At 37.1% G+C, this 62,909-nt stretch overlaps 3 protein-coding genes and 1 pseudogene across 6 annotated transcripts; 1 reads left to right on the forward strand and 3 right to left on the reverse strand.

The window, feature by feature from the left end:
• Positions 1-6,932: 6,932 nt before the first annotated feature.
• LOC145589398 (putative plastid-lipid-associated protein 4, chloroplastic) lies at positions 6,933-11,528 on the reverse strand. The gene is made up of 6 exons (XM_081645942.1): positions 11,170-11,528; positions 10,438-10,551; positions 9,517-9,612; positions 8,795-8,869; positions 8,083-8,150; positions 6,933-7,390 (listed from the first exon to the last, which is right to left on the reverse strand). The coding sequence occupies exons 1-6, from the start codon at positions 11,485-11,487 to the stop codon at positions 7,318-7,320; spliced, it is 744 nt and encodes a 247-aa protein (XP_081502068.1). The 5' UTR covers positions 11,488-11,528; the 3' UTR covers positions 6,933-7,317.
• A 1,430-nt stretch (positions 11,529-12,958) lies between these two features.
• On the reverse strand, positions 12,959-17,052 carry LOC145587433 (uncharacterized; annotated as a pseudogene). Its single transcript, XR_014101263.1, has 8 exons — positions 16,868-17,052; positions 16,565-16,740; positions 15,834-15,901; positions 15,637-15,738; positions 15,397-15,552; positions 14,832-14,950; positions 13,413-13,532; positions 12,959-13,332 (listed from the first exon to the last, which is right to left on the reverse strand). The product of XR_014101263.1 is annotated as an uncharacterized LOC145587433 (transcript).
• A 2,898-nt stretch (positions 17,053-19,950) lies between these two features.
• LOC145587434 (conserved oligomeric Golgi complex subunit 6-like) lies at positions 19,951-29,319 on the reverse strand. The gene is made up of 11 exons (XM_081644171.1): positions 28,845-29,319; positions 28,698-28,750; positions 26,745-26,892; positions 26,562-26,669; positions 25,009-25,076; positions 23,911-24,034; positions 23,527-23,673; positions 23,132-23,395; positions 22,760-23,041; positions 21,156-21,302; positions 19,951-20,605 (listed from the first exon to the last, which is right to left on the reverse strand). The coding sequence occupies exons 1-11, from the start codon at positions 29,061-29,063 to the stop codon at positions 20,087-20,089; spliced, it is 2,079 nt and encodes a 692-aa protein (XP_081500297.1). The 5' UTR covers positions 29,064-29,319; the 3' UTR covers positions 19,951-20,086.
• A 4,757-nt stretch (positions 29,320-34,076) lies between these two features.
• LOC145589399 (uncharacterized) lies at positions 34,077-47,093 on the forward strand. Of its 3 annotated transcripts, XR_014101671.1 has the most exons (13): positions 34,077-34,535; positions 36,427-36,646; positions 38,539-38,686; positions 39,144-39,251; positions 39,765-39,922; positions 40,535-40,697; positions 41,344-41,483; positions 42,385-43,060; positions 43,208-43,320; positions 43,419-43,674; positions 45,439-45,701; positions 46,301-46,609; positions 46,696-47,093. XR_014101671.1 is itself a non-coding variant. In XM_081645943.1 (12 exons), exons 1-11 carry the CDS (start codon positions 34,337-34,339, stop codon positions 45,697-45,699), a joined length of 2,442 nt encoding a protein of 813 aa, XP_081502069.1. In that variant the 5' UTR covers positions 34,077-34,336; the 3' UTR covers positions 45,700-45,701; positions 46,301-47,093. The 3 variants fall into 3 exon arrangements, 2 of the variants coding, with proteins under 2 accessions (XP_081502069.1, XP_081502070.1); XM_081645943.1 differs by having other exon boundaries at positions 46,301-47,093; XM_081645944.1 differs by having other exon boundaries at positions 46,316-47,093.
• The last annotated feature ends 15,816 nt before the right edge of the window (positions 47,094-62,909 follow it).

A 62,909-nucleotide genomic window follows, 5' to 3' on the forward strand; every position in this document is an offset into this window, starting at 1 on the left:
TTCTTTATATATTGCGTATCTGATCTTAATCAGTAGCAAATTTAACGCGTTAATTATGCTGCAGAAGAAAGAAGAATATAAGAAATAATAAACCGATAAATAGTATGTATCAATATATTATATGTAGTACATGTTTACATAATTTGTTAATTCATGGATAATTTTAATATAATTTATTTTTTGTAACATGAAATATCTTTTTACCTAATTTAACTTTTAAAACCTTTATACTATTTCCAAGCTTATATACATTAATAAATTATTGTTTCATAATTAATTATTTTATTTTGTACTTACGAAATTGTATTCGCCTTAAAGATACGGGAGGTAGTAAATGGGGTGAATATGATGGAACTCTGATAATCCAGAGAGGTAAAAGTGATTTGTTTGGCCCTAATGGTTTGTTCACCTATGCTCTAATACCGATAATGGAGGCACATATAACCTCTTATAACAATCTTTTAGTAAGTTTTAATTTATATATATGGAAAAATTGTCAAAAATAATACAAATTTTCACCCGTTCGTTAAAAACAAGTTGAACTTTCGATTTTTCTTAAAAAATACAAACTTTTGGGGATATCCACTATAAACAAGTTGTGACCGGTTAGTGACTTGATTAATATAGGTAAATTAGACACGTGTCACTATTTTATTGGTTTGATAATTTAATTTGATTATTTTTATTTATATAATAATAATAATAATTATTATTATTATTATTTCATTTTTTTTAAAAAAAAAGAGCCCGCCCTACCGGCCACTCCTTCCCCTCCCTACCCATCTCCCTTCCCCGGCGGGCCGACGGCTCACGACTTTCCAGTAATTTTTCCGGCGTTTCAATCCCTTCCCTCGCACTGGCAACCCACTTTCAGTATCCCCACCCCTCTTACTCCCTTCCCCCGACTCCCACCAACCACAAAAACCCATGAAATCCCCCTCTCTCCCTGCGAAAACCCCCGAAAACCCCAAATTGCTCTTTCGGCGGCCACCGTCGAAACCCTACCGACTACAGTTTTTGAGGCTGGCCTTAGGGGCAATTGGGGATTTTTGTGGGTTTTTGTAGGGAGGGAGGGGATTTCATGGGTTTTCGTGCAAAGGGAAAGGGATTTCGGGGGATGGGGCTAAGGGGCTTCAATGATGGTGGTTTGGGAGGGGGAGGGCGACGACGGGGCAAAGCGGCTAGCTGGTGCCGCCGAGGATGGAAGTGGAGAAGGGAAGATGCAGGTGGGGGGAGGTAGGGGTCGATGGTGGTGGGGAGTAGGAGTGGCTAGTGGTGGGAAGGAGAAAGTGGTTTTTTTTTAATTGTTTTTTTAATTATCAATTAACTATTGTTTAAGTGCTAATTATGAGTTCACTAAATTGTTAAATGAGTTTATTAAAAAAAAAAAAAATCTACCGGTCATTTAGGGTGTAGGTGAAATGTCTCGTTTAAAGCGAATAACCCAAAAGTTCGTATTATTCAGAAAAAATTGAAAGTTCGACTTGTTTTTAGCAGACTGATGAAAGTTTGTATTATATTTGACAAATTTTCATTTATATATATATATATATATATATATATATATATATATATATATATATATATATATATATATATATATATATATAAACTTAAAATATACATAGTGACATGGAATATATATTAGATTATTTACATTAAAATTAAAATTTTATTGGTTGAAACCACTTTTAAAAAAATGCTACATTCATTGATGTTTGTAAAAAAAAAATAATAAAAAAAAAGAGTTTACTTGATTGTTAGTAAATTAAATGAGAGTTTTTTTTTTTTTTTTAGGAATAGTACTCCCGCTGTTTTTTTTTTTAAATGCATCACTTGAGTTTTCACACTTGTCGAGACACAACTTTGATCATTAATATCTTTAATTAGATATTAGTAAAAATTATAACAAAATTATATTATGATAGTAGATATTGTAACAAATCCAACAATATATTACATGACCATGTTTATAAATTATATAGTAGTGAAAAAATTAAGTCAAATGTAACATATGAATAGTGCAAATTCTCAAGTGATGCATTTAAAAAAAAACGGAGGGAGTAAATGAGAGTTTTAGAGCACGGAATAAATAAATTAAATTCTCAACCATTATGTGCTAATAGGAGTGGTTTGTCAGAGATATCGAGTTTTGTGATGACTAAACCTATAATAGTGAACTAGAAGCTTATTTTGTACTGCTAACAAAAATACTAACATCTAGAGCTAACAAAAGAGTACACCCTTGAGAAATTCAGGTTAAGTTTTTTTTTTTTTTTTGGTATTTCTAAGTTATGCCATCCAAAGAATTTCTAAGTTGTACTCATGCTTTTTCAAAGTTATAAGTTATTCTCTCACTACTAGAAAACAGGCTAATAATGACGGAAAAAATTCGTCGGAAACACCCTGTTTTCCGTCGGAAAACCCGTTTTCGACGGAAATTCCGTCGCAACTGGTTGTCGGAAAACCTTTTTTAGGAAATTGAGCCTTTTCCGATGGAATTTCCGTCGGAAATACTATTCTGACGGAAATTTCGACGGAATTCAGTCTGTAAGAAGTGATTTTCAAGCCTGATAAAGTCCGTCGGAAATTTCCGACGGACTGTATTCCGTCGGAATTTTGCGACGAAAATTCCGTCGGAAAATTCTTTAAAAAAAGCAAAAAAAAAAACCTCCGACCACCCCCCACCACCACCCCACACCACCAGGTACCACCCCACACCACCAGCCCCCCATCCATACCCCACTGCACACTGACTCCAACCACAACCACACACCACCACCGACCCTATCCCACCACCATACACCACCACCGAGACCACCACATCTAAACCTAAGCCCAAAAAAACAAATAGCCCCAAAAAAACTGTAAATTAACCCCAAAAAACGAAAATTAGTCCAAAAAAATGAAAATTTACACAACAAAATCAAAAAATACCACACAAAAACTCAAAACCAGTAGATCTACATATTCAATCAGAATTTCATTAAATAAAACAATAATTAACCAACAAAAATTAAATCAAATATATAAATATACAATTATCTAATAAAATTTACAATCTATCATTACAATTACATATAAAATTAACTAGATCTACAACTCTATCCTAAATGAAAACAAGATCTACAAAAAAAAAAGACCTTGAGGGTGGGTAGCTTGCGACGGTGGTTGTCGGGTTTGTTGTTGATGCGCGGTTTTGTTGTTGGTTTTGCGTCACTGTTGCGATTGATGTTGGTGGTTGACGGAGCTTGATGTTGCTGTTGGTGTTGTATCGTAGTTGTTGCCGATGTTTGATGTAGGTGAAGAGAAAAGAAACGAAGGAGAGAGAAAGGACGGTGAAGAGAAGAGGAAAGGAAGAGAAGGAAAAGAAGGGAGAACGAAGGAGAAGAGGGAAGGAGAAGAGGGAGAACGAAGGAGAAGAGGGGAGAGAGAGAAGGAGAAAGAGCATAATAGATAAAGGAGAGAGAAAGAGAGGCTGAAATAAGAGAGAAAGAGAGGCGGAAATAAGAGAGAAAGGGGGAAGGGGCTGCATTTTAGGGTTTGGGAAAATTGATTTTAATTTTTTTTTAATTACATTCCGACGGACTATAAATCCGTCGGAAATTGTAAATTACGGCGGAAAATTCCATCGGAAAGAACATATATTCCGACGGAACTGTTGAATTCGTCGGAAATATTCGACGAAACATAAATTTGTCGGAAATTTCGCTTTTTTTGACGGAATTTCGGATCCGTCGAAACCAGTCCGTCTGAATTTGCTTGTTTTCTAGTAGTGTCTCTATCTCACGATATTTTATCAACAATATCCTTTGACAACTATATCCATTAACGGACATTAAGTGGCGTTTTTAATTTGACGCGTGTCCTATTCTAATTGGTCTAATACTTTAAAAAAAATTAAAAAATCAGAAAAAAAAATAATTAAAACTTAATTAAGAATTAATTAGAAAAATAATCGACCACCACAACCCAGCCCATCGGCCCACGTCGTCGCCGCCGGCATCCGAATGCCCACCCTTGCCCAGACAAATTTCTCCCCACGGCGAGCCCCTGCCCTTTCCCCCTCGCCATCTTTCCTTCCTTAACACTCCATGAAAACAATGTGACACAACCCAACCCAAAAAACCGACACCCTCATCCCTTCATTAACCACCACGAAACAACCAATAATCCCTTTGCCCCACCTCGAAATGACCCTCCCTCGCCGTTTCGGGGTTTAGGAAAGGGGGTTTGGGGTTGTTTCAGGTGGGGGAAGGAAGGAGAAGCGTTGTCGGGTGGTTGGGGTTTCGAGAAAGAAGGTAGATGTGGCAGGGGTTAGGGGAAAGAGAGGGTGTCGGGGGTAGGTTAGATGGGGAAGTAGAGTACCAGTCGGCCGATTTAGGAGGTTAAGGTGGAGTGCCGGCCGATTTTCCAGCGAGTTTAGGGGAGGGGTTAGGGTTTGGCAGTGGAGGGGAAGGTGGCTGGGGAATTTTGGCTTTTTTTTATATTATTTTCAATTTTTATGTTTTAATTTTTTTTAATTAATCGATTTTAGTAACGCCACTTAACATTCTCTAACGTCCGTTAACTATTGTGGTTGTCAAAGGTTATTGTTGATAAAATAACGTAAGGTGGAGGATACAGCTTATAACTTTAAAAAAGTATGGGTATAGCTTAGAAATTCAATAACTTGAGGGGCATAGCTTAGAAAACCCCTTTCTTTTTTTTTCCTCATTTCTTACATATTACCATTTACAACCTGGCAAGACATTGGTCCTATTTTTATAAATTTCCAACAATATATTCCCACTCTTTATCCCAACCTCTATTCCCCAAATTCTCATTCCTAAATACAAACATCATGCCACTCACGCCAAGTCGCCAACCCAAATGGCTCACCAACCCGACCTTTATTCTCACGACATGCATAGTAACAATGACCAAGCCTTAGATCCTTGAGCAAGATTATTGAAGAGGATACTTATATCTTCTCTTTTACTCTCTCTCCTAATCTCCTATCGACACATCATAATCTCTTTCATCCACATCATTTCTCACTATCTCCTTCCACTTCCTCTTTCTATTTCTATATTTTTTCACACATCAAAGAGGATCATCACTCCCTTCCTCTCTTCTACTTTGAATACCCTCACTACAGGTTAATTATAACACAATGACAATAATTAATTAACAATGACAATAACAAATCCTAGCATTGACAATAATGAAAACGAATTTCATCTACTATCGTTAACAGTGGCAGATCCAGGATTTCCGAACTTGTAAGTCACCCTGAATTATTGATTCAATGCCACCGATGCCTACTTCACTGCCTAGAGCCTCGCTAACATAATAAGGTGATTCCTACCCAACAATGTTTTCCGATACGCCTAATGATAGGCCCGACCACGAGTTAGGAGAGACCCAGACCCTAAATTAAGTCCAAATTCATCGAATCTTCCGCTCGATCAGCCATCACTTCTAAAATATACACTAATTGGGGAAATTATAAACCTACTCTAACTCCCTAATGGTACCCAAAATTCAATCAAAAATCTCAATTAATTTCAACAATATAGAATGTCAAATCTCCTACCAAATTAGGTGAAAACCAAAGTTCGATACAAACCTTAATTTTTTTCTATCAATCAAGAATGATCCAAAAAGACCAAATTAAGACCAATTAAGAAAACCCCAGATAGATAAAAACACATCTAAACAAAAAAAAATAAAATAAAAAAAAAAATTCCCACTATATTGAGTTTCAAAACAACAAAACTCAAGAATAATCCCAATAATAGTGATATTTTAGTTGGATACTTATCTTTGGAGTAAAAAGAGAAAAGAGAGAAAGATAGAGAAGAGAAAAGGAGGAGAGAGGAGAGAGAATCAGAAAAGGAGGCCAGGAGAGAGAAAAGGAGGAAAGAGAAAAGAGAATTAGAAAAGGAGGAGAGAGAAAAGAGAAAAGGAGGAGAGAGGAGAGTTCACGTGTTTAGTTATTTACCTTTCTTTTTTTAAAAAAAAAATTAAGCTTGATATTTTTTTTCCCTCACTGGTGAGTCACGTGACTCAGGATGCACCAATGTAGGTCCGCTCCGGATCGTTAATAAATACAATATAATACCATATAGTAATTAAAAAAACGATGACAATCAATGGGAAAAAAATTATACTCGTAATTAATCCTAACATTGACAATAATAAAAACAGATGTCTCGTTAATTAATACGATATACTGATAGTAATAAAAACAATGACAGTAAGGCCTCGTTCTCTTCACCTTATTTTTGCTGAACTGAAATTATTTTTACTGAAACAAAATTATATTTGCTGAACTTAAATTATTTTTACTGAACTTAAATTAATTTTACTGAACTGAAATTATTTTTGCTGAACTTAAATTATTTTTACTGATTTTCTATTATAATTCTTCTTTAAGAAAACTAAATTTTACTGAACTGAACTTATTTTTACTGAACTGAAATTAATTTTACTGAACTGAACTGAACTTATTTTTACTGAACTGAAATTATTTTTACTTAATATTATTTTTTTAAGGTGAAGAGAACATGGCCTAAGTGAAAAAAAATTAATAGTAATAAACCCTAACATTGACAATGATAATAATAATAATAAAAATTACAGTTACTCTAAATAATTCTTTGTGAGACCCACACAGTAGAAATAAGCAAACTATTTCATTGAAGGGGAAGGCAAAAAAAATATTAAAATATTAGTTTTGACCCACTCAACATTCCTCTCCCAAACATTTAATATCCTCTTCACAAAGAGGATACATTACATTCCTCTTGAGAGTAGTATCCTCTCTTACATTTTTACGTCAAAGAGGATACTACTTTGGAGGAGAGAGAGTGAAGTATATCCTCCCCAATGCGTGTGCTCCAGGCAAGAGTGTACAACAAGCTTATACAAACTACCACATCAATAAAAAGTTCAAAATATAATAATTCCCATTAATTAGTTGAGATATTTTGTCATTTAAATTATAAGTTCATACATGAAGCCAGTCCTATTGAACAATCAATTAGTGACTGATTCTCAAATTCGACAATTTTTAGAAATTCACCATCGGTTCAGTGTACACAAGTTTACAACACTCACATTTTGTATTATATTATACAATCCTATAAGAGTGTAATGTACATATATCATATTGTACACAATTTTCAGGCTAATCTCTGATTTTATTTGTATATCAAAGGAGATTAAAAAAAAGAAGAAGAAAATGTCCTGTACTGCTTAGAGCATTGACGTCTTGAATATGCCCCAAAGAAGACCAGACATAAGACCGTTTGACATTCACAGATCTACTCGTTAGCTTGGAATTCTGTATGATCGATCAACCATTTTTAAGATGAACAAGTTTCCTTTGTCTCCTCTTGATACCCTGGAACAAAACGATAGAATTAGAATACATGAATCTGATGTAACACTTTTGAAGTAACACTCCATTCCTTTTGTGTTGCATTTATTGTCCTTGTTCACAATACAGAAGACATGTATATTTAGGAGAATTAAAAAGGACTAATAATAATCAGTTTTGATAGAACTATGTGTAAAATGATAACACTATTAAAAATGAGATAAGTGTATATCAAGCATAAAAGATAAGTGTTTATCAAGCATAAAAGATTAAAAATGAGCTGCATGGCGGTATAGGTAAGTCACAGTAGTATCAGAATTCTATATAAAGAAGTATGGTAGAAGACATTAGAAAGGCAATAAATATACTAGTAGTAAAAATTTGCTTTTGTAGGAATTAGAATCTTGTGCAGTGTGTAGCTGGGTGCATTTTCGCCCAGCAGATAAAAAATGGGGTTAGTGGGGAGTATTATGCAAGAGAAAATACTTATCATCCATGCTGATAGTTTAGAGCTTTGGATCATTGGTTTACGAATGTAAAGTCTCACTTACTTTCAGTTTCTTATTATGTCAATCAGGAGACACGCGTGTGTTCTCAATAGAGGGTTAAAAATGATTCTCATGTAAAGCACCCTAAAGATAGTTCTCACAGAAATTCACCTCGTGTAATATAGATCATGTTCAATACAAAACAGATGTTATTTTTATGCTGCGTACCGTAACTCTTCATCTAAGTATGTGATTTCCAATGATCCACGCGCAGAATCTGGTGCCTTAACTGGTATCTGCAGAGGAAGACTAAATTTAATCATACTTGACTAGAAATCAAGATGTAGCATACAAAAGAACTCGTGTTAGAGCTGCCTCTTATTCTAGTGTGACTGACTGAATTTTCACAATTCATGCACTAGGTATTTCGTAAGAAATTTGGCTGACTTCCTATCATAGGGCTTAGGTTTTAGCAATGAGGTAATAGTGATGATGCAAATATGGGTTTTGAATAGTAACCAAACCAAAAGCAGTAAAAATCAAGAAATCTTTACAAGCCAGAGATACAGTCATTGGATTAATTAAAACTAAAAATCTCCGAGAAGGAAAAGAAAAGCACTCAGAGAAGATGCAAATTATATCAATCATAACACTAGCCATTATATTATATTTTTATAATTGATCTTGTCTCTATGATCATGGATGTCTAAAAGGTATAATTGATTATGCAAAAAGAACATTGTAAGGGAAAAATAAATGTGCAAAAAGAACTTGGCAAGTGCTTATGCAATCCCCCTTTTTGCAGTAAATTATAGGAAGTAGAAAATATGTGTCCTTGAATAATATACTCACAAATTTTATTTGCCTGTTCCTCTGTACAAGCTTTACAAAAAACCAACTAAATATAATATGAATAATATTGGTCTATTGGAGGAATTACCAGCCCTCCTATTTTGAAATAATCAAATTTCACAGCTACTTTTCTTGAATTGACCGGAGTGAGATCTGCTGTGACCTGGAAAAGATCCAGATGAGCACATTAGTAAGAACAATTAAAACCATCTATGATTAAAGTATATTTATCTGTCGTGCAGGGATAGAAGCATATACTACAACGTACTGTAAATTTGTTGACACCAAACAATATGTAATGAGAATCACTCGGTAATTAAGATTGAAGGCCAATGAGTTTTTGGACCAGTAAGCAAGAAATAAATGTTTCAGGATACAATAGCGTCTTAGCACTGCAGTCCAAACTCCAAATTACATGTAAGATTATGAGTGATTCGAAAACATTATCTTAACTGCTACATAAGAGTCTAAAATTAATGTATAAACTGAGCTATGATTGAAGTGAGGAAAAACTAATACAAACCTGACAGCTTCCTCACCATACTTAAAAAGGACAGTTTTAAAAATATAGGACAGTTTCTTAACTTGAGAAAGCAGCTTTTTAAACCTAAGCAATGTGTATATATATTGGAACCTTTCTTAAATATTACCAAAAATAAATAGCCTAGCTCAACAATCCTGAATCACTTGTGAATTGCAATAAGTAGAAGGATAGCAGGAAAAGTTCAAACAAAATAATACGGACCTATACAATCATTTAGTCATTATAACTTCTTTGAGCAAGATAAAAACAAAGGCAATAAGTGTTACCTGGTTAAAAAATGGCCAACTTTCCATATTCTGGGCCCGAAGTGTATCTGCATTGATTGCTTGATAGTTCACTTTTGATCTTAAGAATTTAGGTCTCTGTCAAATAAAAAAAGGTGAGCTGATTACAGAACTGCATTCAGGAATAGAAGAAGCTTAAATCATGACTTTAAGCGAGAACATCTAGTTCAATTTGAGGACTAGGAACTAAAAAAAAACCCCAAGTCAACTTACAATATGCTCATCTTTTTAAAAAGTACTAGTTCCCCTTCATAAACAATGTATTTACTACTGTTTGATTACATGTTCAGTGCACGGAGATTGGCTTGATCAACTCATAGAATATGATTTTTGTCTTAAATTGCAACTGATACTCCTATACTCTTAGGTAGCATAGGCAATGACGTCACTAAGTAAAGTCTTTCATATTTTCTGTAATTATTAAATTGGAAAGTTTAAACTGCTGTTCTAATTCTGAAACTCAAACTTCAGTGAACAACAAATAACAAACATATGAACTAAATATGCTATTGCATGTAGCCTACTGCTCTGTCTCCCTATTTCCTCCATATGCAGAAGTACATGAAAACACGTGCTCAAGAATTGCTCAGAAAACTAGTATAATAATAGTATCCCCTAAGATTCGAACTTTTGAACATATAAATCAAACGTCAGGAAAAAATAAAAAGAGTAGAAAGCAAACTAGAACAATCCTTGAAAGCACAATTGCATAATTGGCTACATTTCTATTACTACAATATCTGATAAATGATAATTAGAGCAACATTCCTTCTGAATAAAAAAAAATGGGCAGACAATAAAACAAGATAAAACAAGCAACTAATGTGGAAAGATGATAAACCGTCATTACATTGGTAATAATGAGTAGTTCAGCATTTGAAGTTCAATAGATTATAACACAACCTTAGTTTGCAAGATTCCTTGCGAGGTAGTGTAAATGAGCTCCCATTTCCCATTCAGTAAATCAGACTTCAGTGGTTCTTCCGTTGGATTCGCTGCTTCGAGCTTGCGAGTAAGCTTATGAACACCACAATTAAAAACCAAAATTAGACCCAATTACAGAAAAGAGCTATTTTTGGCAGCTATCTTGAACCAGACTCTTTAGTAGACTACACACTATAATACTGCACAATTGTACTATTATGGCATTTTAAGGAGTCAAACATGCAATCAATAAACCTGAGACAATATAGCTTTCTACTTTTTCTCACCAAAATTGGCTCCTATGAACTTAACATTTCACTATTATCATTAGTTCACTGAGCACAACAACAAGAAGGCATGTATATTTGCACCACATAATTTCAGGTAAGTCTTATTCCACATTTCTTTTGTTGGGTCTTAATCCTCAATCAAAACATTTCATAATGTCATAAATATTCAAATATATTACTCGTGGGTACACGGACAACACGAAAGATGTCAACTAGCTTAGTTCGTTTAAGTCTTCCAAGGACCTTGAATCAAATTCCGTCTACATTGGAGAGAGCTAGCTATGGATGTAACTATATTACTATACTCATAAATATAGTAGCATCACTAAAACACCCAAATTACAAAATCATCCTAAACCCCAATTTTGTAATTGAAAATCGCAAAAAAGAAAAAATAAAGGGGAATTGAGGAAATTCCAACCTGATCAATACTCTGTTGATCTTCAGGGGTGGCATCAGCTCCTCTATCAAGGGGTTTAATGGCCTCAAGAAGCTCCATTTTAAGAGCTTCAGCATTTTTACCTTTGGTAAAGAAGGCAGGAAAGAAGGAAACTTTAGTTTTAGTACTGCTGCTACTTCTTCTGCTGCTGCTGCTGCATTGGTCAGTGAGAGGTTTGTTGGAGAGGTATTGAAAGATTGGAAATTGAATGTTTGAAGATGGTTGATGAATTGGGAGTTTTCTGATTGATTTATTTGCAGGCAAAGATTTGGGGAGAGATACTGAAGAAGATAAGGCCATAATGGAAATATGGAATGGTGTCCCTCCAAAACTTTCTTTTAGTTGAGGTACGAATCTGACAAAATTGACTGATGATAGCTAAATTGCTAAGGAATGGTGTTTTTTTTTTTTGTTTTTTTTTCTTTTTTTTTTGGTTCATACGATGAACTACACTTGCAAAATTGACCCGACCTGATCCATCCTAAAGATAAGACGGAGCTAGTTTTGTAATCCGAAAGTTTTGTTTGGTAAGGAGTTTTTAGCTTATTGAAATCATCTTTCAAGAAAAAAAAATATATATTAAAACTTATTAGAGATTTAACTGTTATGAAAAAACAATTTTGAGTGTTTGGTAAACAATTTATTAAAACGGATTCTTCGATTAAAAAAAAACTCGCAATTTTTTATAATATTTTACTTTTTGGTTGTTATGTATAGTAAAATGGGAAATTCTCTACTTCTAATAACTTAAGTTATTAATGACTCTAATAATGTTCGTTGATATAAAATTTATGCTTAGATGGTATTACCATGATACCAAAATAAAATACAAACGCTTTGTTGGTATCAATAATGTACTTTGTTGGTATTAAGATAAGGAGCAGTGCCCAATTCATCTATTTGATTGATTTAGAGCCTATTCACTTCAGCTTAATTTTAGTTTAGTTTCGTTCAGTTCAGTTCCAATCAGTTCCTAATTTCCTTCTCTCATAAATATTCATTTCAGCTCTATTCAGTTCAGTTCAGCTCCAATTAGTTCAGTTCAGTTCAGCTCCAATGTGAACAGGCCCTTAGTTTGACAATCTATTTCGCCATGTCTTGGGTGTATGCTGATTCAGTTTACGCACATTACACATGTACTCAACCTGTATGTAACTCAGTTTCATATAATCGTTGACGCCGTGTGCTTAGTGTTTCTATTGAAAGTAATAATTCAATTCAAACCTTACACTATTAAATCTCTTCAAAGTTGGAGTATGACGAAGAAGAATTGATTGCTACACAATCCAATTGGTCCAAATCCAATTGGTCCACTGTACAAGAACAATGAAAAGTTCTAAGGATTTGGTTTTTGAGTTATGGGAAAGGATAGGGGTACATTTAGTGTACAAGATTCCCTTGTACACCATCAATGAAATATTGCCAACTCAACCAAGATAAAAAGGGAAAGAAAAAGAAGGATGACCCACTTTAAAATAAAATTCCCTTTCAACCAATAAAAAGCTTGGTGTACAAGATTTTTTTATACACCAAGTGTTCTATTATGCTTGCTTAGTTGCTTGCATGGTGCAGTACGCCCAAGGCTTCGTCTGCTAAGCTATTAACACTTTTAACATTCTTTATACTTCGTATACACCAACACACATTAAACAGAGAGAATTGAATTGGCCTCTTCATTAAAATTTGAACAAATGGGGCAATTATATACTCGTTTTGACTCTGTATAATATCCCAACTGCCACAATTTGAACTGTTGATTAATAATGAAAAATACTGTAATACCTAGCTAAATTTTCTGCATAATGTTGGAGGGTTATACAAATAAAATGAAAAAAATAAAACGAAGTACAAAGTAAGAGCCTCTTGAACAACCAGAAAGTTATAAGTTGGTTTTAGCTTCTGCCCAATGATCAGATCACTCCCTTTCTCGATTCTCGATTAAGCTCTCCTCTTGTGTTTAACTGTTTTATCATGTAACTAATTTCATCATATTTGCACTTATCATCAAAAACATTTGCTAATTGAACAATCAGAGCTGCTTGACAAGCCCACCAACTGTGATAACAGAACGAGTCCCAGAAATGCACATATCTTCCAAAAAAAGAATCGTTTTCCACACTCTCAAAGCCATAGGTGATAGGTTTTCTGCACAAGTAGACCAAATCTACAAGTGATATCCCATATCCATGTTTTGAAACCGTTAATTTGATAAAACTATACCATACCTTTACTGAATTTATCATTCTGTGTGCAAATAGCAACATAATGAGTATCATCCAAGTCAAGAAGGGCCAACTGCCACTCCCCAGTTTAAACTGAGATGATTCAACAGAAATATCTGATTCCTGGCATCACCATGAGGTGGAAGTGACCAAACATGTTAGAACTTTTAGAATAGAAAGAAACACAGATAGGTAAGCCGCAAACACTCATACAATTTTAGTTTCAAAAAATCAGCAATATATTGATAACATCATAGAATTGGTAGCATTTTATTTATTTTTTGTAGCACACATATAATGAAAAGGCATCTAATATCTATCCAAATCCCAAAAAAACCAAAATCAAGTTAGAAAAGGACATCGCAAAACATGTCCTAACAACATATTAATACACTACATTCTAAGATATTAGTCTCCCAATTGAAGATTCTTCGTAAAAAGAATAAAAATGAAAAGGTAGAAAATCATAATCACAAATTGTCAGAAGGGGCAGCTGAATATCCAGCCTGCACTTGAACATCAGCCCAACTAATCTAGACCAATCCGGAACACATGAATTCTGCTCCAGTCCTCAGCTCAAACTTTTGGCAAACTACGAAAACGATATGCTGCAGAGAAAAGCAGAGAAACCCAGAGACTGAACTAATGGAACAAGTTTCTATTGACTTCTTTTTTTCGTCAAGTCTATTGACTTGGTTACGTTACCAATTTCCACGGTGACTATCTGTATCTCCTCTCATCCCTTCTTGGACAATGAAGCCCTAGTCAAATTTAAAAGGTTTACATTTAGCTTAAGTTTAATTGTTTAACGGACATTGGTTTAATACATTTATAACTTTCTTTTCCTAGCTAGGTACTTTCTGACATTTAGAATGCCAAGTGATATATAGTTTACCGACCCCTTATTTGTCGACCTACTTTTCTTCTGTCCAATTGTCTGCTTTTTGTAAGATCATTTGGTGATCGATATAACTACAAAAATTTGATCAGATAATTATACAGATGTACTAAATAATTTAAAATCATGTGAGATTTTATTATAAGCTTTTTACAAATTTTACATATATGTTATTTAAAATTTAAGATAACATTGGACAAAGTTTGCATTGGAGTCTGTAAAAAAGATATGTTGTAATTAATTGAGAACATAGGAGGTATATTCAAAAGGCACTATAGCGGTAGGATTTTTGCAAAAGATAGATAGATTTAAGGAACCAGACAATACAGCAATCAGAGTCTGGACTAAAATTACTGGACCATTCTAGTTCAGATTGGTTTTACACAGATAAGCACCCCATCAATTCTTGAAATCTTAATAAGCCACAAACTTTCATTTTCCAGTCATATAATAATCTAGCTACAAGATCTATTTGTAAGGGCATCAACTTCATTAAAAAGGACAGAGAACATCCAAAGAAATACCTTAAGAGCAGCAGTTTCTGAAATCTTAGACAAATTTTTTGAAGAAGCTTTGAAGTGAATCCTGAAGCTCTTAAATGGAGTGGCCGAAAAGCCCTTCCTAATGCTTTTACATAAGCTTCCTGAAAGTTTAAATTACACGTGAAAGGTGAGATCAGAGCATCAGATATGTTAACTGTCAACTACAATTCAAAGCCAAAAAAATATACTGAATAGAAAGGCCCAATTAATGAAATTTAAGAGCTTATGGCCTGTCAGTCCTGTCTTCATCAATAGAGTGAGTGTAATTTATTTAATGCATTTTCATTCTTCCCCTTAGCATTGCAGACATTTACCAATTCAACCTTCACATGCCTTGGTTAATGACAAGAAATGGACGTATCAAACACTTTTTAGGAACCCTTAAATACTTCACAACCTTAAAAGGTAAAATTAAGGAAAAGTACAACAGTTTTACAATTATCAAACTGTATTTCTTGTTGCCTGACTTTTCAATAAAATGAACAGTTTTTCCCACACATGTCAAGCTTGTGCATGAAGTTTTATTATTTAAACTATAAGTCATTACCTTGAGTGTCCATAATTTTATAAATTCCCGGCGTTGTAATTCCAGTTCTGAAATATTGGCCAAGTGATCAACTTCCCAGGGAGAGAAGAAGCGACTAGCAAATGAAATGACATCATTTTTTGTTGTTCTATTCTTATCTTCAACATCAATTCCAATCTACATGGCATGGAGAATCAAATCAAAAGTCCGCATCAAGTAAGCAGTTTTCTTAAGCTAAAAGGCAGAAAAAGTATGTCTCACAGGAGAATAGGTTGTAATTCCACAGGCAATCAAGGATGAGGAGTGTGACAAATTAAAATGCAATGGTGGCCAACTCATATCAGGTACATCTTGCCAATCTACCTGCAAAATGTAGAGCAACCATAATAAGAGAAGATAGACATATGACAAACCAGAGTAATGAAAACAATAGTTAAATAAGGAAAGACGACAATGACCTCGGGTTTTCCATAGGAGTTTTTCTTAAACTTCAAAGATCTCGGGTCAACAAAAGAATTTGTCTGATCTACCATGAAATGCAATCAGAAAATCAGTAACTCATTATTGGATGACATTTTTTATTATAAACAAACGGATGACATAAGAATTGTGAAGTCCACAGCTTGCAGTCTTAAAGAGTCCTAAGATGAAAGGTCAAGAGCACAAACCTAAAACCCTTTTTTATTGTGGTTAAAAATATGGAGCTTATCATGGTAATAGCATCAAATGAAAGCAACGCGCTCTAGAAGCCTCCATAGATATGCTCAAATAAAAGAGTCAATCCGCTACTCTAGTTCCAGAAGTTGAAAGAGACACACACACATGTAGCACATCAACACAACTCAGTATCCCAATGAAGCATTAAGTGTATATTAATCAAGCATGAAAGTTTGTACATTTATCAGTTTGCTACCGAACAAAAAAAAAATTAAAAAAAAAAAAAAAAACCTCAATATCCTAACAAAAAATAGAATAAATCAAAGCCTTAATATCATAAGTGAGGTCGGCTACATGAACCAAAAGTGATTATTCCGTTAACAAAAATTAGAAGGATAAACAAAATATTTGTAAGACATTGCAAGTTAAAAGGTCTCTCAATCACTGGAAGCTGAAATAGCCACCAATTAAATTTACACAAAACAATTTAAAAAAAAAAAAAGTTCCAAAACAAATAGAGATGGATACTGACATCTAGCAATAGTAGTGCGAACCAGAGCACGAGCTAAGAGGGCTTTCTTCCTGACCTCGTCTTCCTGGAAGCTAAGAACACTTTTTTTCTCATAAGGGGAAAGGATATCATGATACTGCTTCAAGAGTGATGTGCTCTTTATTTCATCAGGAATGACATACCACAAGTGAGTTTCCCTATAAAAAAAGTTCCACATGCACATCAAATTTCTATTAGTAACGGCATTGCCTAGCAAGAAATTGAAAAAATATTATTTAAATCCATTCCACTCAAAGTTGGAGAATAAAGGTAGAACATATGTACCCTCGAGGTGGGAGAGGAAGAGGATGCAGAGGCTGACTGGAGAGAGAAAATTGTCTGTTGAAGCAGAGCATGTTCGTTCATTATACTTATGGAGTTGATTGTTGTTGAGAACCAGTAAATATTAGGAAGCACCTACAGACAAAGCACAAACAATTGAAAAACTAAGATGGGAAACATCGAGGTAGCCCCCATTTATCTCGCGGATAAATGAACCAAGTAAATCGACTGGCAAGTTTGTAAATATAAGCATGTGAAAATGTGTCAGCTGAATAAAAAATTGTAAAGAAAGCAAAAGTAAGCAAAAAGGTTACATAATGTTAGGTAACCATGGTTAGTAGCAGACTAGCAGGTTCTTGTATATTATTTCTTTCAAGAAACCACTCGACGGAATCCACAAAGCATAGCGGAGAAACCTGTCGACACAAACCATACCTGTGCTATACAATAAGAGCAATCCCAATGACCCGAAGTAGGAATAGTCAAGTGGGATACTTGGCTCTTTACCCAAATGGGATGAGACACAACAGAAATATCTCATATCCCATTGCTATATAATTCGTACAATATACCCTGAGTTTTTTTTTTTTTTTTTTCAGCATATAACTTTAAAAATTTTCAAATTCACCGTATCCCTCAAAGTTATTACAAACAATCACCATATATCTTTGAGTCTTTGAGTTATTACAAAAATTCACCATATACCCCTAATGACAATAATATGAGTGAAATTTGGTTAATTATTCATCAAAATCACTTTTGATCTCTCCCCCATCCTCGAAACCACTCATCTCCTTTTTCCAAAACCCGAAATCACTCCAAATCTCCATAATCATATTCGTATGATTGATTTGGAGGATGAAAATAGGAAATTTGGGTGATTTTGGGGGTGGGAAAAAGGAATGTGGTGATTTCAAGGATAGGGAAATGTATTTAAGGTGGTTTTGGGTCATTATAAACCCCAATGACCGATGAAATTAACAATCATTAGTCATCAAGGGTGTATGATGTATTTTTATGAAAACTCGGGGGTATAGGATGAATTTATAAAAGTTTAGGGGTATATGGTGAATAAACAAAAAACTCAGGATATATAGTGAAAAATCCGTTTTCATTTTAACAGAAATCTTAATATAATTGATAATGAGTTCACCTGCAGCTATAACTCATAAATCCTTGATTTTATACTTAAATTTTAGGGTTTTTTTTTTGGAAAAATTAATTCTAATAATCCCACCTTTAATCGGTTCGCTGATAATAATTCCACCTTTTGATTATTATCTAATAATCCCACCTTTGGGGGGCATCTTCTCTTAATGGTCCCTTATGACCGGTAACCTGTTCATTGGGTTAGTGTTTTTTTTTTTTTTTGGCCACGCATCAGCCCTCCTTTCCCCAACCACCAGTCCCCCTTCATTTCCAACCATTACGCACCACCAACAACAATTAACCTAATTCTGCCCCTCACACATGCAATCCCTTTGCCCTCGTTATTCCTTGCTCACTCACCAACAAGCACGCCACCACCTTTTCACCAGCGAGCCATTGTCACTCCGCAGAACTCGCGCAACTTAACTATTTCATAGTCCTTGCACTCCAATCCGCCACCAATCAACATCAATTCGACCTTCAAACCACCCGCAATCAGCAATTGACCACCTAAAAGCGTAATTTTGGCCTCTAATCTAGCAATTTGACACCAACAACTTCAATCGATGCTCCAATTTGAAGACCCACGATGCGCCTGTGTTAGGGTGGGGCGTTTCAAGGTGGGGAATGATGGATGGCGTTTTTCAGGAATTACGGAAGGTTGGGGTTGGGCATTTTGGGGTGTGGGAGGGCTGGAATGAATCGTTTTGGGGTGGGATAGGTTGGGGTATGATGTTTCGGGGGTGGGGGTGGCTGGGGTAGGATGTTATAGGGGTGGGCGTGACTGGGTTTTAGTGTTTCGTTGGTGGGGGTGGCTGGTTGCAGGGGGAGTAGTGGGGTTGCCGGCTGCCTAGCCGAAAAATATGGAGGAAGGAGGGGAAAAGAAGAAGGATAGGGGATAAAAAAAATTAATTTTTTTAAAAAATAAATATAAAAAATATTTCAGCAAATCACAAAGTAACACGTGGCATGTTTACCCATTATACCGGTTATCAACAGGCCAGGGATCATTGGAAGAAGATGTCCCCTAAAGGTGGGATTATTAAATAATAATCAACATGTGGGATTATTAATGGCGAATCGGCCAAAGGTGGGATTATTAGAATCAATTTTTCCTTTTTTTTTTACCCTATACGATTGACTTTTCCAAGCTGTGCCCCTCTATTTTGGAAAGTTACACATTGTAATCCTTTAGTGCCATAGTAACCATATGGTGACCTTGTTGTTATGTAGTCGTTAACGGGATTAGTTTTTTTTAAAACAAATTGATTTTACATGTCTAAAATGTTTCATTAAAAGTTTTAGGGTCATTTTAGGCTTATAGTAATCAAATTGAGTTTGAATTTGACAAAAAATAATAATTTAAATGTCTCAATTTGTGTATCTGTCACTTTTTTAATTATTTCTCTTGTTGTACATCCCTTGACCATTACTTTTATGATCCATTCTCTTTTATTTTTATAGTTTACCAACAAATATAGAATACATAAAATTTTAACAAAAATACAACTTAACCGCTTTAAATTCTATAGTGTAATGATTTATGATCTATTAAGGCTAAATCATCAATGCCAAACTTTTCATTTTGGTGTAATGGTGAACTTGTAAATTACTCTAGGTGGGTACAAGCAAGAAAATAATGTAAGGCAGAAAGTGTGGCAACTAAGCGAGTAACCTCGAGGCAACAAAGCAATAGAGTCCACGACCAGGTTGTGGCACAACTCTAGCATGTCAAGATCTCTTCAGCGGCTGATTTGCAGGAATTGTTGAAAGCTTTAACATGGTGATGACAAGTTTATCACACGCACAGCAGCACTAGGCTAGTCCCTAACTAATAGAGTACTTCATATGTCCAACACCAACCGATTTCATGGAAATCATATACACTCCAATATAAATGGATTATTATGCAAAAACCACCACAACGAAATTGCATCTTTACAAAGTCAATCACCATATCGAGCTATCAACCAAACCATTCTTGCATTCAACCATTACTCACCATTGTTCAAATTATTCTCTGAGTTACAGATCACCGCTTTATCTAATATAATTGCATAAAGCCAAAGCAAATTAAATACCCAAAATGGTCCTAATCTGGTTTGGGGGATGTCTAGCTAGTGATTTTGGATCAGGGTATGAATTCTTGGGATCCATTATTGCATTGTGCACAAGCTCGTAAGCATCAGCAAGGGACTTTGCTAATTGGATACAAGCTTCTGACCGTAGTTTTGGCACCTGCAATTGCTCAAATTCTGGTAGAGAATTTTCAGTGCCTAGGATGAGACCAAAGAATATGTTGAGACTTTCTGATAATGAAGCTGGAGAAGTTTCCTCCATTTCTGCCAATGGACCAGCGGTAGCCTCTTCACTATCCTCATTGAATGTTTTCCTAAAGTTGGTCATCTTGTTCAGTAGATTACATCTTCTTAGAATGGTCTCAACTTCTTTATTGACCAGAATACGCATGTGATTTTCTATCATATCACCGATGCTCTTAGCATATTTGGCTGCAGCTTCATGCCCAATTAGTGGCTGTTGGATGGTGCATAAGCAGTTGATGAGGAAGATCTTAGAAGGTGTCTCGGAACTCTGCAAGTACATGCACAAAACAACATGAACACAAAAATAATGTTGCACAGAAAGCAGCCAGACTTCATTGCTCCCTGCCTTTCAGGACAGCTCTAACGTCAAGGCATGTCTGTTTATTATAATTATAAAGGCATTTATAAGACATCTTAGGACATGTGACACTTGTATACTTGAGGAGATCCTTCACTGTTATTTACTATGAATTAAATTCTTGGTAGTAACATGGAAATTAATAGGACATATAGGTGTTTTTGATATGAATATCAATTTAATTTAAGTTTTATAATTTTTGGGATTGCATTTGCTTGTGTCCTTATTGCTATCGTAACTGTGTTCCTATCCATTTCAATGCAACATAATATCTTCCAAACAAGAAGATAATAATTCCCCTTACTTTCTATTCCAATTTCCAATTACCCATAAAAGTCAAACAAGCTGCAAGTTCCAGGAAGATACAGAAAAAGGATAAGCAGGGGCATAAATCTCTGCAACTAGGTACTAAAAGAGGATTTTGAGAAAATGAAAGATCAAGACATAAGCAATTCTATACCTGAGTGGCTGAAAGGGTACTGTTATTACTCAGTATTGCATCAACTGATGATTTGTTAAGCTGATTGGAGTCTGAGCTTATTCTGCTCCTCCTCGATGAATGAACACCTCCTTTGGATTTGTGTGCCTCTGCTGCTTGCTCACACATCTACAATAAACAGGAACACTATTTAGTTTCTCAAATCTGATAGGCACTCATGTTTTGACTTAGATTTCTCCATGTGGACAATGAAAAAGGACAAAATATTGGCGAGTAGCATTCTATTGCTACCCCCTCTATGATTTTGATAGCGCATCTTTTATTTGTTTCAGCAATGTCGTCATTCAGGGTCATAATAGGCAAGTAGGTCCTTGACTGGATCCCACATCAGCCTCATGATGTTGGTAAACTGAATAAGTAAAAGCTTATCCTCAAGAAGCTTCAATCTAAATGGCCTGGAAAACGCGCTAGGATATTATTGAACCAAACAAAGAACAAGCTATCAAACCAAATATACAATTACATAAACTGCAAGACTAATAAGCTTCTCTCCAGCTGCTTTGTTTTTATCCTATTTAACATTAGATGTACATTGACTTTCCCTACTAATTACTGAAGCTACTAAGTTAGCATGCAGGGGACATCAGACCTTAATGGACTGAATAATGGTATATAATCCCATTAGGAGGCTATTATAGACAAGAAATCTCAATAAATCTAGGTAGGGATAACTCCTGGATTTTGACAGCTAAAACTTTTTCTGCTCTGTTACCCTAACTAGATTTTAGCTAAAGTTTTGGATAAATTGTACATTAATATCTCATTTACTGATGATGGCATGAGATAATTTTAAGAAAATAATCTGATCAGAGTAACATGAAGAGATAGTCAGCCCTTGACTTCAGATGTTTATGAAGGTGTGTAGCCTGAATGATGCTAGGACTGATTATATTGAAGAATAATGACTTTTAAGTTTTAACAAAGAAAATGTTCCAAGTACAGAAAAAGTAAAAGACCCTCGAACTCCAAAAGTCCACGAGTCATCACAAAAGAGCAAAAGTCCATCAAGATCTCAATCCTTCCAAATTTAATGAAAATACCAAGCTTTACAAAAAAAATAATAATAAGGTCTTCCCACTCATTGGCACCGTAAATAACCATAACTGCGGGGATAAAAAAAAAAAAAAAATCATTGAGATAGGGTAGAGAGGGAATAGGTAAATGGGAAGACGAGATTTCAGATTTCAATATATTTCCTCTAATCAAAGTCAAAATTAAAATTGCAAAAACTTATTTGAAACCGAAATGGTGATATGGGAAAGGAGCAGAAGAGTGTCCCCCCCCCCCCCCCCCTTTTTTAACAGTAACATTTAGCCTCCTGAAATAGACTCATTGCAGGGCATTTCCATGTACAAATAAGTTTAAACAGTGTGGCAATACAATTGGCTAGTCATTGCCCACCTCCAATAGTCATAAACTGAAAATAGCAAGTATCAAAGTTAACAAGCATCACAATCTACAATTAGAAAAAAGGATAGCTACATTAAATGGAGATGAAACATATTGATTTAGCATTGCGTTAAATATTTTCTCAAAAGTGAAAAATTAGCAACTAAGTCTTTCACCTGAATAATAGGATCTAATAAAGCAGATATCACAGGATCAAATGCTGGCTTCTTTGAAGATGGGATCATCATGCTATCATATGTCTCAATTATTTCCAGTAAAACAGAAACTCCTTCTCTTACAGCAGGCGGTGGTGAAAGATCCACAGCAACAAGTGGAGGGTATCGAAGTAGCTTCTCTCCTCGACTCTTAAGGATATCAAAAAATGTTTTCTGAGCAGCTTCCTTCAAAGTCCAGAGTGTTTGGCAAAGGGCTGTTTCACTCCCTATCAAATCCGATATCTGTGAGGGCAGCAACATAAAATTAGTACAAAAATATATATCATTAATTAGAAAAAAGAACAGCTTTAAAAAGACTTCTCACTAGCTCACCGTGTATGTATAAAACTCCAGCTGGTTAATAAGTTTATATGATACTATAAGACTAGGTTGAGACTGTAATACTTGTTCAACTCTAACTTTAAACGGCCTGCAAACTCCTTCAAATATCCGATCAAGGACAAAGGTTAAATCAGATTCAACTTTTCCACTTTCACCTTCGGAATTCTTGGAGAGCTGACGTGCAGTTGGCCCAGAATCTACATCAGCATCCGGATCAAGCAAAGCATGCACAAGTTCTCTTTCAGAAGCTAATGCCTTTGAAGGGACATAAAGGAACACACTTCAGGGAAAAACCACTAAAAATGTCTTAAGCAACAATAAAAGCAAGCCAGAAATGCAGAAAAACACTAAATAGAGTAAATACCAAAAAGACGAGTGTGTCAAACCTGATGTAGCCATGCTAACATATCACCAACATACCGCAAAGGATCATGGGCATGTACTTCAATAGGTCTGGGCAACCCACCAGGTCCTCCACGAGTAAGAGCACTTATAAACCTTCGGAATAAGGCATTGTGCCTCATATTTGCTACCTAGAATATAGTATATGTATGAGAAGACATCACATGTCAAAACAATAATTTTTGTTTATACTTCCTCCACTTTTTTTAGTTGGCACATTTCTAATATCACGTTTTCTAAAGCACAATTTTAACAATTAATATCTCTAATTATCAACATTGTAAAATTATATAAAGTGGATATTAATTAAAACTAAAAATACGAAGGAAGTATATTAAAAGCTGTAGCTCATGCCATGACCAAATTACCTCTTCAGCACAGTATTTGAAAAGAACAGGCCTTTCATTGAGACATCGGACTGCTGTTCTTAAAAGTTCACTAACTTCAGGATTATCAGAGTCTCCCAATCTCCTACACTCAGCCTGAACCCACCTGGAAAAGAGAGGTGTATAAGCATATATACTAAGTTACACTAGCACAACTTGAGAGAGAGAGAGAGAGAGAGAGAGATTATAATCAAAATTAATCAATGGTATCTAAAAATCCAAGCGAATATAATATAGAAGATTTTAATGCAAGAGATGTGTCTTCACAAGTCAAAAACCATATACAGCAACTCATAGTGCATTAATATCGAATATATTAGGGTAAGTAAAAGGACAATTAAGGCTTTTTAGGAAAAAAAATCAAACTCCTCAAGAGTTGGCTTGTATAGTAGAGATAAGCAAACTACTCAGAAGAAGAGCATAAGATGGTAAAATACCCACAGGTAGATTAAAAATTATACAAATTAAGAGTTCAGGTAACAAACATGTATCGTGCACTTGACATTCTAGCCTTTCTAGAATCACGTAAAAGGGCAAGAAAAAAGAAAAACACCTTCCTTTGAGATCACGTAGCTTGATGATTCAAATCAAAACTTTCCTTTCCTTGCCCTCTTACAATAGCAGCATAAATACCAAGTACTCGATATGTGCCCATTGAACACTAAATACTATGCTTTTATGAGAAATATCATAATGTATTCTCTCCATTTTTGTATTTTTCAACATACATATTAAAGCATATTTATACTCCATATTAGATTTATATATCATAGAGGGATAGCTGTTTTGGGTGTGCACCAATGGTTTGACCCAGCTAAATTTGGGCAGTTTATACTGATTTTAGCCAGGTTAGAGTATCAAAAGCTTATCTCATTCAAACATTCAAGGGTTAAATTTTCATGGTTTAAACAGATTCCAAGCATAATTGGTGAATCCTTACCCCTGACCCCCTTTATAATTGATATATGTGTATGATCCCTTTTACTGATCCCTCAAATCTAACCAAAAATCAATCAGCTTTAGCATACCAGCACAATTTCAAGTGAATTGCATAGTTATGTGATAGAAGAAGAATTTAACCTGCAGAGACGTTCATAGGCCCCCTCCTGGTACATAGCCATCATATCCATCAATTCCAGCCCTGCACGCTGCAATAAAACTCTGGATGAGACACATAATAGTCTGTAAGAGTTTATGTACACAGATGAACCTTTTGATTCTTTCTCTTATTTATGGTAAAGTTTCAAACAAAACACTACATCCATCCTGAGAAAAAGGAATCACGTTATTGGCCTCATTGTAAAGCATACATAAATTCCATCATTAAACTTCTTTTAACAATAAAGTTAGCATATATAAAATTACCTCATATTAATGTTGTTCACAATTACAGCTCACGTCCAATTGTTGTTCAATACTATATGTTTCACACATTTCAAAATTAAATTTATGCTATCTATCTTGAACTTTTTCATGACATTTATTCATTATTCCCTCTATATCAATATATAAGATGTGTTAACCCCCTTAATGCATACCAAAATATAGATATGTCAGCAGGATCTTTGTAGTTACTCAATGAAGGAAATTCAGCAACCCAGAGCTAAAATGTAATCTATTCTCAACTGTTAAAGAGCAGCTTGTCCTCCGTTCTTTTACTTTCTGCAGTATGCTCATACTCCCTCTGTTTCATAGGCTACTGACATACTTCTTATTTCTAGGAAAGTTTAGAGAAAGGGAGGTGTAAAAACATGGATAAAGTAAGACAGATGATGTAAAAAGACGGGGTGTGTAAGAGAAAGGTGGATAAATTCGGTGTGTGTGTCTGTGTGCGTGTGTGTGTGTGTGTGTGTGTGAGAGAGAGAGAGAGAGAAGGCATAAATATTATGGTGTGTAAGAAAAAGGTGGATGATTTCCAATGAAGCCAAGGGATTCATTATTCTTTGACTTTGTATTATGATACATCAAAACGGCTTACAAAATTGTTTGTGCTTCATTCTTGTTGCAGAATAAAGATGACTATCAATTTCAGCATCTCTTACCAGTTACCACCAGCCTTATCACAAAAGTAAGAATAAATACACCCGACCCCTCTTAGCATGGCATAATGGAAGCTTCTATGGAGGCATTAAGTAACGGTGTTGCTAAATTGATTATATTATTGGAGGATGATTTCAAGGCACTTGTCTGGTATGGGGGAGTATATTCCAACATAAGAAGAAATTTCACTTGATGGGGAAAAAGTTGAGCCACCAGTATCCAGCAAAATATCCAATGAGAGATTTGTAATTAAATGAATTCCATGGAAGTACATCAACCAACAGGTCTTAAAGCCTTTGAAAAAGAACTCAACTGCTAAATAGGGATTAGGATATTTCAGTGAAATATATTTTGAAATTTCATTATAATTTCCTGAATATTGGTTTTATTCTGTCAATTCAAATACCATCAAAATACAAATTTATTCCAACTTGTAGTGGCAAATCTGAATCTGAACATTTTTATAAAGAGCTAAAATTTTCCTCAAAAGACCATTAAGCAATACAGGATACTAAACCATATCTGCAGCAAGAGCTTTTCAGCTCAATGATGAATAGGACGGAATGGTGTGAGACCAAAAAGATGGCAGTTACCTGATGGTGTGTCCTGAGCAATATTTTGCAGTTGGCATGAATTTCTTGAACATGAGAAAGAGCCTTGAAGAAATTTTCGTTCAACTCCTCTTCTTTAAGTGCATTTATCTGAAATGCAAGCAATTGTCAGCTATTTCTCTAACCAACTAATACATACAGGGTGTAAATGAAGAGAACTCAAACCTCCTCATTAGATAGTTGGTAGTCACGAAGAAAGCACGAAACAATCTCTTGTCTCTGAGTAGTAACATCAAGGTCTTGTTTTAGCCTTTCTGTGGTACTTATGATATCCCCAGTGGTAGCACTACAGCTGTTTAAAGCCTTTGCAATCCTGCCAATACACAGAACAGTACTTAAGATCATGGATATTTTGTACACAAGAAATACAAATATGATTAGAACACATTTAAAGAGAAATATGCCATAGTGCAAGATAAAATGAAGGCTTACTTGATCTATATGCATGAGATGCGTGCTTTAAATTTAAAATCCTACACATAACTGGCTAATTTTTCTCTTTGTCAACTTTCAACTCTATACTCACATTCAACCACTTCTTGCCCATCCCTACTAGTTTCTTTAGTATGCTTGACAAATCTTCACCAGAAGATTAATAGAACAAGTGAACAACAGATGTAATATAAATCAGCCAAGACAAGGAGAGGGAATAGATGGGGACTAGAAACAAGACATAGCAAGCATCAAGAATGAACTCAAACACACACTATTAAAGAAGAAGTAGGATAATAGAGATCACTATCTCTGCCTAAATGCCTACACTCAAAAAGTTAATTTAAAACGGGCTACCAGGTTTGACATTAATACATCAAAACTAGAGCCAAAAGCTTCATAAGTTCCACATAAGCCAAATTCTAGCCAACCACCTCATACAAAACAATCCTATTTTCTTGTATTCTATCTTTTGAAACATCCTTAATTGCATGGTTTAACCTGTTTCTTAAGAGTAAGGTTTAAGATAAAGCCAAAAATGTATATAACTTCCTTAGTGTTAGAGATTTGATTTATTTTAAGATTTTATTAAAAATCTATAATACGGTTGTAGAGCCTATAAAATTCACCAGCTTAGATTAATATTAGCCTCACCTCAAGATTTTTAACATTTACCTCTTCTTCTCTTACAATTTCTAAGCTATCCCTCATTATTCTAAGTGTTCAATTGATCTATGTATTACAAATTTACAATATCATCTTAGTCATACAATTAACAATTGATATGACACCCATCGTCCCATCTTAAGATTGTGTTTAATGCTATGATGCTATCCTCTCCCCACCCCCACAACTTTTGAAATTGGGTTTGCTTGACCAGCTAAAATTTTTCCTTGCCAAGCAGTGTATGATAGCTATTTCAATCTTCCCCCCTTACATTGGTTTCTATTTTTTGTGGTCACCATAAATTTCTACCTCAGTGGGCTCCGTGCCCAATTAAAAGTCTTATTTGTCTTCTGTACACAATTGTAGTAAATTGAATTAAGTAAGATGGAGGGATTTGGTTGATTAAAGGTGAACATAAATGACAAGATAGTGGAGTTTGGTATATTAAAAGAGAATAGAAAAAATTAGGATAATGGGGATTGGTTGATAAAAAGTAAATAATGAAATTAACACAGACGAAACGGGAAATGTATTCACTAACAAGGCTTTGAGTGAAATGGGACTTTTATGAGGATGGAGTGAGCAGCATAAATTTTATAACTTTTCAAATTACAATCACGGGTTTAGAGAAACCTTGTCGCATTGTTAATGACACCAAGGTTGAATACTTGAATCCCTTCATGCAAAGCATCATAAAAAAACATAAACATCTATCATACAACTATATGAGGCACTTTCTAAGACAATGTTTGCAGAGTATACTACTTCAAGGAACAGAGAGATACTCTTTCTCATATACTGAATCAAAAATACTTTCCTAGGAGTTTATTGTCATTTCCAATAATCATAACAATTCTAATGAGAATTCTAGCATTCTAATGACAAGAATCAATTTCGTGCACTATTTTCAATTGTCATAACAATTCTAATCCAACAACAACATCTAATAAAACCCGTGTTACATCATCGAAAACCATAGCATTTTGCACGCCAAAATTGAATAATATATGCTATAATTACCTATCACAACATTCCGCAAGTGCATTAACCTCGTCTTCAACTTGATCCAATGCCTAAAAATTCAATCAAAAACCAACAATTAATCACCTAAATCTCATACAAACAACATCATCATTCCAAACTAAAAGCAATCAACAAAGAAAGAACCTGTTGCGCAGTATCGGAAGCGCTGAGAAAGTCATGATTGATAGAAAGAGCGCGCTTCTCAATGGTGGATCTGAGGTTACGGCGCGCCTGAGGAGAGTTGTCGGAGTAGAATGTGGAGAGTGTGGAGAGAGAAGTGACAAGTTCCGGAGAATCGATTCGAGATTCTAGAACCTTCTTCAGCTTTCTGGATAATCCTGGTGCTAATGTCGCTGTTCCCATTGATGATTGCTTATCTTATTGATTGATTGATTGAAGATGAAGATTGATTCGCTGCAAATGTGCAGAATCTGGAAATTGTTGATGAATTTTGGGGGGAGTATTTTAGTTGGAATTGAAGTGAGTTTTGTGATGAAATGGGGGAAATTTTGAGATCTTGACTGTTGGAGAGTAGAGACTTTGGGAAGAAGATGAGATGAGAGTGCCGCGAACAATGTTGAAGCAGTGAGGGGGCGTTCTAACACGATTTTTGGAGAATTAACGATGAGGCGTTCGGGGTTATTTTTCAAGTGTTACACTTTTCATGAACCGGCTACATTTTTTTTTTTTGGCAAACTTATATGAAGTACAACATTTTAGCATAGTAATTTTGCAAAAAAATCACCTTTTAAATTTTGTTTTTTTTTTTTTCATATAATCAACTTTTAAAAAAAATATTGCAAAAGGCCACCAATTTTAAAAATTTTGTTGCAATTTACCATCAATTCAATGTAAAACAATTGATAAATTTGGGTAAAAAAAGTAGTAATTTGCAACAAAAATTTTAAAATTGGTGATCTTTTACAACATTTCTTTTAAAAGGTGGTTATGTGTAAAAAACTAGATTTAAAAGGTATTTTTTGCAAAATTTCCTTTTAATATTTATATGATGACTTTGATTGGTAATTAGCGGATAGCCAATTGTTAACAGCATAGAATAAAAACTCGACGGCCGTTAGATTGCAATGCGACCGAGATGTAACGGATTTGAAGGCTGTCGTTACAAGATTTACCATTTTGTAACGGAATTTTGAGAAACCCCGCATTTTTTACCAATACGACCGATACACGGCTGAAATGCCCGAAAAAAAGCTTGTAGGCGTGAGTTGGTCAGAGTTATGTGGCAGACTCCATTGTTGCTGGCGTGTAGCAAGCCTTAGCAACCGCATCATAGAGAAATAAAGAGAGAAAGAAGAAGAAAGTAAAAGGGGTTGAGAGCTGATAAGAACGAGGTAAATATGTGGTAAGTGGGACAGGTGTTATTAGTTAAAAGAAGGTTGGGACAGCTGTATGATGCTCCACTATTGAGATAGGAATGTATATTGTGATATGATATATATTATGAGAATAATATCATATGATATATTATTGTGAAAAGATATATGTGATATATTATAGGAAGTTAAGATAAGAAGGAATATTAGGGTTAGATATTCACATATATTGTCTATATATATTGTAATGTAGCCAAATATTATGAATGGGAAAATACAATGAGAAAATATAGAGAGAACTATTTTCCCCAATATTTAACATGGTATCAGACAGGGCCGTCCCAACCAATTTAGGGGCCCTGTGCTATTTTTAAATTAGGCCCCCATGATTTAAAACGTATAATTTTAAATATGAAATTGTACTTTATAGTTTTTTAACTCATTGATTTTAGCCTTCCTTTTTTTCATGATAAACACACATAATACTGGTTTAAAAAAATAAATAAATAAAAAATACTAATGTTTGTATTATTAAGTTTTTGAATTTGATAATAGCATTTCATTTTCAAGTTTAATCCGTATATTTCCTTTTTTTTTTAGAGAAACTATATGTATTTTTTAATTTTTTTGAATAAATATGTTATTAATTAATTAACCTAAAATGTAAAGTTTGATTAGTCTGTTTATTAGATTAACAAAAAATAGCATGGCAGGCGTGTTCGTTTTGGCTCCCGAGCGAGAACAAAACCGGCCTGGCCTCTTACTACCCTAGACTAATGACTGAATAAACAAAGAATTAAAAAAAAAAAGTAAAATAAAGGCTGAAAAAAAAAAAGAAAGATAAGAAGGAAAGAAAAGAAAAGAGAATGGCAGAAATTTAAAAAATATATATAAAAAAAAAAATGGGGGCTCGAACCTCGGCACAACAACCCAAGACTAAATGATTTAAGTGATTGACTGCTACCAACTTAGCAATTTCCACTTACATAGCACATTGGACATTAATTTATATTATATCAGTAATAATTTTTTTTTTCAATTGGGGGCCCTCTCCATTTCGGGGCCCTGTGCTATGGGTCTCTTTGCACAGGCCCATAGCCGGCCTTGGTATCAGAGGCAGGCTCACGATCTCACGATTAGTGCCTTAATGGCTAAAGTATATTGGGCCAAAAATTATGGACAGGTCACATGTGAGGGGGAGTGTTGAGCCCATGAACAACCCACATGTGAGCATTCTCTTGTCCCACACTAAAAAGACTAAAGGGAGAGTGTAGTGGTAATGGAATCCCACAATGAAAGAATTCAAGGGTTACCACCACAATATAAGGTTAAGGAGCTACTCCCCTCATTGCCATATGGTTTTGAGGTGGAACCTCCTTGGTCTTGTAAAGTGGTGGACTTGCACTTTCCCATGACGGGTTCGTCTCAGACCCGTATTTAACATGGTATCAAGAGGCAGGGGGAGATCCTGGGATGAACACGAGAGTTCGTGTGAGAGGAGAGAATGAAAAAACTTAATCACGAGAGTTTGTGTGAAAGAATGAGAAAAACCTTAAACACACGGGAGATCGTGTGAGAGGAGAAGAAAAAATATGACGGGTTCGAAAAGAAAGACGTTCTCGTTGTATTGATTAATGGGCTCGAAAAGAATGACGTTCTCATCAAGGGAGAAAATATCTCAAACACGAGAATTCGTCTATCAATTGTACGCATTATTCATTATTTGCGTCTAATATAGAGTTATTGTGAGAGTTCACAATACAATTTTTTTTAAAACAACGTGAGTCAATTGGCTTGCATGAGATATTGTGCATGAGAGTTCACAACTTTTGTGTATAAGATTGTGAGAATTATATTTGTGAGAGTTCACAAATTAATTTTTTTTATTTTTCTAAGATTAATTTTTTAAGTGATTATATTGTTGATCATGGAGAAATATGATGATTTTAATGACGAGGAATAACGTGGCATGCTAATCAAGTTAGGACTATTTTTGTGATTTTCTCCGGATCGTTTGATGATTACATATTGCCGCTTCATGGTGACATGATGCATATTTGATGGTGACATGATGCAGAATTTCACAATAATATCTTATATGATATTATTCTCATAATATCATATCACAATATACATTCCTATCTCAATATCCACTTTATTGTATATTTGACATTTTAACCACTCAACCTCTCATTTTTACTTTTCATTTTTTTGATTTGAAAGAAAATTGTTACGAATTACCGTAGTACTTTAACTATTATTTTCATTATTTTATGATAAATAAGAAAAATATATTTAAAAAATTATATTAATTATCTAAAAATATTTTTAAAATTTCTACCACGATGACCACAACCCGGTCCACGATCAACGCATCGTTTCGATATCGCAACACTGTGACCGGTCTTGTGATCGCGACCGATACCACATTTTTATTCTATGCTTAAGAGTTGATTGTATTAGCGATTTTGACTAACTTGCTGCTTTAAATGTTTTAGCTAGATGATGATAGTTTGCATTGGTTCTTGGTTGAATTGTAGATTTTGATACTAATTTATGGACACTTGAAAGTTTTGCTCACCCATGCTTGAAAGCATCTCACAAATAATCATGTTGAATCGATATCACATCTCTTTGCACACTGTCTATGCACCCCTTAATGGAGACCTCGAGGATATACCACTTATTGTGAAACATGACAGTCATCTATCTCTCTCACTCTCTAGTAGGTAGAATGAGCTTGTCACTTGAGATTTATTATATTAAAAAAAAAAAAAAACTTGAGAATAAGAGAAAGAAAAATTGCTGAGTTAAGATGTTGAAATTCGAAGGCCAGGGCCCCAAAAATGGTTAAGACAACCTTGATGATCGGCAAGTGACAAGCAATACATGCATGTGTTACCCTTAATGTGACACTTTAAAATTGAGCGTTTTACACTAGACGCAAGCCAAATACATGTTGCAAAGCTAGGAGTGCCATTGCCATCTACTATCCATCCTCAAGTACACAACATATAATGTATCACCTTGACATTCTCTTTCTTGTTGACCCGAAACTGTGGATCGATGGAGATTGTGGGTGTACTACATATGTAAGATTAATGACTCACCAATGTATTGGTCACATATGTATATACCACTATTGTCGAAAAAACATTATCCTCCTCGTCTCATACTTTAGTGACGCAACTTTAATTAATGAATTCAAGTTATTTAGAAAAACTTGACATTCTTTTTACAATTTTCTATAAAATCTATACTTATATATTAAAAAGCGTTCCTAAAAATGTTTATGTGCCATGTGGCACCCTCGCCATGTCATCTTCCAACTATGATCATATTCTAATAAAAATGTCTATCATGAGATTTGAACTCATAACCACAAATATATGCATTATGTGTCTTACCATCTCATCCATATATTAATCATGCTTTTATACTCGACTCATAAATACATAAGTATATGGATTGGATGGAGATCTGAACATTTAATAACTGCAATTCTTTTTTTTAAAAAAAAAACGACCCTATTATTTGCTAATTATGCTAATCGAGTTAATACATACAAGCAAGAAAAAAATAACTATTGTTATAAATTAATTTTAGTTATTTAATTAATTTGAAAATAATTATATCTTTATTTCATTATATTATAAATTATAAACAAAGGACATGTTTATATAATTTTTTTTTGACATGAACACATTTGTATAATTAATCAATAGTTGTTCCATAGATAATTTATTCAAATGTTTAATGAAAAACTATTATAAATTATAAACAAATAATGAATAAATAAATAATAAAGAATGAACCTATCTATTCAATTATAAGTGTTCAAAAAAAAAAAAATCAGAGCATTGCCGGGACCACACGCTAATTTGAGTTTATACTAAGAGTATTGAACTTTCAAAATCGTTCACCTTTCTAAAAAAAAAAATGTGAAAAAACAAGATTTTTATTTAGAGTCAGATGCGTCCATGATTATGATAACTCCGGCCGCCACGCATATTAGTCGCATTATTAGCGGGTCTGAATTGGTGATTACGACACGGGGTGGAGACTGGTGACTACGAATTAGTGGATGACGTCTTTGAAACAGTCCCGTTCGACACTTCCAGTGCCTCAAAAAAATCCAAAAACAAAGACAATTCCTATTGATCTTGCTCATCTACACACACCCAATTCACATACAAATTTTCTCCTCCAAAATTAATGCACAAATCAATTCAAATTTAGTCTTCCACTTCAACTTTCATCCCGGTTTCAAATTCCTTGAAATTCTGAAACAATTTTACAGAAATGTTACTGAAATTATCACTTAAACAGTACACATTGCTTGCAATTCCAGTGCAACCTCCGCCATTAAAGCTAACCCACCATGGATTTTACTGTTGTAAGATCAGATCATCTGCAAATGATTCTACAGACCGGAAATTACCCTTTAAATTCCCGATTCAATGGAGGGATCCCAAGTGGAAGCTTAGTGATTTCGACCCCGGTAATTATATGAACTTGTATCTCAATTTATTTGGTTTTTTCTGTTTTTTATTTGAAATTATGAACTGGGTCTAAGATTTGCTCTGAATTGTGATTGTAGTTGTTAGTTTTATCAATTGGGGTTTGGAATTGCTTGTTTGATCATTCTTTTGTTGTTAGAGTGACAATTTGTGTGTGTTTATGTGGATTGGTAGCATAGTAGATTAATATGAAGCACTAGAGAATGATTGATGCTGTTTAATATTGATTTCTTCCGAAAATGTGTAAAAATGGGCAAAATTCGAGCAAGAAGAATTGGAGCTGCATGAACATGAAATTGTGAAGGATGATATGAATGTAGGAATGTACAGGGATTACAAATATGAATTACTTTTTCTTAGGGAAAAATTGAATGGGGCACTCAGTGTGGAATGAAGAGAGTATGAAGATTTTGGAATTTCATACGAAATTTGCAATTGTTGATCAAATTAACATTAGCTCGAGCATTAATGTCTCTATGTAGGCTTCCCAACATGGTTTAGTTTAGGAATTATCATAGCAGAGTTCCAGAAAATTCCTTTTTAATTTTTAGGATTTATTTTTTCTTTGCATACAGTGTTTAAGATTTTTACTTCAATATGATAGACAGTTTGGCGTAATCTTTTTGCCTTAATGATAGAGAGGCAATTTCCAATTGACCCTTGTTCCAATATGCTATAAACTTATACTACCTCACAATAAATAAGAAGTGGAGGCATTAATTAAGTTCATTACTTTTGAAAAGTCAAGGATTTCTCTTCCATGGCAATCAGTGCTCCACATGTGGAGTATTTGGTAAGAGATAGGAATACTTTTGCTTCTCTCTTCCTCTTTCGGTGGAGGCGACAAACACACAAAATGAGCTATTGTGTGTGTGTGTGTGTGTGCCCGTGCGCTCGCGTGGATAAGTATCAAGGGGTGTGGGTATCTGACCCTTATCTTGCTTAAATTTTCTTAATTTTATTATAATCATTATAGAAGGCCACTGACCATCTCCTATCTTCTATTTGTTATGGAAGTCTAAGGTTTTGAAGTTGAATATATCTTTCTATCTCAATGAAACCCGTGGCTACTTTAATATTAATGCTCTACAAACTTGAAGACTTATAGAGCTATTTTGTCCAATGATTATGTAATGTGTGGATGTTATCAAAGTGAAGGGAAAAGGAGACTCTTGTTTGTGTGTTTTATCTGAGTGCTTATCATTTTTGTGGCAAGCTGGTGATATTGGACTTCCAGTTTTGAGCAGCATCGCTGAATTTGTTTATAGGGATATAGATAATTGTCGTATGAAGTTTTTCTCTTTGGTCATATTTGAAGTTTTGTGTCTGATAAATGAGGATAAATAGCTAATGGTTTTCATATATGAGATATAGTATATTATTTTGCCTCCTTTATAAATATTGTTTTTTCTTCTTTACCCAGTTTGCTCACTTAGTCACTTGGATGGTTCCATGTGGGGCTTTGTAAGGGTTATTTTTAAACATGTTCCTCATTGTTGCGTTTGGCATGCTTGTGTTCCTTGGTCCTTTTTACTCCTTTTTTTCTCTTAAAGCTTGTCTAACGTAGAATGCAGCCATAATAAGGGAGTGTACCTATCTTGTTGTATCCTTTTTCTCCCCTAATATTGTTTTCCGAATTCTGAACTCCTTGGACTTTATTCTGAAATACTTGTCTAGCATTTTGGACGTCTTTGAAAAATGAAAGCTTATCATGGTAAGGGAGAGGGAAAACTTTATTCCTCTATACTAATAGGTCTCTTTGCTGCAAATAGAAGAGGCACTTTATTCATCGAAATTGAATAAATTATATGGTTTGGTGGAATGATCTAGGGTTATTGAGCTGTGGCTGATGTTTAATTCTGACCTTTCTAGATACTGTGAAGAAAAGTTTGAATACATTGCTATCAAGAACCCAGAACTTCCTAAATGAAGCGACTTCTCTGTATGTTAAATCTGGAAAGCTTGATGACGACAATGATGTTGATCATTATGATGGTGAAAATATACTCGTGGGAGAAATGACTCTTCAGAGTGAAATGCTTGATGGAAATCTTTCTTTAGCTTCTGTTGTTTCAATTGAACAATTCAGTCGGTAAAACACTCTCAACCTTGTACTCTTTGCATCTTATTCACTCTGTTTCCAATAAAATTTCCACTTCTCTCTATATGCTTGTTCCAAATAAACTTCCAATTTTCCCCTTGGGACCTACTTAATATATAACCCCTACTTTATTTCACCTAATTTCTACTAATAAACAAATTTCGTACTTTGTTTTATTCATCTCAAATTAACAATGCCCCACCACCTAGGACCAAGGGTCTCCTAAATTTATGTGTGAAGGGAAAATGGGAACATTATTTGGGGAGAGAAGAATACTATACTTAGTGGAGTCAATTTTATGCTATTCCTATACAGTAAGATGTGCATAACATATTGATGAAGGAATGATGTAGAACTAAGCATTTTAGGTTATATTTTTTGGCCTTATAGGTACTCTGTGGTTGGGTACAATTTACAAATAATTCTTTAGTCTGGGAATAAAATATCCCTAGGCCCTTGGGTTCCCTGCACTTTAGTCGTAGTGGCATAGTGTTCAACCTGTAAAACCATTAAGCATGCTGTCCGCTTTGTTAACTTGAGGACAGAAGAGCACTGTCATCCCTTGCTAATTCAACTTTCTCTTATCATTTAAACCCCTTGGCTCTTGCTTCTTTTGTCTTACCTCCCTAAGAAAATATTCTTTCTTATCGGTTAATGTTGCAACGTTTTCCTATTTATGCAAGTTTTAATTATTTGCATATGATTTCTCTCTCTGTCTCTTCATCATATGGGTCTCTCTATTTACTCCTTTCTATCTCTCTCCTTTTTATATAGGTTCCTTATATTTCTTACTCCCCTGCATTTAATAATTAAAGAACAGACTCAACAGAGTAAGTGGAAATGTATAACTCAATTTTTTTTATTCTACTATTTATAATTATTATTTCAATAGAGAATATAAGTTGGACATACATACTTCCTCCGTTCCAAAATAGATGACATGCTATTTGGCACAGATATTAAGAAGGGAGATAGAGAGACAAAAGACATAAACACCCTTACCAAACGAGGCCAACCATTTTAGCTGACCTAAACCCCACCATCACTGCCACCTTCAACTACTTAGCCACCTCCAAGCTGCAAACCCACCTTTTTCTCTCCCCCTTCATCACCTCAGTTAAGTTGCCCCCCAGGCCCCCAATACCATCATCTCTCCTTCGATTCTCACTCATCTTTGTCTTAGCAACCCAACACCAATTCACTCCACATTTAAACCTAAAAACCCATCATCCTCCTCTTTAAAAATCAAATCCAACCTTAACTTTCAAAATTTGATGTGGGTATACTTTTTCTAGACGAATGCTAGCAGTAAATATAAAAAATTACTCCTCTAGTTTCAAAAAAAATAAAATAGATGTGGGTTTATTTTTGATGTTTGATGCTAAAATCTTTGATGAACTTTCTTTTTCATTTATATTAAAAGTTTCCTTTATTTTCCAAAATATTAAATGAGCAATGAGAAATAAAAAATAAAAAAAAAAAACTTGCAAGTTTCTTGATCAAGTACTCAAGCTGATTAGAGTTCAATTAAGCTCATCAAGGTTTTGAGTTAAGTTAGAGCCTATATTGAGCTGGTTTGAGTCAGGTTAAGCTGTTAATTAAGTTTATCTCTAGGGATATTTTTTTATTTTTACTATCACCAATGCACAAAGTAGATTTCATTTAGTTCCTTCACATCGTTACAATCCCTTAAATTGTATTAGATACATCAAAGATAATACAGGGAAATTATGATGTGAAATAAAAGAAAATTTGAATTTCTTGCGGTCCTTATCCTAAGAAGTGTACATAAAGGATTTTCTTAAGTTAGCTTTAAGCCTTTAAGACATTTCCTATTGGTAATTTTTTATTTTATTGGCTAAGCATGGACATGCATCACACAGGATGAATGGATTGACTGGGAAGAAAATGCAAAAGTTATTTGAAGCTCTTGTGCCCAAATCCGTGCACAAGGATGCCCGTAATTTGGTCGAGTATTGCTGCTTTAGGTTTTTGTCGAGGGATAATTCTGATATTCATCCTTGCCTTCAGGTTAGTGGGGCTAGGTTTTCATCTCTCTCTGTCTCTCTCTCTCCTCTTGTTTGATGTTGCCCTACCCTGTGATTTGAAGGATTGATATAGCTCTAATTTTTTGCCAATCCTTCTGTTGATTACTTGATGACATAAAACAATACCATCTGTTATTAAGCTCAATCTGATCTTTCAAAATCTGATAATTATGTTGATTAATAAGTTGTTGACTTGTTTTGTCAATATATTAGTTCAAATCCTTGAAAATCTAGTAGATACACTTTTGTGAAGATGTGGCAATTTAACATTATTGAGATTTTTTGGTTGTTTCAATGAGTATTTAACCTTGGATGAAATTGCTAATTGCTTGGAATTATATTATTTATTTCTAAAGTTCTAAACTACATTATTGCATCAAAAAAAAAAAAAAACAAAAAGAATATAATGTGAGTTTGCATTTGATTATTGGTTTGATCAGGAGCTTGCCTTCCGGAGGCTGATATTCATTACTATGCTTGCTTGGGAAGAACCTCAAAGACTAGAAAATGATTCATATCCTGATGGTTCTGAAGCAGCATCATTACAGGTTTCATTTTTTGATTGACTCCTAGTCTACCTTCTCTCTCATGTCTCTGCTGCTTCTACTGTCATGCTACTTGCTTCTAGGGTACTAGTCCTATATGCATTTGATGAGTGCGTAAATATCTGCAAGGATGATAAAATTAGTTTTTTTTTTTTTTTTTTTTTTCATTCAATGAATTAACATGAATTAGTGCAAAAGGTATCCATTACACACTGAATGATGAGATTAACTCTAATTCATTTATTAATAAACAACAAACACCCGCTAAACTTATATCTCTTTCCCTCTCTCATCTCCGAATGCCCTTGAACTTGATCTTCACACTTATCCATTAATTTGTCTGCCGCATGAGAATTGACCTGTTGATATAGTACAGAGCATGATTGGCCACTTTATGGCTTGTTTTTGCAAGTTCAGTTGCTTTCATAATAATCTTCATGTATTATTTTTTTTCCTAATTTAATGTGTATCTATAGATTGGACGGTTGGCTAAAGGAAGACTTCTTTCTTGTGTAGACAAGGCTTGTCAGAGAAGAAGCCTTTGTTCGCATTGCACCTGCTATCTCCGGTGTCGCTGATCGAGCAACTGTGCATAATATCTACAAGGCTCTTTCGGGTGATAAAGGAGGAATTTCTTTCAGCGTTTGGTCCTCATACATTAATGGGCTTCTTAAGTGAGCGTTTTTTTTTTTTTTGCACTTTGATTTGAACTCTTGAATATGGTTTGTTGCTCTGACGGGGCGTTTTGAGGAAAGAGTTTAACTTTTATACATCATAAGAGTCTGTTTCTCATCCTGCATTCATCACTCCAAAAAGGAAATTAATAACCCCTTTTATGATATGAATGACATTGTTGCTCTAAAAGGAAGAGATATAGGAGAACAAGAATGTGGTCTTTATTTTGGTTTCTTTATCATGTACATGTATCCCTTTCATGATATAAATGACATTGTCTCTATTTCCTATACCAGCCAATCATTAGTTACATGGTTTACAACTAAACTCCCCTTGTGGAATTAATCAATACTTTCAATATTCTGTCTCGTGGGACTGAGGCTTATTTCTGGTTATTAATTCTATTTCTTTAGTGTCCCTACTTTTCATTTTGGCTTTTCATTATTTGTCATGTCACTGGAGACTTGTCTCATGATTGGCTTCTGTCTAAGATGATGCAAATTCTATTATTTTAAATGTTACTTCGTATAAAGTTTCACTATTTGATCACATGTAGTCTGATGTTATCTGATGGTTCATAGTAAGTATGTGTGTGCTTATTTTTGCTGTAGAGTACACAAAGACAGGACTTCCTATAAGCCTCAACTTCCCCACACTCCATCCGAACAAGTCTTGTGTGTGGGTTTTAGCAGGAAGCAGCCAATTCTGAAATGGGAGGACAACATGGCATGGCCAGGAAAACTGACTTTGACTGAAAGAGCCATTTATTTTGAGGTAATTTAACTTGAGTAACTATGTTTTCTGTAGGAACATTTTGCAGTACTTTTAGCGATGTAATAACCTGGCACAATTTAGAGTTTACTGTTAAAAGTCTTAAAACCATTTGGTATTCCTTTTATAGAACTGTTGCAATATAGATATAAGAATATATTTAAGGGAACATTGGTTTTTTAAAAAATTCCTTACTTTGATTGAGCAGCACTAAGTTTGGGACATGTTATACAGAAAACATATGACGATGTTTACTGAAAGGTGTGAGTTTATGAAGAAAAGTTAGAATTTATTGTCAATGAAGCCCTTTACTAGTTCATCTCTTTGACCAATTAAGGCAATTGGGCTTATTCTTAGCTAGTTCACCTGAAGAGCTAGTCTTATAGAACTAAATATAAGGGGCAAGGGAAAATGTATTAAATCACTGTTTATAAAATGCAGAAGAAAGTTACAGTTAAAGCCTTAATTCTTATGAGTTTCAGTACCTTACTCTTTTTTTTTCATGCTTTTATCTATGATAAATTAGTAACTTAGTCTATGTTTCATCAAAAATCAGTTTCCTTTTACAAAAGTTCCCCAGACCTTTATCTATATAACAGTGTTGTTTGAAAACTCAAATTAACATTAGCTGCTTGCATTTGTTTGGCAGCCAATTGACTTTTTTAAGAACAAAAAAGTTGAGAGATTGGATATTACGGGACATGGGGCTGAGGTGAAGCAGACTAAAGTTGGTTTGTTTGGATCGGTGCTCTTTGACTCAGCTGTCTCTATTTCTTCTGGTGAAAAGAAGTAAGTGTCTCAATGTTTCTTTTACCCTGTAGCTTTGCATTATTTCTATATTAGTTTTATTTGAGCTTTGAGTATGATCTGCTTCATTTAGCTGTGAAGTGTGAGCTGTTATCTTTATTGTCATATGGCCAGTCTGACTTATGGAACATCACATTGTAACCCCAGAATAGAATTTAAGTGATAATGGTTGTGAGGGTTTATTGATCTATTGAGAATCTAGCCAGTGTTACAATGAGCCATGGTCATCTGTATGTAAAGATACAAGAGATATGTTTGTGTGCAACCAGGTCTTATATATGCCAGTTGTATTAATATCAACTCTTGCACTTTTCTCCATTAACTCTTTGTCCCTACACCTATATTTTTATTCGTAAATACCATCTCAGAGGCCAAAAAAAAAACTTATTTCATTTCTGTTCCTTTTTGCCTTCTTTCTCTTTTGCTTTTAGACTCTTCCCCCCCTCTCCCTGATGAATAAGGTGGGGCTGATAAATGATGAAGGAAATTGGAGGGGAAAGAGGGGAAACAAATGAAAGAGAAGGAAAGTAGCTTTTTTTGGGAAAGCAGAACCTTTATCAATAAGGCAATAAGGACATTTTTGTCATATCTAGGGTACCATAACTTTAGAGTACATCCTATCAATGATACAATGAGCTCTTTACAAGATATGTGTTTGATGAAAATCTTTTTAAATAATTAAGCTTTTGTCCAATTGCTCAAATTCCTATTAGCATAGTGATTCTGGATCTTTTACATAAGGTATGATAGTGCGGCATTGCATTGTTTTTGTGTCACAGTGTTATAGCTTAGTCATACTTGTTTATTATTAGCTCACATTACACATAATAATACAAAATTGCTTTGTTTATTATGTGCGCTCTATTTTTCTTCCTGAAATTAGATATAAACCGTGGGTGTTGGAGTTTATTGATCTTGGAGGTGAAATGAGGCGAGATGTTTGGCATGCATCTATAAATGAAGTTATTGCTTTTCACAAGTTTGTGCGTGAATATGGACCCCAAGAACACGATTCAGTTTCTCATGTTTATGGTGCTGATAAGGGAAATGAAAGAGCTAAAATAGAGGCTGTTAATAGTATCTCTAGACTTCAATCTCTTCAGTCTATCAGGAAGCTATTGGATGAGCCTTTGAAACTTCTTCAGTTCTCATATTTGCAGTATGCTCCATATGGCGATGTTGTTTCTCAAACTCTTGCTCTTAACTATTGGGGTGGACCATTGGTTACAAAATTTAGGAAGGTAAGAAACTACAGTAAGAAGTCTAGGTCCCTGGATGAGGCTTATGAAGACCATGTATATGATGTAGATGGAAGTGTGTACTTGAGCCAGTGGATGAAATCTCCAACCTGGGCTTCTAATAATTCAATTTCCTTTTGGAGAAATGCACCTCTTAAGCAGGGAGTAGTGTTGAGCAAAAATATTATTGTGGGAGGTGCTTCCTTGACAGAAAGGGCGGCTAGAATATGCAGGGAAAAAAGTAAAGTTATTGAAAAAACGCAGGCCACCATTGATGCTGCTACCTTGGAAGGGATACCAAGTAACATTGACCTTTTTAAGGTCTGTCTACTTTCTTGTGTGCTAAATAGTTACTTATATTTCATCTTATTTTTTTCTGAACTATCTTTTACTATATGTCATTACTCAACATTTGTTAGTAGAAGAAAAATGGGATCAGAAGAGTAATGTTGTTCAATATGTTTTCAGGAACTTGTTCTCCCTCTAACTATTATGGCTAGAAATTTTGAAAAGCTAAGACACTGGGAGAATCCATTCTTGACAATCTCGGTTCTTGGACTGGCATATGCTATCATATTCAGGTATAACATTTTTTTTTTAAGTACTGATAAATGGTTACAACAGTTGTTGTACGCTTCTAGATTTTTTCTATTGAGTTCTCCCACAAATTCCTTGTCAGAAATCTGCTACCATATGTTTTTCCTACAACATTGATGGTAGCAGCTGGGATTATGCTATCATTGAAGGCCCTAAGGGAGCAAGGTCGACTTGGAAGATCCTTTGGGAATGTTACAATTCGTGACCAGCCACATTCTAACACTGTTCAGCAGATCATAGCACTTAAGAAGGCCATGCGTGATATGGAGAACTTTCTTCAAAATGTTAATGTCACACTTCTAAAAATACGTACTATTATCCTTTCTGGTCAGCCTCAGGTATGTAATATGTATTAGAACTCTATGTAGTATGTACCTATTTAAAATTAGATCTGATGCTAATTCAAAATGGCTTAATGCACTTTCCGTAAATGTGTCTGTGGTTTGTTTTTCACCGTTTTTTTTTTTTAGCTATATTTTTCAGTACGACATATATTTATGAAAGTTATATCTTTCAGTATGACATAATTATGAAGGTTAAATCATTAAACTTTGTATATAATAATTTACATTAATTGACTATCGGACATAGCATATTTTGCAAAATCTGAATGTTTATTTGTTTGGTTTTTTTTTTTTCCTTTCCTGATATATCTGCTCAACTTTGTATTTTTAGCTAAGAGGTGGTTAGTGATATTTGTGGTCGTGAACTTTCTGTACTTGCCATTCTCCCTCCCTTATTCACTTCATATGTATTGATGACCTGCTGCTTGTGCTCTCTTTTTAGAAAACACAGTACTTGTTTGCATTTCTAGTGGCACCAGAGAGCTTTAAGATAACAGCAGTAGCTTAGTGTACAAACCTCCCACCTGAAGGGGAGTCTTTGAGTTTATGTACAACGGCACATATCCTTTGCCTCTGCCACTAAGAGACCTTTTTCTAGTGAAAAATTATTAATTTTGCAACAATTCAACATCACTAAACTTAGTGAGTGAATAAGGTATTTTAACATAATTATGTGAATTAGGGAATTGAGAATTGAAATTGTGAACACACGTAAAATCAGAGGTTTCATGAAAATTATGCTGATAGATTCATCATGAGCAGATTAAGGATTAAAGAAGATTCTTTTCTTAGGGGCTCAGTGAGAGAAGGCTTATTATTCCTACCTATAGATTTGTTTAGCAACAAAAACAAGTATTCATTTCACCACTACCCAAATTTGGGAGTTCTCAACATACAAATATCTAAACTTCTGATTAGTTAGACTGGTGGAGAGGCTTGTCTACTAAGCAACTTGTAATGATGAAAGTTTGCGTCTGACGTAAACCTGCACATTGCTTGGTAAATTTTGTAGGTAAATCCTGCCTTTGCTAAGTGATCAATATTGAGGGCCTTGAGGCCCGTATTAGTATTAAGTTCATAATCACTCTCCAGTCAACCTTTCTGTTTTTTTTTTAATTGTTATGGAGTACATGATAGATATTAATGTAGAGGTAGAACAACAATGAGTTTTCCTTCAAGAAGTTGTGGAAGACCCTAATGCACGAGTTCTAGAACTTGTTGCTAGTGGTCAGACCCAAGGAGCTGAAGGATTTTATACTTTCCAAAACTTAATTAAAAAACCTTTTAACACTTTCTGAAGTGGTAACTGGTAGGTCAAGATTTTGAGGAAAAAGGACGCAACACTCAATTTCTGTATACACTTTTCTTAAATTTTCTTTTATGGTTCCAATTAGGCAATCACCCATTGTGCCACAGAAACACTTGAACATTGCAAATATGAGTCAAATGGTTGCCCACCTTGAACACCATCTGAATGCAGCAAGGTTTACTACTTAATACTAAACATCTTTCTGACATGGGAGATTTTTTTCCCAAAAACAAGTGACAGAACTAAAGTCCAAAGGAGTGAATGGAGAATTCCTTGTCTAATCATATAAATTAATGACATTGTAGAACCAGCATTATTGGGCATTTAATTTTCTCATGAACCATACTATGTGACATTTATTTATTTATTTATTTTGTTTAGATACGATTGTTTCTTTTGGATATTGCCTAGCATCCATCTTTATATAAATTTTCATTGATGCTTTCCAGATAACCAATGAAGTCGCACTAGTTTTGTTATCGTCTGCAACGATCCTGTTTATCGTTCCTTTTAAATACATTCTTTCCTTCTTTATATTTGATCTGTTCACTCGTGAACTGGAATTCCGGAAGGAAATGGTATTAAGGTTCAGAAAACTTCTGAAAGATCGTTGGCAAACTGTGCCTGCGGCTCCAGTGACAGTATTACCCTTTGAGAATGATCAAAACAAGGAAACCAAAGAAGAAGAGTTGCAAGAGAAATCAGAGTGAAGGTAATTTGTCTAATTCCTCGATGCATATCCTTTTTTTTCCCTTTCTCCCCCAATTTTGTTTCATCCCTATGGCATCAAACCTGAAAATTGTTGGTATTGAGTGTTGAATCTTCAATTCTTCTGGTTCACATTGACGTGGCTCTTGTTAACTTCCTTGGCTTGGTGAACTAAAAAAACTAGCAAAAACAAATTGAACTTGACCAGATCACCAGATGCCCTTGTAAAAAGTCAATTGAGTTAGTTCTTTGAGCTAACTCAGTCATGTAATCAGAGTAAGAATCATGATTCCACCGTATCTGAGCAAGTGCCTTGATTTCAATCTTCAGCCCTGATATGCTACAAGGTAGCTGCTAAGCATGCTGAGTGCAATGATTTGGTCGCTGAAATAAAATAATAAACATGGTTATACATGCTTCCTGGTGTAAAGTTGGTCAATGATGAACAGTTCATTTGCGTTGATTTTTCCGTTAAGTTATGGCTAGCTGTTCATCCCTTGACTGAGAACTTGGAACTGATTCTAACCCTATTTTTTAAAGTTAAGCTATAGTTCAGATTTTGCTTTTTGATCAATGAGATTATCTTGATGAACAATCAAACAGATGCTCATTATGCAGTTGGATATACTGGAGCTGGTGATTGTGCTGGTGGATCATTATAAGCATAACTACAAACTGCAAAACAAACTTTCTCAAAACTTGTGGAAAAGTTTGCTGTCTCCTTACTTGCTCATAGAGCTGTACTCATGAGTCTTGGACTTAATTACAACTTACAAAATCAGATACTTCGGCAGGAAATTGATTTTTTCTATCCTGCTCAACATCAAGCTCTGCTGGGAAATTGTCCTCGAGTCTCCATCCCAACCAGCTGTGCTGCAGATTTCTTCCTCTAATGTGAGGCAATGGCCATTGGTAAGCTGAAACCCCTGATGAGGCTGATATTCATAAAAGTCTGGTGTTCCCAAAGTGAACCTGCCTGTGTTGCTGGTTTTATTCAGGTCCCTAGCATATGGGGAAAATGCCACAGATTCTATTACTAGTGGGGTCCAACAAACAGCTTGCTCGACCTCGAACCTCGGTGGCCCCATCCAGGTGTAGCGGTGAAATTGGCAATTGTCATGGTTCCAAACCAAAACTTGGACTTCTAACTTTCAACTTCATTATTCCTGGGCATAAGGTCTATGCAGTAGTCTACGATTGTGAAACTGCTGCATTCTGACTTCTGAGAGATGTGCACCTGTTTAGCATAACCTCAAGTTTTTAGGACACTTGTTTCATATTGTGATAGCTTGTAAATTTTGTATATAAAATCTCCAGGACGGTAATGAAAAAAAACCGAATGTTAAGAGATCATTACATGATTGTGAATGTGTGATAGCTGTTATTATTGGCTTCATATCCTTTTTCAATGGTGATGCACTGATGCATGGTAGTGGAAAGAAGTCTTAGTGGACTTATGATGAATTCATAGCAGTCCATGCACGGCCCATGATCCACCCGTGTTCCTCTCGTATCGTGTCAGGCTAGTCGAGCAATTTTTGTGTCGTGCTTATCGGCCTCATGCCAACTTGGCCCATGTACATCTGTAATTGTTGTCTGCAAATTAACTACTATCACTAACTATTATCTGCAGATTAATTACCATCTCAAACTGCTATCCTTTATCCTTAGTGATATGGAGTAAGTTTAAGAAAAAGTTAATCAAATACTTCCTCCAATTAGAAAGTCCCCACTTTTTTTTTTTGTTTTTTTTTTAAATTTCTTTTTTTGAAGACAATTTGAAAGTCAAAGTGGTTGTAATATATGTAATGGTTAAAAAAGAGAGAGAAAATCTTGATACATGGGTGTCAATGTTAGCGGTTAATATTACAACTTAGACAATTACAAACAAAAATGTGTAAGAGTATGTTGTAATTACCTTATTTTTACTTATTTCAAATCTAATAAGTTTAGTTAAGTTCAGATAAGGGTGTGTTCTATACTTCTATTTATCTGATTTTTACTTATCTGAACTTATTAAAACTTATTTTAGTTATAATTTAAACCTGGATAACCCTTATTTCAATTTATTTTTCCAAAATTGAATTGAACGTATTTGAACTTGTTAGACTTGAAATAAGTGAAAATAAAGTGAACAAAATGGACGCTAAGATAATTTCAGGAAAAATAAGTTTTAATGAAAGCTATCCAAATACAAATTACTACTAAAATAAGTTTTTAGTAAAATATGTTCTCTTCCCCTTAAAAAAAAATTTAGTAAAAATAATTCAAGTAGAAATATAATAAAAATAATTTTAATAGTAGCACAAGTTTCAGGGCTAGACCCACTTACTCAATTTGAGTAAACATTTGTTATTCAAATGACACAACATGTAAATAATTGTAAATTTGAAAATATTTTATTATTCTTGTTGCTAACTCATCTTCTTCCTCCTTCTTCCTTCCCATCATCACAAGATTCACAACCACCAGGCCCACCACCATCATCACAACCGCTACTATCTCTCCTGTCGATCTTCTTTTCCCAGTCGACCTCGTATCTTCTTCTTCCGCGTCGATCGTCGACCTTCGATCTTCTTCTTCATCCTTTCTCAAGCCCACAACACCAAAGCTTCCCTGATCTCCACCACATCAGAACAAAACTAAAACCCTATGGATGAAGGGTGAAATTAAGGGCATGGTGAACCCCATAAGGAAGAGATTACCATCTCACTCAATTGAGCTTAATTTTTGAAAATGGGCGAAGAAGTGATGATGGTGGTGGACTGTTGGACGGAGAGATGGTGGTTGTGGTGATGATCGAAGATGTGAGGTCGGGACGCAGCACCATGGTTGTGAATTGTGATGGTGGTTGTGGTGGTGAATACTTGAGGTAGAAGAGGAGTGAGGAGAGAGAAAGTTGAATTGAATGGTAGTATAGAAATTACAATAGTATCCCTTTGAGTAACATATTTTTTTTTTTTTGGAAAGACTTTGACTACTCCCTCCGTCTCATAATATAGTTTATGTTTTCTTATTTTGGAGAACCAAATTATTGTTTTTGTTTCTATTTTTGGATAATATGTAAAAATCAATATACCCTCACTTTTTTAGCTTTATTCATTGTACTTCCTAATTTACCTTTGAATTTAGCACATGTCTTGTACTTTTTTCCACTTTCTCTTTCTAACTTTTGCCTATGATTGTAAGTTTCACTTTTATTAATGTATTTTATCCACTTTTTCTTCCTATTTCTTAAATATCGTGAAAAAACACAGACAAAAACTATACACAAACTTTCGTATGTGGCTGGCCACACCGTGTGACCAGCCACAATTTTTTTTTTTTTTTAAAAATGAAATTTCTATCACTCCTCTCTCCTCATCTTCTCTTTCAAACTTTCTATCTCTAACCGTCGTCTTCCGCTGGAGCACTGATTTTCGTCGTTGTCGTCTTCTTGTTCGTCGTTGTCGAAGGTTCTCGAAGCTCCAAACCAACTTAGATCTAAATCACCATCTTCGTGTTTGCCATTGTCGAAGGTCCTCAAAGCTCCAAACCAACCCATCGATAATAACATTGGTTTGACCAATTATTTACAGTAACATTATGAAATAATTTAGTCCATTTCTTTATTTGTATTTTTTGGTGGCAGGCACATTAAATTACGTTTAAAAGCATTGATTTATAGTTACCCAGATTTGATCGTCGTCGTTGATTTCAAACTCAGAAACTTGTTTTGATCCTTTTCTTTTTAATTATTTGGTTATTATTTATTAAGTTAGTTTCTTCTGGTAATTTTGGTTGAAATGGGTGGTGGTTGATTGTTGTGGTGGTTGGAATTGGTGGTTTCGTGGCGGCTTTAGCGATGGAATTGATATTTAGGTCAGTGTTTTGGGTGTTTTTGTCCCTTGGGAGAGTTACAACTCGAAGACTGGTCCTGTTGGCTCTGTACCTGCAAAAACAACGAAGACACCGGTTGGGTGGTGCTCCGCCTCCAACGCTCAAGTTAGTAACTTGAAGGAGAGTAAAAAATGCGGAAATTTAGGTGGGGATATGCTTGGATTCCAAGCTCAGGGGTTCTCTGATGAGAGAGAAAGTAGGATGTAATAAATAATAGTAAATTTCTGAATCTCCCCCAATTTTGGGGAATATCTCCCTATTTATAGGGTCATTGGGAAAAGTGCCCCTCCCTAGGTCATTCTGACCTAGGACTGATGGGCTGCGCCGCCAAATAGCGGATTTTGGGGAATTGGGCCCTTGAAGGCCGCAATTCTACGAGAATATCTGGAGAGGCCACGTGTCAGCTGGAGATTGGCCAAGGATGACCTGCCAGCCTCTGACACGTGGCACTTCCTCATTGGTCCATTTGTCTAGGGTAAAAATTCCCTAAACATTTGCCCCTCACAGGTGGCACGTGGCAGGCCACGTGGCGCCTGTGACACGTGTCAGCCCGTGAAAGGTGAACAGTAAAAACGGCTATATTTTGACGGAGGTGACGGGGATTTGCACCGTTTCACCCCCTATAAATAGAGATTTCCCCCCCCCCCTCTCTCCTCTTCACTTTTTACATTTGCTTGACTTTTTAGAGAGAGAAAGAGAGTTTTCTAGAGAGAGGTGCTCTGATCCCGGTTGCGTTTAAGCAAGTTCCAAATTTCCGTGTGCTCTTTCGAAGTCACCCGGTCACTGGTTACTCTTTGCCATTTTCAGATTTTCAGAACTCAAAGCAAGGTAACTTATCCGTTTCCTTCTTTAAGTTTTCTTCTTTTTCTTTAGCCTGTATACACTCGTTTTCGGCCGTATACATTGATTTTTCAAAAAATAAAATGAACTCTCCATTTGCACACACGGCACCGCCTAGGACGCTCAGCCGGTCACCAGGAACGGCTGAGTCTAGAACCGGGGGTACCCTGTCTGGAGTTTCTAGAGTGCTTTGCTCATCTCTGGCTTCTTCCCTCTCTGTGTCTGTGCAGGACACAATGACTAGAACAAAACAAACGGCTACCAAGCCCAACAGGCGGCGCACTAGGGAAGTGCCCGCAAGTGAAGTTGTGAGGGAAGAGGACTATGAGGCGGCTGAGCAAAGTAACTCAGCTGAGGACACCCCGTCTACCTCCAGCAATAGCGATTCAAGGGGAGACGGTGAGGAGACCGCCTCCTCTCCAGACCAACCAAATAACTCAGCCGAGAAGGCTGCTGAAGAGTCAGAGGAATCCGGCTCTGACGGAGAGGACCTTGCTGAGGCTTATCGCCAAACAGCAAAGAAAGAAATAAATCCGGATCCTACGAAAACCCGGATGAAGCCAGGAGACATAGCTCTTTTGGAAAGCGGCTTTGAGGCTTTCAAACAACAACACCCATTCGGGGAAGACTGGGATATCATCGTCCCTCCGCCTGATGCTGTTCTAGCTTGGGGGGATGACATTGACAATGCAGACAACTACTTCGTCTGCTATGAGGCTGTAATAGAAGCCGACCTCCGCTTTCCCCTTCACAGAGGCATCCGGAAGATCCTGAAGGGGTATGACTTGGGAGTGTGGCAATTAACGCCTAACTCTTGGGTCAATATCCTGAGCTATATCGCCGCCTGCGAGCTCCAGGACATTGAGCCCAGCTTCACTACCTTCGCCCATATGCACTACCTCAAGAGTGCCCCAGGCGGATATGGAGCGTGGTACACTATTTCCACGCTCCCGGAATATTTGATGACCTTGGACAAGGTGTCCAAGTGGGGAGGTTGGAAAGACAAGTGGTGCCTAGTCTCCTCCCCTCATTTGAGAATGAACAAGATTCTTCGGCACTACAACAAGGAGCCGGCTTTGGTGGGCCAGAAGTGTGTAAGCCCAGCTCTCACTACCAAAGCCCGGGATCAAATAATAGAGCCGGAGTTCTTCAAAACAACAACTGAGCCCTTGGGGGATGGGACTCACATAGTTGTACCAAAAAACTGGATCCCCCATCCGGATTTCTTTGCGGACGAGAGATTCTTGTCCGCCTGCGGGTTGAGTCCTATGTTTCCAAAGGGTAGATACACTCACCCACCCGGCGGTCTTCCGCCTGCAATTTAATATTTCAATGCCTTGAACTTTTTCCTTGCTTTAACACTTTTCATGTTTTTCTGCAGAGGAAGCAAGGAAGATGGTTGACCCAGCCAAAACACCGGCTAAGTCTGCGGCTCAGCTCCGCAAAGAGAACATTCTGGCCAAGAAGGCCAATATTTAGGCCAAGGAGGCCAAAAAAGGCGGGGTAAGATAAACTTCAACTTCTCTTGAATTTTTTCAAGTCCTTTAAATACCGGATGACTTATGGTTTTCTTGCGTTTTTGCAGGCTTCAACTGGCATCCTCCCCCGCTCAATGACAAAGGTCTTAAAAAGACCTGGGGATGAGAACCTTCAAAAGCCGGCTGCCAAGGCCGGGAAGAAGGCAACCTCAACGGTCTCCGGCTCCAATGCCAAAGACCACCCGACAACCGGGGGAAAAGGCCCCAAAGCTATGGCGACTCTGAGTGAAAACTCAGAGAAGTCAAAAAGAAAGCCGGATGCTACTGAAGCATCGAAGGGTGGCGAGCCACCCATGGCTGCAGGTGGTGCTGCAGTCGGAGGAGAGGAGCCGGCGAGGGCCGACTCAAAAGGTAAGATAGAGATTCCTTGGTCGCTTGATTTTATGCGCGTCAAGACTATGACCGACCCTTCCGGGGGTTCCGTGAGTAGCCGGCAAAGAATGAATGCCAAATATGCTGCTAGTCTCTCACCAAGTCCTTCTTATGGTGCAGATGCTACTTCTGGGCCCCCGGACTTGGCGGGGTTCGGCAAAAGAATGGTGAGGACTCTCACCCAGACGGAGAAGAACTCCGTGCCCAACCGCCACGAGGTCGACTTCGACCAAATTCTGGGGTAGCTGGCGGAGGTAAGTGAAACTTGCCCCTTATCTTTTTCATTTCAATTCATTTCATTTTTCTTTATTTTTGTTAAGTATTTAGTTTCCCAGATGACCTTGCTCAGGTTATGGTCCGGGTGGATGGGCTCCGGGTGCCATTCCGGAAGAAGCAAGAAGAGGTAACTGATGCCAAGAGAAGGGCTCAAGCCAATCTCAACTGGAGTTGAAATATGAATATGCATATAATATGTTTGATCTTGAGATTAAAGCACTGGAGTTGAAACAGGAGGAGCTGGTCAAGAGCTTAACGGCTGCTAATGATGCGGCTAACAACCGGATCAACGACCTGGAGCTCCAGCTAAAAAATGCCGGCTCAGACCTCAAGGCCTTGGAGGGAGCAGACAAAGAAAATGCTGAACTTAGGAAGGATAAATCCCGACTGTTTGCCGAGATTGCCACCTTGAAGAGTCAGCATCAAGAAGAGCTCAAGGCTGAGCAGGAACAGCTCATCAAGGAGAATGAGCGGGATAATGAGATCCGCCTCCGGATGGCTTGGGGGCTTCTCTACCCTGAGGTAGACTTTGATGTCTACAAGCTAAGGTATGACTACGCCACTGTGGCGTATGATGCCAAGGTTCTTGGGGATCCTGCTCCGCCTCGATTCAAGCCCTGGGCTGCAGAGAATGGCGCTGAGGTCTCGGACATTGAGGAGCCGGACCTAGATGAGATAATGAAGGAACTGGGCACCAAGGACAGCCAGCCTGAAGAGGCTGTGGTTCCGGAGGAAGTTTCTTCTACAACTCAAGCCCAGCCGGACCAGCACCAAGAGTAGCTCTCCTCTACTTCTGCGGCAGTATGCCAACCATTTTTTTTTGTTTTTCTTCAGCGGTTGTATGCCAATTTACTTTGCTTTTCCGGCCTGCGTGCCGAGTAATTATGTTGTTTTTTCTTTCACTTCTCTGTACACCGGATGTTGATCCGGCTAACAATGATTTCTGGCCTTGGGCCAATTAATTTTATGAAGTATACCGACTCAGTCGGTTTTTCTTATACTTGCACCATTTTTCAATTTTTCAAATTTTTCACTTTTGCATATATACTCAATATATACTTGTGATTTTGCCTATCTTATGAAAAGCATGCGGCAGGTACAAATCCGGCTGTCCTTGCCCCTGGACGGCTGTGTGGTTGGTTTAATCTGAACAAGGATTGATTGTCATGGAAACTTCTCATACTTTAAAGAGTATGGGATGTTTGTAAGACAATCAATCACAATAGTGATTGCCCCAAACCAAGTACACAGCCGGTCAAATGACAGGCATACAACCTCTGCCCCAGTCGGTATCAAACCGCCTGGGTAATCTTTTATAGCCATTACACGAAAAGGTTTTGCCCTAATAAGAGGAGTGCGTAACTTGAAGAGAATTTTCCTAAGTAAAAGCTTATGATGGTACTCCGGCTGATGCTTGAGGGCATCCGGAGTTTTCACAACCAAAAAATTACTTAGAAGAAAAAACTTGGTCAGACAGTTATGAGTTGGCTAATCTAGCCGTTCAATCTTTGCCGCCTGCATGGGTATATAGAACGAGCAAGGTGGTTGTTCTCTGCGACGATTGCACCCGGAGGGGTGTCGCCGGACGCCTATTTCCATAACAGGATAGACGAATTTGTGAAAGAGACAACCATCTAGCCTTTGGCTTCTGGTCTAGTTGGAGACCGGCTGCATAGCCACTAAACGGTTTTGTGCTTAGCTTAAGGATCCGGCCATTGGCCTCTTGTCACTATGGACTTTGATTTTAAATACTAAGTGTCAAACTTAGTTTTTTATCTGGCCATTGGCCTCAAGTTATTCACATATTAAATTTGCTACTAAACTTCACAACATTTGTATGGGTAAACCCAGACAATAAATGAAACAAAAGCATTTCTCATTAACACTTCTTGTTACAAAAAACTTTACAATGCTCAGAAGTAGTACTTTTTTAAGTTATCTACATTCCAAGTTCTAGGCAGGCGTCTACCGTCTGGGGTTTCTAGGCGGTATGTGCCATCCCTAACTTCTTCAGAAATCCGGTAGGGACCTTCCCAATTAGGAGTTAGCTTCACTAGTGGAAAATTTCTCATTTGTAACAGGCTATTTGTAACGGGCAAAGCTTTGCCCGTTACAATTAAGATATTCGTAACGGGCAATATAGTGTCCGTTACGAATACTTACTTATTCGTAACGGGAAAAGTAGTGTCCGTTACGAATACGTTATTCGTAACGGACACTACTTTGCCCGTTACGAATAAGTAAGTATTCGTAACGGACACTACTTTGCCCGTTACGAATAAGTAAGTATTCGTAACGGACACTATATTACCCGTTACGAATACTATATTACACGTAAATGACCAAACTTATAGCCCAACTTATGAGAGGAGAGCCCAATACTTGGCTTTTTAGGGTTTCACTCCCTCACTCCCTCCTCTCCGTCATTCACCTCTATCTATCCTCTCCTCTTTCTTTCATCTCCTCTCTCTCTCCTCTCCTCTCTCTCTCCGTCCTCTCCGTCATTCACCTCTATCTCTCATCTCCTCTTTCTTTCATCTCCTCTCTCTCTCCTCTCCTCTCTCTCTCCGTCATTCACCTCTCTCTCTCCTCTCTCCTCTCCTTTCCTCTTTTCCGTCATTCTGTTTTGGTGGTTTACTTGAGCAGCGATTGCGGAGACGAGCAACTTGACCGGCTGCTTCATACAAGAGCCTCCAAGCGGCGTCGTTTTTGGGCGGAGGTGTAACCGGCGGTGACGGAACTCTTCCTCTTTAAATCTAAAGTTTCTAGGTAAGATTTTTTCTCTTTGTAATCATCGAATATAAAGTTGGAAGATTTATCAGTTTGTGGTAAATGATGATTGTCTGAGTTGATTCAACTTTATTTTTAGAAATTTATGTTGTTTTTAATTGATTTAAGTTTCTTAGTACTGGATTTTTGGTATATTTTGTGCTGAATTTTTGCAAATTCAGGAATGATTATTGTCTTTTTTTAGATCTAAAGTTTCTGATTTTATTCCAATTCTATCTTCATTTTGTATTTTAATCTCCTCAATTATTTTTAGCTCTCTAATTTGAGTGATTTCTGAATTTTCATCTAGGTGTTTGATTCTTAGTGTTGATTTTAGGATTTGTGATTTTATATTGTTTATTTCAATGATATGAGGATTTGTGGTGTAAATCTTGTAGATCTGTAAATTTATTTGAATTTTGAAAATGCTATTTAGTTTTGTTGTTTGCAAATTTGAATTTAGCTTGGAAAAGAGATGCGATTTGGTAGTTATGACTTTAAATTGGTGAAAAACTTTCTGATTTCTGAGATCTTTAAGTAATGCGCAAATGTTCGTAGTTCCGAAGCTTAATTATGCTTGAATTATGTAATTTTATGGTGAAATCAGCTTTTTTTTTTAAATTTTGATTTTTTTTATAAATCAGCTTATTTATGTAATTCAATTATTTTTTTAATTTTGATTTTTTTTTTGACGGGATAGATCCTCTTGTAAATAACTTATTTTTATGAAATCAGTTATTTATTATTCAATTATTTTTATGATGGTTTATTAATACTGAAATAATAAAATAATAGATCCTCTTGTTTGAACTGGACTGTTACTTTGGAGAAACCTTCCGTATTCATTGTGCACATGAATAATAATAATATTCTTTATTATTTCTTGCTTAAATTAAGTCTCTCTGACTATCATTAGTGTTCAAATAATAAGTCCAGTTCATTTTGATTTTTTTTTTTGACAGGCTGATTCAATTATGATTCAATGATCTTGTGGATTTTGATATTATTTTTTTTTTCAATTACGTTAATTTTGGTTTGTTGAAATTATTGAATGTAGGTGGAGCATATAATATCTACACAAGGGAGCTTAAGACTCAACGTCTCAGACCACAAATGTCGGGATAAAACTTGTTTTTATTACAATTATGATTTGTTTTTGCTCTTTTATTAGTCTTAGTCTTATTATATGAGCAAGTTGATGTATTTTGTAGTGATAATGAATATATTTTTGCTTATAGTATATTAAATGTGTATTATACTTGTGTAATAAAAAAATTATTTGTGTTTTATACTTGTGTAATAAATAAATAATCTGTGTATTATACTTGTGTAAAAAAAAAGAAATTATCTCATTATTTGATAAAATGATCCAGCATGTGCTAGCACGTGCTGGATTTTTTTTTAATTGCATCAAACACTATTCGTAACGGGCAGATATAATGTCCGTTACGAATAACCCGTTATTCGTAACGGGCAAAATAAAAGCCCGTTACGAATAACCCATTATTCGTAACGGGAAAAATAAAAGCCCATTACGAATAACGGGTTAATCGTAACGGGCACCTGAAACGCCCGTTACAAATAACCCATTATTCGTAACGGGCACTTTAAACGCCCGTTACGAATAAGTAGTTATTCGTAACGGATGGTGCCCGTTACGAATAATAATGGCCATTCGTAACGGCCGCATACGTAACGGACGCTGTCCGTTACGGATGGGCCCTTTTTGCCCGTTACGGATGGCCTTTTTTCCACTAGTGCTTTCCAAGCACATTGGCCCTACCGGTTGCCTCCATTTTCCGTAACACAAAATCGTCCACTTTCAAAGGATGTTTGTGCACTCTTTTGTTGTAGGCTCTCGTCATTCTCAGACGGTATATCTCATGTCGCAGGGCTGCATTGCCCCTGCGTTCCGGGAGGGAGTCCAATGCCAGCCGCATGGCCTCCCAATTTGCCTCTTCATCATAGAGCATCACTCTGAGTGTAGGCTCATAGTGTTCAATGGGCAAAACGGCTTCAGCTCCGTACACCATGAGAAATGGGGTTTCTCCGGTTGACCCCTTGGCAGTTGTCTGGATGGCCCATAGGACATGAATTAATTCTTCAGCCCATAAACCACCGGCTCTTTCAATTTTCTTTTTGATGCCGTCTGAGGTGAGTTTGTTGAATGCCTCAACCTGACCATTTGCTTGAGGACGGCCGACTGAGGCAAAGTAACTTGAGATACCTTCATCTCCTAACCAAGTCTTTTGCTGAGGCGTCTCAAACTGAGGGCCGTTGTCAAATACCATAGACATAGGTACCCCAAACCGGGTGATAATATTCTTCCAGATGAAAGAGATGACATCCTTTGTCTTGATATTCTTAACTGCCTCCGCCTCCACCCATTTGGTGAAATAGTCCACAGCCACCAAGATATAGCGCTTTCCGCCTGGAGCATGCGTATAAGGACCCAAAATGTCCATGCCCCACTTAGCAAACGGGACTGGGCTGTGGATTACCGTCAGATCAGTAGCCGGGCGATGTATTAGCTTGCCAAACCTTTGACACTTATCACATTTCTTCACAAATTATTTGGCGTCTACCTCAAGGGTAGGCCAAAAATAATGCCGCCTGGCTCTGACGGCTAGGGACTTGCCGCCTATATGGGAGGCGCAAAATCCCGCATGCAGCTCTTCGAGTACCTCTTTCCCCTTTTCTGGGGTAACACATTTCAACAAGGGCTTGAGAAATCCAGCCTTGAAGAGTTCTCCGTTTCTCAACTCGAAGTTAGCTGCTCTCTTTTTCATGACAGCTGCCTCCTGAGGTGAATCAGGGAGCGTACCGTCTGCAAGATACGCCCGGATGCCGTCCATCCAAGTAGAACTTCGATCCAGAATTCCGATGGGCTCTTCATAAATAATTCTTTTTTCAAGAACTTCCCAAAAGACTGACCGAGGCGTATCATGGCAGGCGGATGATGCCAACTTTGACAGTGCATCCGTCGGGTGGTTATCTGACCGGGGCACTTGATTCAATCTGAATTCCTCAAGTGTCACAGCCTCATCTTTGACAGCCTGAAGATATTTGATCATAGCCAGATGGGTCGCTTCATAAGTGCCCTCATACTGGCTAACAACCAACTGAGAATCAGAATGGGCGTCAATCTTTGTTGCCCCTGCCGCCTTACACATGCGAATTCCAGCTAGCAGGGCTTCATACTCCGCCTCGTTATTTGAGGCCTGAAACTTGAACCGCAGTGCATACTCATATCTATCTCCTTCTGGAGATTCACAAACAATGCCTACACCACAGCCGTTCTTTGTAGATCTCCCATCTACATACACCTTCCAAACCTGATCAATATTATCCGGGAGAACCGGACGGGTCATTTCAACAATGAAGTCGGCAAACGCCTGACTTCACTTCTTTCCTTGGTTCGTAGGAGATTTCAAGACTTTGCATTTCAATAGCCCACTTCAACATTCTGCCGGATGACTCCAGAGTAGACATTGGCCGCTTGAGGGGCTGGTCGGTGTAGATTACAACCGGATGTGCCAGAAAGTATGGCTTCAACTTTTTGAAGGCCATATATAGAGCAAGACCAAATTTCTCTACCATAGGGTACCGGAGTTCAGCATTTTTTAACACATGGCTAATGAAGTATACCGGGAGCTGAGTACCGTCTCGTTCAGCAAGGAGAACGACACTAAGGGCATGGTCTGAGACGGATAAGTACATGTACAACTTCTCTCTAGGCAAAGGACTGACAAGCCTTGGCAAAGAGTGTAAGTGTTCTTTCAATTTTTGGAAGGCCGCCTCAGCATCATCCCCCCATTCAAATCTAGTCTTCTTCCTGATTGCTTGGAAGAAGTAAAGGCATTTGTCACCTGACCGGCCGAGGAATCTCCCCAAGGCGGCCAGGCAACCGGTGAGTCTCTGAACTTCCTTAACAGTGCGGGGTGACTTCTCAGGGTTAGCCTCTATCCCCCTTTGATCAATCAGGAATCCGAGAAACTTCCCAGACTCAACACCAAAGACGCATTTCTTAGGATTTAACATAACCTTTATGCCGCCTGAGTGTGGTGAAGGTTTCTCGGAGATCAGTAAGGTGATCCGCCTGCTGCTTGGATTTGACTATCATGTCATCAATATATGCCTCTACGTTCCTCCCAATTTGTCTAATGAAGACTGTATTAATCATCCGTTGGAACGTAGCCGGCGCATTCTTCAAGCCAAACGGCATCACAGTATAACAGAATAACCCCTGATCAGTGACGAAGGCCGTCTTTTCTTGATCTTTTTTCCACAGGGGTATCTGGTGGAAGCCGGAATAGGCATCCATGAAACTCATCAAGGCATGACCGGCTGTTGAATCAACCAAGCTATCAATTTTTGGAAGTGGATAACTATCCTTTGGTCATGCCTTGTTGAGATCTGTGTAGTCTACACACATCCGCCAGGTACCATTCGGCTTCTTTACAAGCACAACGTTTGCCACCCAGTCGGGGAAATTACAAGGCCGAATAAACCTGGCATCCAACAGCTTTTTTACTTCGGCAGCTGCCGCCTGACTTCTTTTCTCACCGTGGTTCCTCTTCTTTTGCCGGATGGGCTTCATTTTTGGATCCACGGCAAGTTTGTGGACAGCGAGATCCGGGCTGAAGCTTGGCATCTCTTCCACTTCAAAGGCAAACACATCTTTGAATTCTTTCAGCAAAAGGTGCAAGTCTGCACCCAGAACAACATTAGCAACCGTCCCAACCTTAACAGTTCGTTCTGGACGGATGTCGTCCAAAACAAGATCAATACTTTCGCCAGCCGGTTGGGGACGGAGCTCCTCTGACCGTTCACCGGTCAGTGATTGCTATTTCTTTTCTTTCTTCACCTCCACCAGCTCTGCAGCTTTTCTCTTTTGTCCGGCTGCTGGTGGGGGTGAAGTGGCATCCTTGACATTGTCAAGGCCTATTGGTTCTTTCCCTTGGCTGTCTGAGGCCACATTATCTTTGACGGCTGAGAGGTAGCACTCCCGGGCCGTCTTCTGATCCCCGTTCAGGGAACCAACAGAACCATCATCCCTCTCATACTTGATGAGCATAAGAGACGGGATGATTACTGCCTTGGCTTCGTTGAGGGTTGGTCTCCCAAGAATGATGTTGTAGGCGGTCAACTCCTCAACGACCAAGAATCTGACGACAATATGTCGTCCCTGGCCCTTCTCACCCAACCGGATGGGTAAGTCAATTCTTCCGGCTGGATAGACCATCCTACCCCCAAAATCAACCAAGGGGTGGGTGACCGGATGCATGCTGCTGGAGTTGTATTTCAGCTTCTGCAAGCACCGGAGGCTGATGATGTCTGACGAGCTTCCGGTGTCATTAAGGATGCGCCCAACTAACTGGTTGGCGACCTTGCATTCAATGACAACCGGGTCGTCATCCTTCTCAATAATGAGGACATCAGGAAAAGTGGAGCTGGCAGACGCCTTCTCATCATCATCCTTATCCATCTTTCGAAGATGGCTTTTGGTGCCCCGGATGGTAGGGCCACCACAAGAGAATCCGCCTGCTATGGTGTAGACCGGATCCCTGTCGGTATCCGAACTACTAGTAGGCTGGGGGGTAGCCTTAGAGGGCTGACCCTTGTTTTTCTTTTTTGCCCCGGCTGGGGACTTTGAAATGTAGGACTTTAGGAGCCCCCTTTCAGCCAGACGGTCCAACGTCCGCTGTAAACTGAAGCAGTCGTTGGTGTCATGGCCAACCTCCTCATGGAACTGGCAAAATTTATTTTTGTTCCGCGATTGGACGGAACTCTTCATTGGATTCGGCTTCTCAATGGACAGCCGGTCCTTTACCTCCATGAGGATGGAGTTGCAGTCTTTGTTAAACTCATACCGGGGGACGTATGGTTTAAACTCTTTTTTCTTCTTCTGGGACGGCTGCTCAGAATCACTGACCGCCCAGACTTCTTTTCTTGCTCTCTTCTTTTTTCTTTGCCGGCTGAGCAGACCGGCTCTCTTTTTGCTTGTCAGACTTCTTGGAGTCCGACTGGCTACCAGGCGTGCAGAGGTCGGTTGCTTGTATATAGCTTTCCGCCTCCCACAGGGCCGCCTGTAGCGTAAATGCCCCTTTTCTGACAAGGTCGAACTTAAAAGTCGACCCGTCTCTCAGACCCTTGAAGAAGTCTGTAAATGCTACCTCGTCAGACAGCCCCTGGATCTGAATTCTGACCAGGTTGAACCATCTGACATATGAGCGTAGCCCTTCTCTCTCTCCCTGCTTAATGGTGCTCAAGTCTAGACTTGTTTTCTTAGCAGGGATGTTCATTGAGAAGTTTGTGGCAAACAAGAAGGCTAGCTTCTTGAAGCAATCAATAGATCCGGCTGGCAAGTTGCCAAACCATTGTTGGGCGATGCCCTTCAATGTAGCCGGGAAACACCGGCACCAGGTGGCATCGTCCCAACCTTGTAAACACATTAGGTTGGTATATGCCAGCAGGTGGTCTTCTGGGTTGGTGGTGCCATCATAAGCACCAACCAAAATATTCTTAACCTTGGCCGGCTGAGCCGCCTCGGTTATATTGGCTGCAAAGGCAGACGGCTGTTCGCCTACCCTCATCAGCCGCAGCTGCCAGTCCAGTGGCTGGACATTGGTATATGCCGCCTGACCTCCGAATGGGGGTGGCTGCATAAACTGGAGGCCATATTGCCCATACTGCGCCTGGAGTACGTATGGCATAAACCCTATCATCAGCTGAGGTTCGGTGTTGACGGATTTACCGCCTGTCCGACTCTCATGCAAGGACATGGAGTTCCTTGCAGAAGCTTCCTTGAAGCTGTCTGGAAAGCTTGAGGTAGAAGCTGACTCAGATTGTTGCTGCCTCCTTCGATTGATGACTTGTCTAGCATCGAAGGTAGACGTCTTTTTGGCCTCCGGCTGGGGCTGCCGGGGCTGCCTCTAGGGCATCAGAATCTTGGACCAGTCAAGTTTTGCGGCTGCCTTCTCCTTTGGATGAGGAGTTGGCTGCCTGTCCTTGACCGGCTTCTTCTTCTTCCCATCATTGGGAGTCTTTTTAGCCGGCGGACTCTTACTAGAGCCTGCCTTGTTGTTGATCATCTCCTTAATTTCACCCTTGAAGGAGTTCATGAATTTCATGAGCTCGTTCCGGGTGACTGGAGCCTCTCCTCTGGTCTTCCGGGTTTCCCCGTCTGACCTCCCAGTGGGCCGTCTGCTTGGACCCGCCTGGTCTAGATTTCGCTCCAGTTGATCTCTGGAACGAATGGATTTAGAGATGAGGGAGCCATCTTTGGTTATGTAGGTCTCCACATCATTGTCTTCTTCTTCCTCCTCCTCAGTGAATACCTCTGGCTGAGGCTGAGGTTGAGGGATTTCAAAACCTTCCGGTTGAATAACCGGCTGCAAGTCCTCTTGGTTACCCGCCTGAGTAACTGGACGTAGAGAAGTAGAGTTAAGAATTGGTACAGAATTTTGAACCATCTTGAGGTACTCTCCCCACAGACGGCGCCAAATGTTTTGGGTGTTTTTGTCCCTTGGGAGAGT

The sequence above is a fragment of the Chenopodium album genome, chromosome 17 (assembly GCF_948465745.1).
Source record: "Chenopodium album chromosome 17, dcCheAlbu1.1, whole genome shotgun sequence".
Taxonomy (NCBI): Eukaryota; Viridiplantae; Streptophyta; class Magnoliopsida; order Caryophyllales; family Amaranthaceae; genus Chenopodium; species Chenopodium album.

Excerpts from the sequence above, each read along its gene's own strand:
- LOC145587434 (XM_081644171.1), bottom strand. The coding sequence starts at position 29,063 with ATGGGAACAGCGACATTAGCACCAGGATTATCCAGAAAGCTGAAGAAG. Across the intron at positions 23,674-23,910 it reads TCAAATACTGTGCTGAAGAG|GTAGCAAATATGAGGCACAA; the intron begins GTAATTTGGTCA and ends ACTATATTCTAG. Across the intron at positions 21,303-22,759 it reads TATTAGATCCTATTATTCAG|ATGTGTGAGCAAGCAGCAGA; the intron begins GTGAAAGACTTA and ends TGTTTATTGTAG.
- LOC145589399 (XM_081645943.1), top strand. The coding sequence starts at position 34,337 with ATGTTACTGAAATTATCACTTAAACAGTACACATTGCTTGCAATTCCA. Across the intron at positions 34,536-36,426 it reads GCTTAGTGATTTCGACCCCG|ATACTGTGAAGAAAAGTTTG; the intron begins GTAATTATATGA and ends TGACCTTTCTAG. Across the intron at positions 41,484-42,384 it reads ATTTCTTCTGGTGAAAAGAA|ATATAAACCGTGGGTGTTGG; the intron begins GTAAGTGTCTCA and ends TCCTGAAATTAG.
- LOC145589398 (XM_081645942.1), bottom strand. The coding sequence starts at position 11,487 with ATGGCCTTATCTTCTTCAGTATCTCTCCCCAAATCTTTGCCTGCAAAT. Across the intron at positions 9,613-10,437 it reads AAGGAATCTTGCAAACTAAG|AGACCTAAATTCTTAAGATC; the intron begins GTTGTGTTATAA and ends TTTATTTGACAG. Across the intron at positions 8,870-9,516 it reads GTTGGCCATTTTTTAACCAG|GTCACAGCAGATCTCACTCC; the intron begins GTAACACTTATT and ends GATCTTTTCCAG.